Raw genomic sequence first — 62,752 nt, forward strand, 5'->3', positions numbered from 1 at the left:
TTTCCGCATCCCCGCCGAGAATTGCATCCCCAACATTTCGGGGCTGTTTTAAATCAGGGAGGTCACGTCTACCAGACAATTATATCACTTTTAAACAGTTACATTTCTGTATAAATCATTGCAATATGCTCCCGTCAGGTGGGGATGCTTTTTTTTAATGCTGGGCGGGGGTTGCAAAACTCGGCATAACACCTGGACAGCGGACTGCAATCTTCCCTGCTTTAAGGCACGCGCAAACAGGTGCGCAAGCGCTGATACGGGATAGCGCCTGTACGAAGATAGGGCCCAGCGTCCTAATAAGCATGCACCTGCATTTCTTCATCTGTCTGTATTGTAGTGTTAGAAGAACATTGTCATTGATGTCCTTCAGCAGTAGTAGGATAACAGCTCCTCTCTTTTGACTGTATTTAAGCCCTGGCCCCTGTCTTGGGCAGTGAATGAAACAGTTTATCAGCCTTAAGCTATACTCTCTATTCCTCCACTTCCAAGCTACCGGTATAATATATTCATCTGAGACCAACCTCTCTGACTCCACAATCTTGATTCAAGTATTTTACATCAGACCAAGTAAAGGATTTTACGAAATGTCTATGGAAAAAAGAATAGCAGATTAAATCCCTTGGTTTGTATGCATAAACTGGAAGAGGGCGTGACATTGGCTCTCTAATCTGAAAAGTTGCATAAAAAAAACAAAGAAAAAAAACACACCTTCTTCATTAAACATCTTTAGTCACATGCTGCAAATGAAGAACATTTTGCAAACCCATAGGTTCATTATGTAAGCCGTAAGGGATAATGGCTGCACAGTAATATGAATGGATGACGATGCATGGACAAGAACCACCAAACTGGAATCCATTCAAATTATTACATGTTGTGAATAATTTTTTGGCTACTAATTCTGGACACTGATAACAAAGTTGGCACTCATGCACAGTAGTGCCAAATGGGTCACCAACATCAAAAGCAAAATGTTTTTTCCGACATGCATAAAAATATGCAAACACCATTAGCACAGGGGGTTGTTACAGGTGAATGAGCACATTCAAACTAGATTTTCCCTTAGAATTTAACAAGGTCAATTTAAATGAGAGGATCTGTAAATATAACCAAGTAATGAAAATGAAAGTGAAATTTGCAACAGACAATGGATGTATGGATGGTTTAGGTGAAGTTTGCATGTTCTCCCCGTGTTTGTGTGGGTTTACACCATGTGCTCCGGTTTCCTCCCACCATCAAGGACATGTACATTAGGGTTAACCAAGGCACTGGGAACTGGAGTTGGTCCCCGGGCGGTGTCTATTCTTCTTCGCTGCTGGCCAGTGAGTTCATCCTGACCTGCTTGAAATGCAGAGGCCCTCTGCAAACCTCAGCTGTTGGACTAGCTTGGACTAGAGGTGTTCGGGTATGAACCCTCAAATCCCTGAGGGTCCAACCCGATACCATTTTCCGTGTGTCTAGATCTCTGGCATTGAAATTACGGGTCCCGAAATTTGGAAATTAGGACCCAAGTGGACCCAACTCATCAGAAAAATAATACATCAGCGCAATAAGAACGTCCTAAAATGATAGAAACCATCTTTGGACCAGTGCCCCAGGTCTTGCTCCACTTGAGGTGTCACTACCTTCTAAAGCAGGTCTTTGGTGAACCCAAAGGGGTTTGCGATGAAGCTAGCCTGCTACCCCACCTCAGGTACTGTAGCCGATCTTAGCCACCCTACAGTTCACATAGGAGAATTTGGTCACTTGTGTCATCGTCCCTTCTATACTGAACAAAAAATGCAACACTTTTGTTTTTGCTCTAATTTTTCATTAGTTGAAATAAAAGATCTAAGACTATTTCTATGCACACAAAAGGCTTATTTCTCTCAAATTTAGTTCACACATTTATTTGTTAAAATCTGTGTTAGTGAGCACTTTTCCTTTGCCAAGATAATCCATCCACCTGACAGGTGTGGCATATCAAGATGCTGATTAAACTGAATGAGCATGGTGGCGCAGCGGTAAGCGCTCTCGCTCCAGCAAGAAGGTCCTCGGTTCGATTCCTGCCTGGGTTGATGTTGGCACTAGGTATGGTATGGTATGTCTCCCCATGTCTTCGGTGCCTAGCCCCCAAGTGGGCTATCTCATAAAAAGGGCCTTTCTGTGTGGAGTTTGCATGTGCTCACCTGGGGTTTTGTACATATAACATTGATAACATCGATATGAAGCCCCACTAAAAACATGCAAGAAGATCATCACCGGACTTGCGATGCGTGTGAAGAAGTCAGTCCCCCGGCACTGTACGCTGTAGGATGGGGAAATGCGGAGATTGAATTTCAAGGCGCCATTCTAGCATGCGTGTGTGCACTGAACATGTGAGTGCATGCATTGTGGTTGCTTGTGACGATTAAAGCCAGATTTGTGCATCCATTTTCATTCATTGCACAGTTCATTCATTGCACTGACTCTAGGGTGCAGTTTTATCACCAGATACTGACTGGTCTTCAGAAACTGCAGTTATGTGAGATCCATAGTTCAGGCACATTTTAGACTGGCCTTTTATTATTGTGACCACCCCAAGGCACCCGTGCAATAATCATGCCGTTTAATCAGCATGGCACACCTGTCAGGTTGATGGATTATCTTGGCAAAGGAGAAGTGCTCAATAATATATATACCCACTCAGTGGCAGTTTACAGCCATGGCTTTGGCATTCAAATAAGTGCATTTTAAATCATTCTGTGCCTCAAGATAACATGCAAAACTTGGATGGATGGAGGCTTTTTTGGTCAACTCTAAGTAAGTACCAATTGGTTATAATGGTATAGAAGGGCACTCGGAGAGCGCAGACCTCCACCAGGGTCAATAGTCCAGTCTGCTGTGATATGCAAATGTTGTGAGTCGGATCGGATCCGCACCAGAATTGAATGAGTTCTTCCTTGGACCATGCTACACCCTTCCACCAAGTTTCATGAAAATCAGCCCAGTAGTTTTCCCGTAATCCTGCTAACAAACAGGCAGACAAATAGATCAACGGCACCGAAGACATAACCTCCTTGGCAGAGGTAATAATAGTATGCAAACCGGATATATTACGGCACTTTAAATTGACAAGCCAAGTATTGAAAAGATAGAAACAAGAAGGAGAGCGATATGGACCGTTATCGTTTCCCTATCATGTTCCTAATGAAATGTTTAAGAGTGCCAGTGAATGGGAGAGGAGGAGCTCAAGTGCGAGAAATCCGCCCTATCACCCCCATCTGACTCTTTCCCACTTCTCCATCCTCGACATTTCCCAAACCACGCCCAGTGGGTCACCTGCGGCTGTCGGTTTCTCTGTCCCTCTTTGTGCGTGGCTCTCTTTCAACAGGTTGGCTAAGAGTATGTGTGCATTTACACAACAAGACATGGGAGGCATAAAGCAGCCTCCGCAGAGAGCCTCTGGCCACTGCTTAATGGGAGCTGGGGGCCTGGCCTCAGTGCTGCAGCCTTTCACACGTCTTGCTCCCGCCTCTCCAGTTACGTCCACTGTCCCTCAGCAACAAAGAGCCAACTGACTGCCTTCTCCTTCCCAGACCCTATCGGTGCGGATCCACCTGAGATTTACCCTCCGCTATCCCCTCAATCTATGGAAATGAAGTGCCTTCTGTATCCTTGTAAATGAGGCTGTCCCTAATTAAAAAAAAAGAGGCCGCTCAGTGTATCCAAAGTGACTCATGTTAATTCTGTAACTCTACCTACCTCAGAGCTTGAAAAGCAGGGTTTTTAGACTGTGTGTGTGTCCACAAATGCACCCAGAGTGAGACACTGGTACTTTGGTTCGAGTGCCCAGTGGACCCCGGCAAAGTCCGCATGGCCATCGAGGCCTAATTCAATGGCCAGTGTCCGCAATCAACTCTGTTTTTCACCTGCCGTGGCCCTGGCAGACAAAAGAATAGACTCATCGAGAATATATACATTTTACTAGCCAAGATGATTCATGTGCACAGAAATATGTCACCCTAGCCCTTTTTCAATTCTATTTCATGTAGAGAATCAATTATTGTGTAAAATATTCAATAATGAGACGGGCAGATTTAGAGTTTCGGGACCCTTATCCTGAAAAAACACTTGGCAGGTGTTAGTTTCAGACCCTGTCCATTAAGCTGACATTTACATCTGAAACACGAACATTTTCCTTCCCATGCTTGAAAGAATGCAAATACTAGAAAGAATGTATGTTCTTTGCTTTACGACATCCCTCCATCCTGTCCAGGATCTCCGACTTCCCCTTTTCTCCTTCCTACATATACTCATTTCCCCTCCCTCTCCTCCTCCGATTCGTATACTGTCCCTCCCCTCAACTCCCCTCTCCACCTCCACCTACCCCCTTCCCCAACTACACTGATCTCAGATTAAGTTGAACACTATCCCAGGTCCGGTTTGCACCTGCTTCTTTCATAGGCAAGTTCCTTCCGGAACTTCAGTAGCCGGGAGCTTTTTTCCACCCTCTTCACTTTTCCTCATCTGAAGCGTCCCTAGTCCCATAATTTTTGTTTTGTTTTGTTTTTACAACAGCCAACGCAGAGCCGACGCAAAGGATTTTGGACGTTTTCTGGACTGCAATTTTACCACTACTGGTGATCCCGTGGAGCTGGATTTGGGACGAGAGGTGCTCCCCTGTCTCACGCGCGCTCTCTTCTCCTCCCATCACTTCGGCGACTGCCACCCCCCTCTGCCTCTTTCGACCCCCCCCCCACTCCCCTTCCCCCCTCCCACCTCCTCTGTGGATGGTCCCCTGCTGGATGGGATACTGCTCTGTGGAGGCTGCCTGGTTAGACTGGTGAGGTGCTAGATGTCCGTCTTCTGAAGGCAGGTGAGTGCATCTCCATGAGCTGTTTGTTACTAGCTCTCTTTATTTATTACCCGGTTATGTGGTGATAAAAGGACATTGAATTGGCACTTTCTTTACCAGGCGCATCACTTTTGGATGCAGGGAAGACGGACCTTTGCGTAGTTGTAACACATTTAGTCCCGTTTATTATTGGTTTGGAGAAGGTGAATGGTATTGGTTAATGTGGTATGTTATCAGCAGATTCCCAGGGGTTGCCTCACTGTACTATGCCTATTGTGGCCAGCAGATACATTTTTAATCACGTCAGCCTATCAGGATAGAGTGATTGATTCAGTGCAGCGATTCTCAACCTTTTTCATACCAAGGACCCCTGATGTAGTCCACATTAGGGCCACGGACCCCCACCTGATGAGATTTTGTCTCTTGGACCCAAGTCTGACAATATTGTTATTGATTGATATGATTTTGTCCAGAATTTAATGCATTTCTGTATTGTAGGCAGAGAGATAAGAGAAACTACGATCAAAACATTCTTCTACATTCTATAATTGTTCTTTGTAAATGAAATAATTAAGTTTAACGATTCATCAATTTGCTGGGGGACCCCCTGGGATGCCCTCAAGGACCCCTGGTGGTCCCCAAACCACTGTGATATAAAATCCAGTTTAGGTCACTGCTTTGCTGCCAACTGTGTCATGGTCATTTACTAAGATTTGGAATTTAAGCTTGATTGAATATTGTTTATTCTGAGATGACCTCTTCTTCAAGTTTCACCTGCAAAAATCTACTGTAATTACAATACATTATTTGGTATTGTAGTAATTTCAGTATGTTGCAGTGACAGAATGGATGATGCCTACTTGATACAGTAAGAGCTTTTGACCCCAGAGCGAAAAGTGTTGAGGTGTCTTGTTCTTCTTTTAAGTCCCAGGGACTTTATCTTAATTGCTCTGCTAAAAGGCACATGTAGGCTAAATGCCTGTCAGATAAGATGCTGAACTGTAGGAGTCAAAATAACAATTGGGTTAATCTTTCTGTTGACAATGTGTGATTATGGCGGGGTGATGACAGTACAACGCTCCTCTTTCACCAGGGCCCACTAACCTTGGCACACCTGAGCACAATTTATCATCATGCTGAATAATACTACTGTACTACTACTGTAGTATTCACACATTACAGAGATGACATGGGGAGTATCCAGTTCACTTTGCATACTTTCCTTATGTACAGGGGCATAGTTTGAACTGAGGCTGAGTTAGTGAGTTTACTCATCTATTTTCTGTACTGTATCAATCAATGTCGGCAAACAAGGTACCACTTTGGATAGTTTACCCACCTATGTATTTATGTACCACTACACCCCTGCTCATGTATCAGCAGCACTATAGGCTAATATTACAACTGCACTATCTTGTCCTCAGCACTAAAAAAACAGTTGGGTTTCATTCCAAAATGTCCATATACATTATGAAAAAAACATAGTTTGAATTTCGTGAGTCACTATTTCAGAAACACAGATGATCGCAATCGTTTTGTTTGTTTGTTTGTTTGTTTTTACACCATTTTCAACACAATGGTCTTTGGTTAGGTACTGTAATAAGGTAGGCCAGATTTTACATTTACGCAGACAATCATGTTTAATAGTAGCATATATTTTTTACCTTATTTTATAGTGAAACATTTTAAACCATTAATATAACTTAGTCACTACTAGTTTACTGTAGTCATCACAGTACATCAGTGTCTTATGCCAGTGGTTCTCAACCTTTATATCAAGGACCCCTAATATAGTCCACGTTAGAGCCACGGACCCCCATTCAATGTCATTTTGTCTCCCGGACCGAAATCTATATTGTTATATGATTTTATCCAGATAATATATATATAGTTTTTTTTTTATTAATATTTTTTCTACATTCTCGAACTTCTTGTAGACTAAATCAAGTTTCATTTATTAAAATTTGACTAGGCAGGGTACAAAACAGTGACCCTGAAATGCATCAATCAATGCATCAGTTCATGTATTTTGGTTCTGCTTGTGGGCACAACATATTCTCTACGCCGACGGTGAGAGTAAGTGGAAGTTGAGGCTGGATGGAGGAAACCATGCAGGGGGGAGGAGCTATCCTTGAGTATGTTGGATGAGGTAACGTTGAAGTTGAACAATTAATTAATTTACTGGGGACCCCCTGGAAGCCCCTCAAGGACCCCCGGTGGTCCCCAGACCCCATGTTGACAACCACTATCTCGGCGATCGCTTTCAACTCTGGGTCAAATTGACAGTGATGAGCGAGAAGACAATTTAAATTCCATCAATGTGCAACTGTATCTGTACCATTGAAGTTTCATTCTTCCTGATTAAACAGTAACGTTTTGAATTTGCTATATGGTGACTGCTACATGTGCCAACTTGGCCGTACACTTCAGTTTGGCAATGGGACGCTTGCCAAGCCAGGCACTGAACAGCCCCTAAGGGCCACTGCAAAGACCTTGGCAATTCAAACCTACTCACTTAAAGCCATTAGTGCCCCAGTGTTTACGCTCCTCTCCCTTTAGCCAACAAGGCATGGATGGCTCCCAAACAGAAGTGGTAATGAGGTCCTAAGCAGCTCCCGGCATCAGACACAGAGACGCTGGAGCAGAGTGGGCCAGTTGGGTCGACTGCAGGGAACCAAGACACAGAGAGGCCCCTAGTCCACTGTTGTCCACTCACATGGGACTGTAAGGCGAATGTGATCCTGACACATTGTTCTGGCATGCATAATAGGCTCTTTTCAGGGGTTCTCAGGGGAGACCTGGGAGCCTGATCTTAAAGAAGTTACATGACGTTGGTTTGATGACTCTCCCTCCTCTCTACTTTTGTCCAACACTCTTGTTTATGAGAAGTTGTCCTATGACTCATTTCGGCTGCCAGCTTCAAGCAAGATGAATGAGGTAAAGACAGCTGCTGGGAGATTAGTCCCTCTGATTGGTCCCAATAGTGCTACTCAGTAGGGGACGTGAGATCACAAGGAGCCAAATGGTTCCCTCCCTCCCTGTTAATCACGATGTCAATAGGGCTCCTCATCTCATTCAACTCCTCTCTTTCTCCTTCTTACATTTAGGATGGTCAGGCCAGGCAATCCAGTCATTCTGCTCCACGTCCTCAGTGTCTTTGCACAGACAGTGGGTAGGAGATACTTCTCTTTATAGCAACATGTTACAAATAATGCTGTATATGCCAACAAAACGCTGAATATACATTGGAAATGGTCTATATCTCTCGCGAATCCAGAGTTACAATATTAATTCAACAAGTATGCTAGAAAAAAGTATTAAGCTTGGATATTTCCAGACATGGCACAAGAACACATGTATGTCAAAAATAAGCAATGGCGTGTGAAGCTCATCATCCACGGCCAATTCCTTCATCCTTTTGTGTTGAGTAAAGTCCATCTCATGACCTCTCTCACGCCTCATTCCCCTTTAGCTAGTACTCAGGATATCCTGTATCCCTTCGGACCTGGCTATAGGGATCTAGAGACCCCCAAGATGGATGATGGGAGTTCTCCAGAAATTAATCTACTCATGCCATTCATTTTCTTCAATGTCCCCTACCGCACCATCTATGTAAGCCTTCATCAAAGCTGTCATGTCACCTTAACTGCATTATCATGAAATGAAAAGAAACCCATATATATGTTATGTTATGTTATGTTATGTTATGTTATGTTGTGTTGTGTTGTGTTGTGTTGTGTTGTGTTATGTTGTGTTGTGTTGTGTTGTGTTGTGTTGTGTTGTGTTGTGTTGTGTTGTGTTGTGTTGCGTTGCGTTGCGTTGTGTTATGTTATGTTGTGTTGTGTTATGTTGTGTTGTGTTGTGTTGTGTTGTGTTGTGTTATGTTATGTTGTGTTGTGTTGTGTTGTGTTGTGTTGTGTTATGTTGCGTTGTGTTGTGTTGTGTTGTGTTATGTTATGTTATGTTGTGTTGTGTTGTGTTATGTTATGTTATGTTATGTTATGTTATGTTAAAAAAGAAACCCATATACCATCTATTTAGCAGTATTCTTTTCACCTGAGGCATATTCATTATACAGTGGCTCTCAACATTTGGACCCCAAATTTAGTCCACATTAGAGCCATGGACCTCCATTTGATGAGATTTTGTCCCAAATCTGAGTATATTCTGACTAAATGAGGGGCTTTTATATGAAAAGGGTTGAGAACCACTGCTCTAAACCACTGATTCACTGAATCACTGCTCTAAACCACTGATTCACTAAACCACTGATTCACTGAATCACTGCTCAAAACCACTGATTCACTGAATCACTGCTCTAAACCACTGATTCACTAAATCACTGATTCACTAAATCACTGATTCACTGAATCACTGCTCTAAACCACTGCTTCACTGAGACACTGCTCTAAACCACTGATTCACTGAATAACTGCTCTAAACCACTGATACACTGAATGCTCTCCACCACTGATTCACTGAATCACTGCTCTAAACCACTGATTCTCAACCTTTTTCATATCAAGGACCCTCATTTAGTTCCATTTCCATTTAGCATTTAGTCAGCGGGACCTCTATTTGATTACATTTTGTCTCCCTGACCCAAATCTGGTCTTCTGTTAACTTCTTGTAAATGAAATAATGGCGAAGTATTTGCTGGGGACCCCTGGGACCCTCTCAAGGACCCCTGGTGGTCCCCAGACCACACATTGAGAACCACCGATATAAAATATACACGATTCCTTTCTGTTCACAGGTCAACAACAATGGCGTGATCTCCTTCCATGTGCAAGTGAGCCAGTTCACACCAGAGGCCTTTCCCCTGAGTGACAGCAGATCATTCATTGCCCCACTTTGGGCAGATGTGCACAACGGCATCCGGGGAGACGTGTACTACCGGGAGTCCACCGAACCAGCAATACTGGAGCGGGCAACACAAGATATCCGGAAGTACTTCAAAAACATGCCCACCTTCACAGCCACCTGGGTTTTCATTGCAACATGGCACCAGGTCACCTTCTACGGAGGCAGCCAGACAACCCCGGTACAGTACAAAACCCTACTTTCACACAGTGAGGTGGTGAGAAACTGGTACCTGATCCCTTCCATTGTTAAAGGGATACACCACTTTTTTGGAAGTTTAGCTCATTTGTCACATCCACACACATAACCAAGATACACCATGCCTTACTGGCACTGTCCGCTCAGTTTACAGTGAGCTACAGTCGTGAAGTTAGTAATTATCGCCATAGAATGGAGGCTAATGGTACAGCTGTTAAAAATCTGCCAAAACACAGATCTCACTGCGCCAAAATACATGTTGTGCTTCGGGTACTCACCACATGATGAAATATTAATCCAAAATGCACATAATTGGTCTTTTTGGAAGGAAAAGAGGTAGCCGGCACTACTTTCCAAACATGGCCGCCGACCTCCAACGTTATGAACAAATGCTTAGATGACCATAGCCTCAGCAACAACTAACTGCAGTCATGTATGAATGTTAGCTGTCCAGCAAACACTAATATCTATAGGAATCATGCTTGGAAGTAGCCTACTTTTCCCTCCGCTGCATCGTGACATTGAATGAAACTATGTTTAGGCTCGTTTGAGATACCTCTAGCTCGCCTGGAAAGAAGGTGGGAGCAGCCGAGTACAGTCAGCCAATCAGAGGCAGAGAGGGGCGGGTTATGCCTTTGTCTAGCCTTCGCCATCATGGGAAAGAAAATATTTCTTCCCTTACAGCAAAAGGTAAACAAACCAGAGAGAATGCCCCTTGGAGCTGAAACTCGAGAGTGGGTTGAGCCCATTCCAATAACCAAAACATGTGATTGGCTCACAACGCCATGCTCATTTTAATATTTGGTTTCCTCAAAACTACTGGAAAACAAATATTCTAAGCTTGAGTATTCAGTCAAACCAAGCTGCTGAAGGGGGAGGATGTGCCAGGAAGCCAGCACGTCCGTCCCCCCCCCCCTCTCTGCACCCTCTGCTAGCACCTAGCCCTGACTAGGCCCTGGAGGAACTGAGCCCAACAGCCAGCATCAGAGGCAAAGATAGACTATAGTGAAAAGGCCCTGAGTCTAGCAGCTTCTGACTGAAAAGTTAACTCAGTCCTCCCTGCCTGGCTACCTGCAACCTGCAGCCTGCCTGCCTGCTTTCTGCGCAACTAGGATACTGGCCTGCTGTTCAGTGGCCTGCAAAAAAAAAAAAAAAAAATCCAGGCAAGACCTGGCCAGGCCACCGACGTGCCCAATTATGCAGTCCACGCCTGCTTATAGGGCTCGCATTTACGCTTCAAAACTCATGAAAGTGGTCATGTGTGAAGATTATCCGGCTGAACACTGGTTCGCGTTTGATTAAGCTTGCGTTGCCCAGAGACCTTATTTGAAGCATCGCACCAAAAACCCATTCAAAAATCCCATAGGCAGAAACAGTGAAGAACCATGAAGAACCGACTACAAAAATACGTCATCCCTGCGGCTCTCTATAACGTTAAATCTATGATCTAAATAGGCCTACAGATTTTGGAAATTTAGACTGAGTTTACACTTCTACTCGCAAAAAACACATGTGGTTTTATTGAGTAGCCTACAGTATATTAATCTGCTGTATGCAGAAACCAAACGGCAGCAGAGATCAAATAACTGGTGTGAATAAAGTAACTTTAGACAGTCTCATATCCAATGCTATGACTTTGATTCTGACATGCAGTAAAGCTCCGTTAATTAATAGCCTACACTTTGATCTGGCTTTCAATGAATGAGGAAATAGGCGTGTCTGACGCTGTAAAATCTGCAGCTGTCCATATTGCATTGTGATTGGCTAGTTGTTACAGACCACGCCTCTTTCGTGTGCATGAGCTCCTGTTCACGAGCATTTTCAGTTGCACGAGCTCAGAGCTGATAAGGAAATCCTGATTTAACAGACCTAGCTGATAACCGGCATCGTGGTACAGAATAGCTCGATCGCTTTGATCTGGTTCAGCCACATCAAAAGACAGATCCTGGATGCGTTTATCCTCCATTCGTGGTATGGGCCTAAGGTCTGTGGATTATCTTGAGTAACTGGGTCATGATTTCTGGAAAGAGACATTGCTGTTGGGTTTTTCAGATGTATATATTTTTTTATTATGATTAATTATTTAATGTATTTTTTGGCGCTTTGAGCCAAGTTTTTATTTTTGCTTTGACACGACATGATTTCAGACGGACAAGCCCGTCTTTATTATCGTCAACACATGCATGCGGCCACAACACACACTCATGCTGACGGTGGCTGGTGAAATATGTCCTCTGCATTTGACCCATCCAGGCTTGTCCTTTCCTCCAGGGGGCAGGCCAGGAGCAGTGGTCGCTTTTTCTTTCCAGCGCCCGGGGATCAACTTCAGATGTTGTCGTCACTGGTCGGATGATGATCTTCTGCATGTTTTTAGTGGGGGGTTATGTACGGAGGAACCCCCTGGGGGGCACGGGGAGAACATGCAAACTCCACACAGAGATAGCCCACCTGGGCAGTAGGCACTGAAGATATGGGGGGGTCACAACTCCAGCGCCCACAGCGTCCCAGGCGAGAATCGAACTCAGGACCTTCTAGCTGTGAGGCGACAGCGCAGTTGATGGGGTGCATTTACTATCTCTTGCTTTGGTAATTTTTTTCTTATTCTCTTATTTCATTAAAAGGTGAACACATTCCAGAGTGTACTAATCTCAGATGGTGCGAAATACTTCTCTATGTTCAACTATGGAGAAATTGCGTGGAGCACAGGGACAGCCAGTGGTGGAGATCCTTTGACAGGATTGGGTGGGACCACAGCTCAGGTATTCTATGACTTAGCATCATTCACTCATCACTGAGATTAAATGAATGCTAAACATTTTCACCTCACATCCCTCACACCTTTCCCCTTTTCAGTCAGGTTTCAATGGTGGAGACCTTGGCCACTTCTTCAACCTGCCAGGGTCACGTTCAAATGATGTATTAAACATGGAACACACAACCAATGTCAATTTTCCAGGGCGATGGCTTTTCCGCATAGACACTGAACTGATAGATCCTGCCAATGGGTGCAGCTACAATGGTAAGTTCGAATTTTATATTTATTGTATTCAAAAAACGCTAATATGAAATTGCAATTTAACACAGTTTTCATTATTCACTAGTTTAATCATTCTATATGACTTTATGATGACCTGATGACCTGCATTTATATAGCGCGTTTATCCAAAGTGCTTTACAATCAGTAGGTACATTCACCCATTCATAGTTAGTTAGTTAGTTTATTGACAACCATAGAAATATTCACAATATATACAACTATTAAAATAATCATATAAGATACGAAAAATAAAAACAATGGGTCCAATCACATAACAGATACATAAAACTAAGATGTTTGTTCACGTTCCAAGATAGCTAAGCATTTACTCAACATAGATAGCATTTTCTTGTCCATATTTTGAAATAATACCCGTAGGTCAGTAGACTGACAATCATAACTGTCCCGGATATCCTGGGTCTGGGGGCACAAGAGAAGGTGTTGTTCGTCCTGGATTCCAGTGCCACACCAGCACACACGCTGTTCTCGAGGTGTGCGGCTCCACCTTCCCAGTTCAACGCGCAACCGGTGGGATGACAGGCGGAATCTTGAGAAAGTTTGTCTCAAACTATCCTCGATGGTGTGTTGGCTGTTCATATAGAGTGGGTGGACAGATAACTCAGGGTTAAGTTTACAGTAAGTCCTGAACTTGGATCCTTCATTTGACCGCACTCTTTCCATCTGCTCCTCTCTATCAGTTCTGATGTGGTCTAGTACATTCATGACCTGCTCCAGGTGTGAGTTCATGACACGGTTCTCCTGTTTGGTTAATTCCAGTGCAAATCCTAGGGGGTCACCGGCCACTCCCTGCCGTGTACTCATCTTATGCAAGAATTTGGCCTGTTTGTCTCTTATCAGGGCTTGCACTGACGGAAGCCCTGCTTCTAGAAGGCAGGTCAGGTTTGGTGTGGTAGTCCTTACTCCGAGCATGATTTTGACTCCTGTCATGTAAAGGGTCTCTACAGTCTTTAGGGGGACTTTCAGCCAAGTCTCACACCCATACAAGATGGCGGACGAGAAGGCAGCTTCGAATACTTTCTTTTTCACACTGAAGGGGGCATCATAGTTAGCAGTCAGAAAGATTATTAATCTGTTCAGTTGTTTCATTTTGTCATTCACATGCATTTTCAGTGAGGATAGGGCACTCCCATCCGCTGTGAAGATGGCACCAAGGTATGTGTAGCTATCACAATGGTGGACTGTAAAGGACTGTAAAGGACACCGATGGCAGCAGGCTACCACGCAGGGTGCTGGCACACCATCGGGAGCAATTTAGGGTTCAGTATCTTGCTCAAGGACACTTCGACATGCAGACTGGAGGAGGCGGGAATCGAACCACCAACCTCTTTTATCCAAAGCGATTAGTGGACCACCCACTCTACTTCCTGATCTACAGCCGCCCCACTTTATATGGCTGAAATATTGGTTCCAGTCTGTAAAAGTGTTTACAAAGTGTTGTTGTTGTTGTTGTTGTTGTTGTTGTTGTTGTTTGTTTTTGTTAAGTTTGTTTTTCAGACTAAGGTCTGAAATCATACTGTATCTGTTCTTCAAAAAGTAGTGTTTTAGGGTGCTTTCTCACTGGGAACGAATGCTTCCGTTCCATTCTGTTCTGCATGATTGCCCCCCTCCCCTCTCCCCCGCTGGTCAGCTTTCACATTACAAAATTTCTTTCTTTCCGTTCGGGAACGGAATGGAACATTGCAGAGTGCACATGCGTCATCAACTACGCCTGGATGTACCCACGCCAGTGTGTTGTCTATGTGGTTCGGAACGGTTGGCGTTCACATTCACAAGTGTTCCGTTCCCGGGCACGCCAAAGCGTTCCCCAGACGACCTTTTCAAGTGGACCCTGTCACAGTTACCCATTCCATGCCCGGTCACGGAACAGAACGCAACGTTCACACCCGTTAAACCTTCCCGGAACTGGGGTCAATTTGGGGACAAGTGTGAAAGCACCCTTAATTGTCTGCTCATCAGTATTATAGAGGCAGGGAATGCAATGAATTGCTTCAATTGCTTGTATAACTGTACTTGTAATTGTTAATGTCTATTACAGTACAGTATGTGTGTCCCTCTTTCTCATATCCTCTCCAGGGCGTTATTACAAACGAGGGGAAATCTTTTGGCTGTCGGACCAGTGTTCACAGCGATGCCGGTGTCTAGATATGGACAACGAGGTGTTTTGCCAAGAGGCTCCGTGTGGGCAGCACGAGACCTGTGAGCAGCAGGAGGGGGCCTTCTACTGCCAGCCGACCCGCACTAGCACTTGCGTGGTGTTTGGTGACCCTCATTACCACACCTTTGATGGCTTCCTCTACCACTTCCAGGGAACCTGCTCTTACCTGCTGGCGCGGCCCTGTTGGGAGGTGGCAGGGCTGCCTTTCTTCAGTGTGGAGGCCAAAAATGAGAACCGTGGGGTTGCTACCGTTTCCTGGCTCAGGGATGTCACAGTGGATGTGTACGGTCACCGAGTTACACTGCCCAAGGGCAGTTTAGGAACGGTTCAGGTAAGAGTCTACGGCCTCTTTCACATCTGGCATTAACATGCATCTCAAATATGTATGTGTCTAGATTAGGGATGGGAATCGAGAACCGGTTCTTGTTGAGAACCGGGTCCCAGTGGATCAATTCCTTGGAATCGTTAGCCAAAATCCTTAACAATTCCACTATCGATTCCATGCGCGATGACGTCACACGCTGCGACACGCACGCAACGCAGCCTTGTTTTGTTTAGACCGCAGCCACCATGGCGTCTAGGCAGAAGCAAAACGATGACCACAGTGCCACTTGCAATGCTTGCAAAACCTCTATTTCATCAAAGGGGGGAAATACTAGCAATATGCAGAAACATTTGTCCACACAGCATGCAATAATTTTGGAGGAATGTTACGTTTTTGATGTGCTACGGAGTGACGATAACGTGGCTACAGCAGCGCGGCTAACGTTAGCGCGTCATCTGTTAATATGGAGAGTAAACTCCTCCAGACCCTGTCTATTGTGTGTTTAGTGTTTGTGCGATTTGTTTCATTGTGTAAACCAGATTTCACCAATACTCCATTTCCATCCATTTAATTTAGATGATGACGACGTTCAGATTCAGACTGGTTCAGAGGCTGGTAGTCGCTCTGGGTTAGAGGCTGCAGCGAGTAGGCCTACTTCTTGTGCACCTCTCTAGCCCCTCCATTCACCCAGGCAGGGAAGAGTAAAATGACCGAGGCTAGGGTAAACAAATGTCACCGAGCAGTGACTAAGCTTGTCTGACATGCCAGCTAAAGTAAAATGTCAAAGTTGCATGTTGTCATTCTAACCACTAGTTCTGTTTCATTCATTCCCACTATATATTTTCTATAGGGAGATGACAAAGATGCTCAACCCAAAATACAAACCCCCAAACAGAGCCAGTTTAACAGACACACTGATCCATGCTTGGTATGGGATTGAAAAGAGCAATCTGATCTCAGAGCTGAATAATAATACATAATTATAATAATAATAATAATATAAAAGAAAATTCATGTTAATAAACCTGTTTGTACTCTTTTTCCACCTTGCCCAATGAGAATCGATAAGAGAATCGATAAGGAATCGGATCGATAAGCAGAATCGAAAATGGAATCGGAATCGCTAAAACCTTATCAATTCCCATCCCTAGTCTAGATATGATTAAACTGGATTATATTTAGACCTGGTATTAAAATAGGTCTCCGGTATACCAGATTGTCACTTCCTCCAGTGATATTTACGCCCTTTAAAAATAATGTCCCACAACTGTAGTGTACATTGTTGCTTCGACCATATATCACAACAAAAACCATAGGACTTGGCATTAACATGTTTTCTGGGTGTCAGACTGCAGAAAATCCAACTGTAAATGTACCCAAGATTAACTGAATAACTGATCAGCCAGACCCCCTACACCTGAATTTTATGCATTTTATGCAGTCTGACACCCAGGAAACATGTTAACGCCAAGCCCAAGTGCTATGTTTTTTGTTGTGATAATGGTGGAAATAGTCTTCATTGTCATTGACAAAACCTAACATTTGTGTACATTCATCCATTGTCCACGTTCTGAATTTCCCACTGCTACTCTAGGTTGACGGACTGACGAAGACCTTGCCAGTCCAACTCCAGCTTGGTGCTGTCAGGGTGTATCAGTCTGGGGTTGCTATTGCCTTAGAAACAGACTTTGGCCTCTTGGTAACCTATGACGGCCTACACTATGCATCTATCTCCATACCCAGTACCTACTTCAACAACACGTGTGGTCTTTGTGGTAACAATAACGATGACCCTGCTGATGACACTGTCCTGCCTGATGGCTCGCTGGCAGAGAGTGTGGTGGAGTTAGGCGGTAGCTGGCGAGCAGAAGACCCAGATTGGAGGTGTGACGATGGCTGCGCCCACAACTGTAGCGTATGTGACCCAGCTACTGAAGCCTTTTACTTTCGCCCTGACTACTGTGGCCTCATCAATAAAACGGATGGACCTTTTAGGGACTGTAGAGCTGTAGTGGACCCTACAGCGTTTGTCTATAGCTGTGTGTATGACATGTGCAGCTTCAGGGATAACATCACCACACTCTGCCAGGCCATCCAGGCCTATGCCCTGGCCTGCCAGGCCCTGGGTGTCCCTATACGACCCTGGAGAACTCGCAACTTTTGTGGTGAGTTCTATGAGAATATGCTTGATTAACGGGACTCACTAAAAACATGTCATCTCACCGCAGAGGTGGTGGTTGGGTTTAGGCTTGGGGTCACTGAGGTTAGGGGTAGGGTTAGCTTACGTTCAAGGCTGTCGTAAAGTAATGAAAAACTGACGAGACGACCGAATGCGTGCCGGCGGGAATGTGCATCAGGCACACAACACAGGACATAAGGCATGAAATGGCATGTCTTTAGGGAGTCCCCTTGATTAATGGTGATTAATGTGTAGCATTTTAACCCTACAGTACTAATGTCTTAAAATGTATGTGCTAATGATTTATTTGATGTTAAAATGATACACATAGCAACTTTTCCAGTTCCAGTGGGTCTAAACAGATTGTTCACCTTACACAGTAATTTACCTGGCAATGTTTTAGGATTTGACACCATTTCTTCTCTCTTGCTCTTAGCCTTGACATGTCCAGAGTTTAGTCGCTACCAAGTGTGCACGAGCTCCTGCCCCGCCTCCTGCTCCGACCTCACCTCTGCCCTGCATTGTGCCCACCCTTGCATTGAGGGCTGCCAGTGTGAGCCGGCCTACGTCCTCAGTGGCAGCCGATGCGTACTACGTGAAGAGTGCGGCTGTGAGCATAACGGCCTCTACTACCCCCTTAATGAAACTTTCTGGGCACCTGAAGGAGGTGAGTGTACCCTCCGCTGTGTCTGCGGACCTGACGGGGAAGTCTCCTGCTTCAATGACTCCTGTAAGGAAGGTGAGGTGTGTTTGGCAGAGGTGGGCTTGCTGGGTTGCTACCCTCGGAAGCAGGGAGTGTGTTCAGTCACCCAGAACACGGTGACATCCTCCTTTGATGGTGCCGTCATGCCCTTCCCAGACGACAGCTCCTTCTTTCTGCTGAAGTTGTGTGCTCAAGTGCCAGTTAATGGGACAAACGTGGAGGTGAAGATAGGCAGGCGGCTGGCGAACAAAGGCCCGACTTGGAAGAGACCTGTGATAGTTAGGGTGGCTAACATGGAGGCTCAGATGGGCGGGGCGGATTTTGATGTGGTGAAGGTTAGTACTTTCTCTATAGAGAAAAAGCCTTTTGTTATTGGCCTTAAAGTGACAGTTCACCCCCAAATCAAAAATATTCCTTTTGCCCTCTTACCTATAGTGCTATTTATCCATCTATATCGTTTAGTGTGAGTTACGTGAGTTAGAGCACAACATCCGCTAGCTGCTCACTGCCCGCTAGTTCAGTTGAAGTTCGGTCAAAAGAAAATAGTTCCTAGATGAAACTAGACCGAACACACCCGCTAGCTAGCAGCAGCTAGGTGTAGTTTGATCTAAAGAAAATAGTTCTTGCATGAAACTGCTCACAACAAGGTCTGTGGATTATCTTGAGTAACTGGGTCATGACTTCTGAAAAGAGACATTGCTGTTGAGTTTTTCAAATGTTTTTTTTTTTTTTTTTTTTTGCCAATGTATTCGAGAAAAGGCAGACATCTCTACTGCCGATATCTCCAAAACTCCGCAACTCGCATCAAAATGATCTAGATGGATAAATAGCACTACAAGTAAGAGGGAAAATATGTAGTTTGGATTTTGGGGTGAACTGTCCCTTTAACCCACCTGCTGATTGTCTTTTGTTACGGACACCTTTTTGCCTTCCAGCTGAACGGTGAACCAGTGGTGCTCCCATATGTCCACCCCCTGGAGACAATGATGATCTACAAAGCACCAGGCAACGCCACAGTGGTGGAGGCCAATGGAGGTCTGCTCCGTGTCCACTATACACGTCAGGGATTCCTCAACATCTCCCTCTCTATCCTCTTCTACAATGTCACTTGCGGTCTGTGCGGCGTCTTCAACAACAATGCCACCGACGACCTCCGCCTCCCGAACGGACGTCCGGCCGAGTCCGCCGAACAGTTCACAGAGGGTTGGCGGGCCATTGCAGACGACCTCACCTGTAACGGTGACTGCGATGACCTTTATCGAATGTGCACAAACCTGCGTGTCTACCAGAGTCCCTGGATGTGTGGTAACATCAATGAACCAACCAACAGTTCCTTCCTGGCATGTCATGATGCAGTCAACCCCTCGCCATTCTTCAGGAACTGCCTGTATAACATGTGCGTAAAGGAGGGGAACCGCTCAGCTCTATGTTCTTCACTGGAGGCTTATGCCCTCGCCTGTCTGGATGCCCAAGTCCCCGTGGCTTACTGGAGGACTGCCACCAACTGCCGTGAGTAGATCTACTTCTATTGTAAAATGCTCACTGATGCCTCTGACATCAATGTGATCTTTGGCATTCATTCTCTCCTTTTTCGGTTACATATTAAAGGAACACTCCGCCGATTTTCAACCAGCTTTGTATCATTACAACATAATTAGAAAACTGTAAACAGTTTTGGAGACATTCATTTAGTTTGACAGTTATCGAGAGCTGATTTGAGTGAAGTTGTGGAGCAGTGATGTCATTTGTGCATGAATGACATCACTGGTCCCCTCTGAACTCAAATCAACTCCTGTTTAACTGTTAAACTAAATGAATGCCTCGAAAACTGTTTACAGCTTTCTGCTATACTAGTGATGTTGTAATGATACAAAGCTGGTTGAAAATCGGCGGAGTGTTCCTTTAACTAGTTGCTTATTAGCATAGTAGCATATTGGCTGTTTATTAGTCATGAATAACTTATTAATGCTGTATTCTGCATGATCATATTCTACAACTACTAGGCCATTAACTAAGAGTTTTAATCACCTTCTCATTACTGCTTTTTGATAGTAAGTAAGGAAGTTGTACATGAATAACAATATTTCCCCACCCCCCCCCCCCCCCCAATATTTTATTTTACATTTTTCTAAACAGTACACAAACAAAACACACGAACAGGCTCAGACAGAGAAAGAAAGAAACAAAACAAAAACATTATCAACATTCAATATTACAACGTGGTGCTACAAGCCACTTAAGGTGCTTATAAGAGATATTGTCCAAAGGATCCCACGCAACGAGCAACCAGCCGGGCGAGTCACCTCTCACTCCTAACCTCATCAAGGTAGGCCAGGAACGGGTCCCAGATGACAGAGAATTTTTTGAGAGATGAATAACAATCTTATGCTTTGCTCAGTATGGGCCTCATAAGATGGTAATACCACTAAAGCATATTGAGATCTTTGCTCAGTATGGGCCTTATAAGGTGATAATACCACTAAAGCAAATTAAGATCATAATTCATGTATAACAACTTAACTTACTATCAATAAGCAATAATTAGGAGGTTATTGATGGAAAACTCTTAGTTAATAGCCTATAATTGTAGAATATGGTCATGCAGAATAAGGCATTAATAAGTGCTTTATAATGACTAATAAACAGCCAATGTGCTACTAACATCCATGCTAATAAGCATCTAGTTAATGGTGAATATGCGTACCTTCATATATGAATAATGCATACATTAATATAAAGAGTTACTCCTTTTCCTTATCTCTTTTTTCTGCCTCTCTCGCAGCCCTGCCCTGTCCACCAAACAGTCATTTTGACGAATGCACCACCGCCTGCCCTCTGACCTGTGGCAACCTGGATGAACCGCCTGTGGAGCCGTGTCCTCTGCCGTGCCAGGAGGGGTGCACGTGCGAGGAAGGCTTTGCACTGCGGGACGGCCTGTGTGTGGCTCGCAGAGACTGTGGCTGCAAGAGTCACGGGCGCCAGCTGGACACCAGTCAGACTTTCTGGACCGATTGGGAGTGCCAGGAGCGCTGCTACTGCAATGGCACCGACAACAGTGTGTACTGTATGCTTGCACCCTGCGGACCTGAGGAGTACTGCCAGGAGAGCAGAAATGGCCTCTACGTCTGCCAGCCACGAACTGAGGCCCTATGTGTGGCAGCTGGATATGGACACTTTCTGCCCTTTGGTGGTGTGCCATTTGAGCTGCAGAGCTCTTGTACTCTGAGGATGGCCACCACTACCTGTGAGGTTGGGGACGAGGATGATGACAACCGCGCGACAATCACTGGAGGTTTTGGTGACTTTCCTCGATTCAAATTGGCAGCTCGTAATGAGGAAAGGGACACGGGCCAGGCAATCTGGGTGAGGGGCTTTGTCCTGGAGGTCTACGGGTATGAGATTGAAGTGTCACGAAGCTACAAAAACACTGTAACGGTAAGTGCATGAGTCAAGTCAGGTCATTTTTTATTTATTTAGCACCGAATCATAACAAAGTCATCTCGTGACACTTTTCATATAGAGCAGGTCAAGACCAGGCTCAGTAGTTAGCACTGTTGCCTCACAGCAAGAAGGTTCTGGGTTTGAACCCCGCTCCGTCCTGTGTGGAGTTTGCATATTCTACCTGTGTTTGTGTGGGTTTCCTCTGGGTGCTCCGGTTTCCTCTCACTGCCCACTGCTCCTAGTTCTAGGAAGGTTCCTAGAGAGAATGGCTCAAATGCAGACGATGAGTTTCCCCACGGGACAATGAAGGATAACTTAACTTAACTTAACCTTAACTTAACTTAACTTTATTTTAGATCCAACAATTGAAACAATTCCCACACATAAGTAAGCACTTTGGAACAACAGTAAACGAAAGCAGTCATAATTTAATGTTTTCACCCCAGAGAATACCTGGAATAAGGAATGTGCCAGGCAATCATAAGCTGTGTCAGAAGTCTACAGTAATTTATTATGAGATTTGATACACATTTCATGTTAATACTCATTTCTTGCATGACCCATGAAGGTCGTAGTTGTTGTATAGGCGAGGGCAAGTTATTTCTAATCAAGCCGATAGAATAACCAGGTAGAGGGTGAATTCCTCTTTGATTGGCTTAAGGTGGATCTGATTTCAATGGGCATCTTTTAACAGGCTGGATTTGGCTCAGACAAAACCCTGACCCTGAGCGACATTTGGAATGGGTTCACAAACTGACTCAAAGATCTGAGGAGTACCAGAAATCACACACACACACACACACACACACACACACACACACACACACACACACACACACACACACACACACACACACACACACACACACACACACACACACACACACACACACACACACACACACGTACACAATCCAACAATCACATCCCCAGACAGCCACACTTTTCCCTTTCTCATTTAGTTTAATTCAATTCATTGGTCTCTATTGGCATGAAAGACGCACGCACAAGCGCGCACACACACACACACACACACACACACACACACACACACACACACACACACACACACACACACACACACACACACACACACACACACACACACACACACACACACACACACACACACACACTCACACACACAAATAGTATACACACAGACACATCCTACTACATATATATACACACACGCACAGGTAATTACATAATAACATTACTCAGGTATACAACTGAAGTTTACATCTACTCATTTGCACACCTACTGTAGATAGTTAGACAGACAGACAGACAGACAGACAGACAGACAGACAGACAGACAGACACTTCCTATACACTTAATATTGATAAATTCTACATTCAAAGGAACATATTATACAGTACATTATGATATAACAATATACCAACAATATATGTATAAAGTAAAACAATTAACTTATTATTTAAAAAAAAGTATGATTGATTTATATTATTTATGTATTTAGATTGTTGTTGTTCACAGCGAGAAGGATGTGGCTTTCATTCACAGTTCTTTCTGTGTGGAATTTGCATGTTATCCTCTGTTCTCCCAGGTTTCCTCACACAGTCCAAAGACATGCAAGTCAGGTGGACCCTAAATTAATATGAAATGTGTGATTGTGAGGGTGGAGCCAGGGCAGACTAGTGGTCAGTGACAATAACATTACCTGGATTGGTTGGAGATTGCTAGTTAAATATTTTGCCACAGGGTGTTCCAAATGAGTTGACATTGTTAAATTTACCAGGCTTTCTTTCTGCGGACTGATGTGATTGGACATGGCCAATCAATGTTCTGATACACCTAGCAGCAGTCTGTTATACAGAAATAACAGACTGCTGAATGCCGTGACTGACCAGTCAGAATTGAGTATTCAACAAGGCCATGTAATAAAGAATAAGAACCAGTACAGGGATGCACGATATTGCTTTTTTTTGCAGATATCCGATATGCCGATATTTTCCAACACTTTTGGCCGATTGCCGATACGACATATGCACACATTTCCCCCCCCACCTAATTTCAGAAAACATCAACTCTCTGCTCTAGTGGAATTAACACATTATTATGCCTACTCTTATCGTGATGGCCCACTGGCAGTTGCAGACATAAATACAATGCTTTTCAAAATGTACACATTCACTGGGGAGTATGAGAAAACTGCTTGAACTTTTAGGTTATGTAAAACATGCCATCTTTTTTTATTTACCGGTATGTAACATTTTATTCTTCTTCTTCAAAAAAAAGTAAGATTCATCTTTAAAGTGTCATTTTATTGGCCTGTCATATCGACAGAAATGTTTGTTTCGGGCCGATACCGATGATGGTGTGCCGATATCATTATGCATGCCCGAACCAGTATTATTTCATGTGTGTCTGCCCAGGTGAACAAGGAGCGTCTGTACCTTCCTCTGAAGCTGGGCTCAGGCAAGGTGAACATCTTCACCTTTGGCATGCAGCTCATTCTGGAGACAGACTTTGGCCTGAAGGTGGCCTTCGACTGGAACACTCTCCTCCTGCTGACTTTACCCCAAAACCTCTACAACACCTCCTGCGGCATGTGCCAGGGCATGCCCTTACACCCGCCCACCCTCACCACCGCTGAGTGGGGCATGGCCTGGGCAGAGAGGGACACCTTCTGCCAGGTGGGCTGCGGCGACGCGTGCCCACGCTGCGGATTGGGAATGGGAGAGAAAATCCTAACAAACGACGTCCCTCTGTTGGTGGAAGAGGCCAACGTGAACATCGGCGCCGAGGACGGTGTCAACGAGGGCAACACGGGCATACGCTTCCACATCGGGGATGGGTTGTACGTGTTTGTGGAGCCGGAGGCGGTGAGGCTGTGTGGGCTGATAGTGGATCGAGGGGGTGTCTTTGCACGATGCCACAGCAAGGTGGGGCCGGCGTTCTTCTATCAGAGCTGCCTGCAGGACACCTGTCTGGACCAGGGCGCCCAGGACACCATCTGTAACTGGCTTCAGATCTATGCCAGCACCTGTCAGACCCAAGGAGTGTCCGTCAGTGGCTGGAGGAGTGACACACCCTGTGGTGAGTGCATGTCTTTGATTATGTGTGTAAGTGTGAGGGTCTTGCACTTCCGGACTTCTACTGTGAAATTGCCTATGCTATATTCACCTCTTCAATGTGCCTGTGTGAATCCAATATTAAGGCAAATACAATAGGATCATTTGAGTTAATGCAATTCTCCACAGTCCCTGTGTCAGCTCACAAATGAATGAATGAATGAATGAATGAATGAATGAATGAATTAATTAATTAAATGTCCACAGTCTATAATCAGGAAGAGCTGTTTCTGCTAACACTGCAAATCCTTTTCACCCATCGGAGTGAATTTAACACTCCATCTTAGCTGGATTAGTGGACAAACAGCTCTCCAGTCAACACTTTGCAATTTCGCATAATTGTCGCTGAAACATTAACACTTATTAACACTGGAAAAGTTGCTGTGTAGTACAATGTAGACAGTACGATCATCAGCTAATGTATTTGCCAACCTGCCTGCTTTCAGTCCAGAGCTGTCCACCTAACAGCCATTACTCGAGTTGCATGTCGGTGTGCCCGCCACAGTGCGCCCCTGCCCGCGGCCAGAGGGACTGCAACCAGGACTGTGTAGAGGGGTGCGTGTGTGACCAGGGCTATGTCCTCAACGGCAAGAGCTGCATCCTGCCTCAAAACTGTGGCTGCTACACTGATGGCAAGTACTACGAGGTCAGTCTCACGTCTGAAATTCAGACTGAATGGGGAAAATGGGACAATTGTCTTTGAATTTTGATTATACAGCTCATAGATGTTAAGCTGTCATTCTAGGGTTATACAGATGTATTGTAATATTTTTGTTGACCTTGTAAATGTAATTTACCTCTGATATCATGGCCGTTCCTCCATTTTCAAAATGGGGTCATCCCTACTCTGTCTCTGATTGGGTTAGGTTTAGGCATGGAGAGTGATGATTGATTGGGTTTAGGCAGGGGCGGACTGGGATCATAATTCAGGCCGGGCATTAGATACCAAGCAGGCCAGGCCGATACGGGCCGACGCGCGTGAAAAAATTGGGCCGTTTGAAGCCCAATTCGGGCCGTTTGAAGCCCGATTTGGGTTGTTTGAAGCCAGATTTGGGCCGTTTGAAGCCCAATTTGGGCGGTTTGAAGCCCGATTTGGGCCGTTTGAAGCCCAATTTGGGCCGAGTCCAATTTTACAATGAGATGCACCCACTTTAACCCTGAAGTGTAATTATTACTTCAGACTAACTAATAAAGTAATAAAACAACTAGTAAACCAGTAGGCGGCGCCTGGCCTGCTGTTCAATGAGTGGCCTGACTGCGGGCACCACATTTTCTTCTTCTTTTTTTTTTGCAGGCCAGGCCACCGGCCATTTGCCCGACGTGCCCGATTATGCAGTCCACGCCTGGGTTTAGGCATATGGAGGAGTGATGATTAGCGGTTAGCGGGGTAAACTGTAGACATGCTCCCTTTAAAACACTAAAGCAGCTTCAGGAGTCACCTGGCCTTGAGGAACTACTAACGCAGCTCAAATGTTTTCATTAGCTTTAGTGTTGCTGCTTGCTCTTTCAAAGCTTTTTCTACACAAAAGGGATATAATTCTGGGGACACTGAATCCTTGAAAATATTTAGCATGAAAATGGTCAAATTTAAAGTTACTGGGCCCTTCCGACAGGCGCTATCCACTATTAGCGCTTGCGCACCTGTTTGCGCGTGCCTTAAGGCAGGGAAGATAGCAGTCCGCCTTGTGCCAGTGTCCAGGTGTTATGGTGAGTTTTGCACCCCAGTGCCGGCAGCATCCCCACCTCACGGGAGCATATTGTAATGATTTTTTATTTTTTTTATTTAACCTTTATTTACCCAGGCAAGCAAGTAAGAACAAATTCTTATATACAAAAGCAGCCTGGCATTTATACAGAAATGTAACTGTTTAAAAGTGATATAATTGTCTGGTAGACGTGACCTCCCTGATTTCTAAGTTAAAACACCCCCAACATATGTTGGGGGTGCAATTCTCGGCGGGCATGCAGAAACGTTCACGGCACGTGTCGCAATCGCAAATTAGAGCCGTGCCAAAATCAACTGCGCCCCCAAATGCCTGCGCAAACGGGATTTGGGCGGTCTTAACTACCAGAATTATTCACGGGTGTGGCCAGGCAATCCTGGGCATTACGTCAATCAAAACCAATCAGATTCCCGTCTCGCAATGTCTGTTTGCACGAGGCGTGCAATATGCTGTAATTCTCTCCATGCGTATATTAGTGTACTCACTCGTGCGAGGACAGAGAGAGCTTATTGACAGATCATCTGTGGTGCCAACAACCCTCCTGGTTATGAAGGTGAATAGCCTATGTCCATTGTCCAACAAGTTTTCTCAATTAATTTCCCTCTTTGCGATTTGATAAAAGTTTCTCAGTGAGTTATAGTTGATTGCCTCACTGAATTATCTGCTAATACCCAATTTTAGCAGCATAATTTGATGTATTGGTGTGGCAAGGCTGTGCGTAATGACATATCCAAAAGGAATTATTTTTTGCACCGCTGCACGGAGATTACGGTGCGCTCCCAGCGCAGCGAGGTATGTGTGCGTAAAAGGTCCTTTTCAAAGCTCTTAGCGCAAAGTAATCGCGTGCTGCTGACGATAGGATAAGCCAGCCATCCCCACATTTTAGCGCTGAAACGCCTGCTTTGGCTTGTGGCAGCCTATGCCCAGTACAATTATCACAGGCATGCGCTTGTGTCCGCCCCCAATTTGCATTGCGCACAATGTTAAACGAGCGCAAACACTAAATTAACGCTTTTGGAAAGATAGGGCCCACTGAATAAATATCGGCACAAAATATCAGGTTCAATCAGGAGAGACTAGAGACCATTGAATGAATCAAATAATATTTATTATAATAGCAAATGAATGATGCATTACAGAAAATATGATGAGAATGAGGTATTGTTCATAGTATTTGGCGCTTAGACACCACAGGGAGGTATTGAGATAGAGCTGCATCAGCCATGAGCAGCAGCCAGATACAGTATATCCCCCCTGTAGAGTCTAGATACTGGTGGTGGTGATGCCTCTCCTTCTGAGACTGATATTAGACTCTTCAGACTGAAGATGACATCAGATGACTCTGATGGATCTGTGAAGACGGTGGAGAGGAGGAGGGGGAGGGTGCGAGACTGACAGCGCAGGAGTTGAGCAGGCTGAATGGGGTAAAAATAAGCATATTTAAGAAGACAGCAGCCATGTGATTGGCTTACAATGGGGTGATTAGCAATGTGATAGACTTACAATGGAGGTGTGTGCGGTGAGAGGTGATATGAGAGGTGATGTGACGCTATGCTATTGGTTAGATGAGACCAGGAGGCAAACACCTGATTATTCAATTGAAGCCCGGAAGTTGACAGGCTATTTTGAGCGTGTGAGCAGATTTGAAGGGGTGGAGAAATAAGATGTGAACTGAGGAAGTGTAAAGTGCAGATTATAGTCTTTCTGACTGAACCTCCGTTAGAACTTCATTATCGGCAGGTTCAATCCAAAAATATACATCGATAGCCTTCAAAAACGAATATGGGTCAAACCCTACATCATTCATTATAGATGAATGATGAAACATCATTCATTCACAAAACACTTTCACAACAGGCTCAGGCAAGTTTACCTTTTGTAAAACGTTTACAATGTTTAGTATGATAGTACAAACATGTACCAGCGTTCCCACAGCGTCGTCTCCCCCCCCCCCCCCCCCCCCACACACACACACACACACACACCTCACTCTCTTTATCTCAGCCGAAGCAGTTGTTCTGGAACAGCGCCTGACCAAGCGCTGCCAGTGCATCAGACGAAATGCCTAAACAGGCACAATTTAGACCACAGGCCCCCATTTGAAAGGATTTTCTCCCAGGGTCCCCGATCTGATAATATTTTCTACTTCTAGATGTTTTATTACAAAAAAATTATAAAAAACATGAGCAAAATAATCATACAATTGTGTTACTTATGGATGGAATTATAGTGAAAATATTTGATTCCCCTTTTTCCCTGGGTACCCGCTGGAACCCCTCTCAAGTGATAAAGGGGGCTATACTGTGATAGTACATACTCAACGTTAACCCCCTCCCCCTACTCTCTTTACCTCAGCCCAAGCAGTTGTTCTGGAACAGCGACTGCAGCAAGCGCTGCCAGTGCATCGGACGCAACCTGATCCAGTGTGACCCGCGGCGCTGCAAGGGTGACGAGGACTGCGCCCTGCGGCACGGCGTGCGGGGCTGCTTCGCCCGGCGCTCCCAGCACTGTGTGGCATCCGGGGGCGGGGTCTTCAGGACGTTTGACGGGGCGTCGCTGCGCCTCCCCGCCTCCTGCTCCTTCGTTCTGTCCACAAACTGCCACAAGCTGCCCGACCTCTCCTTCCAGCTCATCGCCAACTTCGACAAGTGGAGCACGCCCAACCTCACCACCATCTCCCACATCTACCTGTACATCAACGAGGAGAATATACTCATCTCTGGCAGCACTGTCAAGGTGAGGGAAGGGTTAGACAAATATATATGTCCCTAAACCTAACCTAACCCTAACCCTTATCAGGCCAATAGTGCCCTTTTATTACAAATTGGATATCATCCACCCAGTGTCGTCCACCTCTGACATGATGGATATATTAGTTTGATTGCATATATTATAGAATTGATTGGTACTACACTGTTTGTCTATGTGTCTACGGGAAACGTTGAACCTCTTACCTGCAGTGCTATCCAACAACAAAATAGATCATTGTGGTGTGAGCTGTCAAGTTCTTGAGATATTGGCCGTAGTCATGTCTGCCTCCTCTCAAATACAATGATACACACACACACATATATATATATATATATATATATATATATATATATATATATATATATATATATATATATATTTATTTTGGGGGGGGGATCTATAGACTTTGGGGGGGATTTTTTCAGCGATGCAATAACCAACAAATATCTGCTTCTCCTGTTCGATAATAATTTCACATTTTTGTATTTAAAAAGAAAGTTCACCTGTAATTTATGCACACCTGAGTCTAAATTAATATGGCTTTTGTCATTGTGTTTTATCTGCAGACTAAGCAGTCATAGGCTTTCGGTTCTATCAAAGCCTTTATTTTTTGTATTGAGTGATACACTACTAAAACACTCATATCATAATATATCAGAAGTGTTCGTTTTGTGTTCACAATAGTGATGTCATTTAGATTTGGTTACATCTGCCTTTCCTACTGTCATGTTACTGCCAAAGCTGGTCGAATTTTGCATTGGGGAGAGTTCTATTGAAGTGAATGGGCAGGCATGGGAAGTCTGTCCCACTATAAACCATTCTGTGTCGTTCCACTTTATTAAAAATGTTCCCACCTGATTAAAGAAAAGACATTATGTGATGTTGACTGATGTTTTTATGTATTGCATCAAATATTACATGTTTTCTTTAATCAGATGGAAGGATTTTTCAATCAAAAGTGAAAGGACACAGGGTTCATAGAGGGACTGACTTACCCTGCAATTTAACGTTAGCTCCCATTAGCCACCGTAACGTTAGCCGGCTGTTTATGGAGCCACTGACCGACACAAAACCTGAACGTTTCATTTTGGGTAAAACCTGAGGGTTTTTTATATGCATTATGCCAGCTCTGGGAGTATGAAGTTCTTTGAATGCGGGGATATTTGGTCACAAGAAGCGATTTGCTGCTTGCCGAGTGGGGAGGCTACGCCTGAAGCAACGTTCAGCAAAAAACTCCGTCGTCAAATGTGTCCGACCAACGTTGATTCCGCATCATTGGCTTAACATAATAGATATCGGCGCACAAACAATTGCGCGACTTCTCCCGCATTATAAATTACAAATCTGCGGGAATTGACAAAAATATGCGTGATTCTCGCAATCCCGCACCGAATTTTAGGCCCTGATATTAGTAGTAAAGACGATGGGATTTCAAGCAAGACGGCATAACTTCAACTCACTTCCTGTCATTTTGTCACGTGGGTTTTTCCCATGGTTTTCCACGGACACGGACACTTAGGAGACTCTCGGCAGGTCTGAGTCTATTGGAGTCACGTGACAATTTAGGAGACTTGCTGCTAACATTTGCTAGAATTGGCGGAGCCTGCGGTGACCCATCTATATTAATATAATATCTATGGTAGTAGTAGTAGTAGTTGTTGTAGTAGTTTTCAATCGGGGGCACTGTAGGTAAAGACAGAGATTTGAGAGGATGTGAGGGGATAACGTCACTGGAATGCATTTCAAACAAAAAGACACGTTGCTTTGTTTCATACCACTAATATGTGAATCTCTATATCTTTTCTCTGTCTTCACAGGTCAACAGCACAGCAGTATCCGTACCCTATGTAACAGGGCTAATGACACGTCTGTCTACCTCTGAAGGTTTCCTGGTCATCGACACGCCACAGGATATCCAGATCCGATACAACCGCTTCAACACCCTCAGCATCACGATGGGCCAGCGGCTTCAGAACAAGGTGTGTGGCCTGTGTGGGAATTTCAACGGAGACCCCAGCGACGACTACCTCACCTCCAGGGGCAAGCCGGCCGTCAGCGCCCTGGAGCTGGCCCAGAGCTGGAAAACCAATGGGATGCAGAACCGGTGAGGCTTGGCAGAAGCATGGCAGATTGGATAGTATGCTGATGATGATCATAGTATTGTTCTGGAGCAGCTTGGACGTCATTCACAAAATAGATGTAAAGGGGTATTAAAGGATAAGTTCACCCCAAAATGAAAATTAATTCATTATCCACTCACCCTCATGCTGAAGGTCGGATGAGGTTTTTTATTAAAAAAAAACAACTTTGTGGGGTTTTCCAGGGAAACAGTTACAGCAACAATTGAAGTGAATGGTGACCAACTTTCAAACGTAAAAATAAATAAATAAAATGGCTCCATACTGCTCCTCAGGCGTTATCAAAGTCTTCAAAAGCCCTGACATGCCAAGTTGAGTTGAAAAGACGTTCTTTACCACAACTTTTTAGCCGAAATCCTCACTGTATCCAGGTAGCTCCCAGCCACATTCACGTCCACATGCAGCCCATCTGAAGTGGGTGCACGAGCTCAAATGCTTATATATGCATCGCATGTGCTCTACGTTTGCATCTCAACTGCGCTGTTGAATCTTTGTGCAGTCAAGATTCAAGATTCAAGATTTTTATTGTCACTCCGTGGTACAAGTATCACGTGTGAAATTCTTGTGCTGTGGACTCCGTTTACAACATAGTACAAATATAACAGGGCATATGAGTGCAAAAACAACAAGAGACACAACAAGCAATAAGGCAGTAGAGTGATAAGACAAGTCAGAGACAGTGGCATATTCACTGCACATAGGTGCACATGTCATGTGCATACTTTAGACGTGCTTAAACATTTTAAATTCGACGTATTTGACATACAGGTGCAAATAGCATATACCTTATTAAACATACAATTAAACATTAGACATACATAATGGTAGCAGCTACAGTACGGTACAGTACGGCTACTACACTATTTGTGTATGTTAAGGAGTCTCGTGGCCTGCGGGAAGAAACTGTCCCTCAAGCGCGTCTCACTCTCCGTAGCGCCCTGCGGTCCATGGTGGTACAGTTCCCGTACCAGGTGGTGAAGAAGCCAGTCAGCAGGCTTTCAATGGTGCCTCTGTAGAGGTTCCTAAGGATTTCTGGCCTTAGCCCAAATTTCTTCAGGCGCCCGAGTCCGTGTAGTCGCTGTTGGGCCTTTTTGACAACAGTGGCGGTGTGACCGGCCCAAGTCAGGTCCTGGTGGATGTTGACTCCCAGGTACTTGAAGCTGTCCACCCTTTCCACCACTGTGCCGTTGATGGTGATTGGGGGGTGTGCGCCCCCCCCCTCCTGTAGTCTACAATGATCTCTTTGGTCTTGGAGACGTTCAGAGAGAGGTGGTTGTCCTGGCACCATTGTTCCAGGGCCCCCACCTCCTCTCTGTAGGCCGTCTCGTCGCCCCCCGAGATCAGCCCCACGACTGCTGTGTCGTCTGCAAACTTCACGATGGTGTTCGAAGTTTGAGTCGCCACGCAGTCGTGGGTGTAGAGGTCGTACCAGAAGGGGCTGGAGACGCACCCCTGGGGCGCTCTTATGCTGATGGTCAGTGGGGAGGAGGTGAGGTTGCCCACCCTCACCACCTGGCGGCGATCTGTCAGGAAATCCAGGATCCAGTCCAGGGCCCCTATCTTCCCACTGGCCTTAGGCGCTAAAACTGGCGTTAAACGCAAAAAAACGCGCCTTGCGCCTGCCTCGGGAAAATAGCATCATGGTTTTAGGCCCCGAAATGCGCTTTACGCCGAAGAGGCGGGGCGCAGTGCCAGAATAGGCCAGAATGGGTTCATGACCTCTCGGCCTTCATCAGGGCAAGTGATGTCATCAGTGAAATCATTATTGACCAAAATCATCTTATGTCATCACTGATGATGTCATGGGCATGACATACATACAGACACTCCTGGAATGTGGCACAATCAGGGAGTTCCCCAAGCCCCGGTAGCTGGTGATTTCTCCGCCTACTGGCCTCTGGCCTCTGGCCTACCGGTTACTTTATAGATGAAAAAAAAAAGAAAAATTACAGTGCACCTGAACGCAACATACAAGATACCCGCAGAATAAGTGTACACATTTTCATGTCATTCTGGCCAATACTCCACTTCTGTTATAACATTTCAGTCTGGAATATGGAATATCTTTCAATAATATTTATGACTAAAAGGCTAAAAGTAATCTCATGTGTAAGAAATGATTGTTCTACATTGAAGTAGAAATTTAAATAATTAACTTGTTGGTTTTGGATTTATTTAGCTTCAAGAGTGCATTTTTGTTTGTGTGACCCTCAACACAGGCTTTGAGAATCCCGGGCCACTTCTGATACTTATGCTTAAATTAACCCACTCATATTCTGGTTTATTTCAAGAAAAACATTTTGGCTAGTGGAAATTCTAATTGGCTGGTAACTTCTAGCAGCTATATTGGCAGGTGGTCAAAAAAGTTAATTTCAAGCCCTGCAGGGAGAGCAAGTGGTGACATAGGAGTGAGTGAGAAAAGGATCAAATTGGTGTTTAAGACAGACTGAATAATGACATCACAACTATTAATTTAAAATGAGTTATTCCTCTAAAGCTGACTTCAAATGCCCCAAACTTTTTTCACACCGGCACAGTTCGGCCCCCAACCCTCAAGCTGTGTTCACACCGAGATATTTATTTTTCTCTCTGTCGCTCGATTCAACCCTTTGGAATCGCTGTTTAAATCGCTCATCAACAGGCACAAGAATTGATGGACATCTGGGGGCTATAACGTTACGCAATGTCATGATATTTGTCCACTACGAGCCACCGTAGTTGTTTACAAGCTAAGCCTATCAGCGTGCTCCTAACGCGAGCTCTATACCAGTAGTACAGACTTCATGTCAGCTGTCAGCCTGTCAATCAGCTGTCAGTGCAGTTTGTTGCCACACAATAAACCAGCGGTTTGTTCCAAGCCAGTGTGATCCTTGACTCACTCTCACACGGCAGCCAATCAGCGTTGAACAGCGAGCGACTGATGCCAGCGAAATTTCGCTCGAGTTGGGATATGTCATCTCGGGTGACGAGCGAATTTTCGCCCTATCGCTCTGTCTCTGTCGCTCGGACGCCCAGCGATTTTTCTCCCGGGCGAATATACGCTCAATCGCTCGTTTGCATTGACTTTGTATGTAAACTCGATGTCAGCGAAAAACTTTAATAGGTCGGTGTGAACGCACCTTCAGCAAAATCTGGCCCTCTGGTAGAGAGGACATTTTTTGTGGTCCTCTCTATCATCAAAGTTCCTGGGTTAGGGCATGACAATATTTGTTCGCCCCCCGGCAACAATCTGGGTTTCTCATGTGGCCCCCCATGAAAAATAATTGCCCACCCCTGATCTAGCCTCTTAAATTGGTTCTCAAAGTGAACCAGATTCATGCATTTTAGTTTAAAATTTAAAAAAAAATCTTACAGGGTTCATGGCCCCCCAAACCCCCCAAGACAGTCCAAGCAAGGTCCACCCACCACAATCTCTCCAAATCCTGTGGGAAACATAGCTATTTTCTTTGTTCTTAAAAATATACATTGCCTGTTTGTGTTTTGCAATATAGATATTGTTTTATTTATAATTAAAATGAGCATTGGGCCTTTATAAGAATGTTTATTTGTATTATTTCAATTGTCACACTCATGGATACATATTTGAGGTTTGTTTATTAATTGGGAAAAGGACCACTGGAACAAACGCCGCGAACATGATCCGGCTACTTTTTCAATCTGACTGGCTACTCAAAAGTTTGGGGAACTCTCTGCACAATATGACACACAGACACTTGCAAGACATACGGACATACTGACAAACAGACACACACACACACACAGACAGTGCTGGAATTATAGTATAGATAGATAGATACTAGGCATCACTGATGACATCATCACTTCTGATATAACTGATGATGTCATCAGTGGTTTATGACATCACTGATGGTGTCACAGTGGGATTTATGACATCACTGATGATGTCATCAGTGGGACAGACAGAGAAACAGACAGAGCCCAGACAGACAGAGCCCTAGCTCCCATAGCCTTAATAGCCTTGTGTGTGAGTGAATTTATGACATCACTGTATTAGCCATCTTTGTAACAATTGTTACAATTGTCATGTACTTTATACTGAGGAGAGCAGAGAGGAGAGAGAGGGGGAGGTATGATTAGATTGTGTGGCATGTGTTTCTGTGTGTGTGGCAGCAAGGTCAGCCACGTGTGATGTTGGTGTGGGGCAGAGGGTGAAATCTGCTTTTACCTATGTACGCATTGGTCTGCCCAATGCCACGACAGATGAACTGTCTGTATTATGGTGTCTACCTATTGCGTCTGTCCATATGGGCATTTATCCAATAACTCATAGCAATAATTATGTGTATGTAATTATAGCTTTATTGAATATGTAATTACTTAAATTCTATAACAGAAGATAGATAGATAGATAGATAGATAGATAGATAGATAGATAGATAGATAGATAGATAGATAGACAGACAGACAGACAGACAGACAGACAGACAGACATGTGTGTGTGTGTGCGTGTGTTTTGGGGGAGAGGGGGGGGGGTTGGAACTAGGGGCCAGAAAGTGATGTTTGAAAGCTAAAAAATCTCAAATGTAATTGTTGAATTGTATTTTGCTATTATTTGTTGTGCTATGGGACAGTAAAAAGAAAGACTTTCACGATGCCCCACCTACTATCTCTTTATTCTGTAAGTTTCCCTATGATTCCAGACTTTTCTCTTCTAGTTGTGATGAGACCCAGTATGTGGCATTGGCCCAGTCCTGTGAAAACATAGCAGTGCTGGGGCTGCAAGATGGCTGCCAGAAGCTGACCGAGATGAAGGGCTTCTTCCAGCCATGCCATGGCCTGCTGGACCCCCGGCCCTTCTACCAGTCTTGCTACCTGGACGGCTGCTACAATCACCGCAAGGCTCAGGTCTGTGGCTCCCTGGCAGCCTATGCCGAGGCTTGCCGCTCCCTGGGCTCCCTCACCACCAAGTGGATCACCCAAGAGAACTGCTGTAAGGGCACCACCAGGCGCCAGCCTTCCTGACAGACACATGACACCACACAAACATGCTCACCATACAGTAAATCAGCATTCTCCATCAAGTAAAGCAGAATGATAGAGCTACAAATATGCAACTTTTTGCTTTGAGGCAGTGAAGTGTATTGCTAGTCCCGCCTATTCCCCCTCCCAACTTCACGTCCCAACACTGTAAACTCATCTTCTTCCTTTTTGCAATATTTTATTTTACATTTTTCTAAACAGTACACAAACAAAACACACGAATAAGCTCGGACAGAGAAAGAAACAAAACAAAAACATGATCAACATTCAATATTACAACGTGGTGCTACAAGCCACTTAAGGTGCTTATGTACTTATAAGAGATATTGTCCAAAGGATCCCACGCAAGGGGTCCACGAGCAAACCAGCCGGGCGAGTCATCTGTCACACCTAACCTCATCAAGGTAGGCCAGGAACGGGTCCCAGATGGCCGAGAATATTTTGAGTGAGTAGATCACACATGGGCAAAATACGGCCCTGTGTGGCCCGCGATGGAATTGCAATTTTTTTTTTTTTTTTTTTTTTTTTTTACACACACAGTGCACCTGAACGCAACATGCAAGATACCCGCTGAATAAGTGTCCAAATGTTCATGTCATATTCTGGCCAATACACCACTTCAGCATTTCAGTCTGGAATATGGATCTTTCAATAATCTTTATGACTAAAAGGCTACATTGAAGTAGAAATTTAAATAACTCAAATAACTCATTGGTTTTGGATTTATTTAGCTTCAAGACTGCATTTTTGTTTGTGTGACCCTCAACACAGGCTTTGATCATCCCGGGACACTTACTGATACTTATGGTTAAATTAACCCACTCATATTCTGATTTATTTCAAGAAAAACATTTCAGCTAGTGGAAATTCTAATTGGCTGGTAACTTTAAAATCTAGCAGCCATATTGGCAGGTGGTCAAAAAAGTTAATTTCAAGCCCTGAGAGCAGGTGGTGACATAGGAGTGAGTGAGAAAAGGATCAAATATTGGTGGTTAAGACTGAATAATGACATCACAACTGTTAATTTAAAATGAGTTATTCCTCTAAACCTGGCTTCAAATGCACCAAATTTTTTCGCGCTGGCGCCGTTTGGCCCTCAGCAAAACCTGGTAGCGAGGACATTTTTTGTGGCCCTCTCTATGATCAAAGTTACCCATCCATGGGTTACGGCATGACAATATTTGTTCGGCCCCCGGCAACAATCTGGCTTTCTCATGTGGCCCCCCATGAAAAATAATTGCCCACCCCTGGAGTAGATCCTCAGGAACCTAAGGGCTCTATCGTCGCAAAGGTGGTAATTCTGCGTTAGCGCCCGAATAGCGCCGCGCAAAGCCTGAATTGTAGGCGTGTCGGCCCGCTGCACTTGGCGTCATCTCGGCGCAAACCTCCATATAGGCTTGTTTATGCCCAAAAGTATGTTTGCAGGTGTGATCATGATTATGTCCATCCCCCTTCAAAGCCACAGCGTCACGTGTGACAGCAGCTTCCTTCTCGCGCGCACAAGCAGCGGGACAGAGTGAGATAGAGAAAGAGGGCGAGAGAGAAAAGATAGCCTAGATGGGGAGAGCGAGAGAGAGAGAGAGAGAGAGAGAGAGAGATGTGAGGCTGTCATGCATAGAAATCAAATAAAACGTGCTCATGCCCACCTGTGAATCACCTGTGTATTATTGCCATTTCACACTCTGAAGAAGGGCTGCTGCCCAAAACGTCTGTGTGGCAATAAAAGTATTCGACTTGGAGTGCTGTCCTCCTTTCTTGATGGCTGTTATGTAGAGTTCTCAACGGTCCTAAAAAATCTAATCCGACCCAACCCAACCCGCTTGAGACACGGACCGAGCTCAACTCGCCCACCGTTGTCACATACAGTACACTCAGCCCGAGACCGACTCAGCCCGACCAAAACAAACAACAAACAGTTATTAGACCTAGGACATTATAAAAAGTCCAATATAGTCCAATTAATGCTGCCGCGGCTCAAATATGATGGGAACGATATGTATGTGTGTTACTGCCATAAATGTTTTTCAGCTCTCATGCTATGTTGTTATGGACATATGCTTATCCCTTTTCGGGCTCTCTCCTGGATCTCCGCTGCGGGGCTACTGCATGCGTAATTACGGTGCGTACTGAGAGCCGCGCTGAGTGATGCTGCTGTATTTTAAGTTGAATTTCCTTCCACCAGCACACATTTTCTTTATCAGGTATTTTTTATTCGTTTCTATTAATGTATATGTATGAATCCCACCAATTTAGTCCGTCATTTCCCCCTTGGCGCACATAAACACACATGCTTCCGTCACTGTCTGCTTGATGGCGAGAGGGCCTTCAGCTGTAGGCTACTCGTGACAAAACCGGATTTTCAACAGTTAACTTTTGCAGTAGCTAGGCCTAGGTCACTGGCTATTACTAGGAGATGAGGCAGTTAAGTTGAGCTAGGTAACGTTATAGGCCGAGAGTATGCCCCATATCTCTCTCTCTCTTTCTCTCTTTCTCTCCCCGACGAGGGAAGTGGAGAGGGCTTGCGGTGTTATTAAATGTAGCCTAATGGTTGGAAAAGATCAGCATTTGCTTTTTATTTTCTCCCACCTTTTCTCATACCTAAAGTAATCTACTGTTACACCACAGACCTGTATGGTTGGGAATTATGTAGCCTAATAAAACCAGACAAACAAATTAAAATTTTTAAATCAAGGTGTTTTTTCTGCAATGTAGGCTATAGTTGAAAATCAACGTGGCATTCTGAGGAGGGAAGAGTTTGTGCGCGCGCAAGGTGTTGGAGAGAGTGACATCCATGCCGTGCGTAATGTATCCAAGCGAGGATTTCCTCCACTGCGCGGAGAATACTGTGTGCGCCCCATAGCGCTTAGACGTAGTGTTTTTTTTTGCGCTAACCTGTGTTTACGCTCGGAACATGGCGATGGTATCTTCGCCAGAGCGCAAAATGACACTTGCGGGAGGCAGATGATAGGCTAAGAGGCGCACGGACACGCCTGGGCCACGCCTACACCTGTGTCTGTGCTCCAGCGCAAAGTGGGATGGTGGAGGCAGACGATAGCTTAAGACGCAGGGAAGATAGCATAAGAGGTGCGCAAACAGCTGCGCAAAAAATAGCGCCGTATGACGATAGGGCCCTTAAGTCTCTCCATCCGTATAACCGAGGTCATGTCCGTCAACCACATTTGAAAAGAAGGTGAAGAGGGGGATTTCCATTCCTTCAGGATGAGTTTCTTGGCAACAGTTGTCCCCTGCGTCAGAGACTGCTGCACAGCTGTAGGGAAATTCAGAGAGGACTCCGAAGATGGCAAGTTCTGCCTCTGGCTGAAGGGTTATTTTGTAGACCTTAGAGTACCTGTCAAATATTTTGGCCCAGAATCCTGTTAGTGAAGGGCAGAACCAAAAGGCATGAGATAATGTGCCCTCTGACACTTGACACCTGTCGCACAATGGTGAGACAGAGGGCAAGATCTTGTGTAATTTCTGCTTGGAATAGTGAAGACGGTGAGCGACTTTGAATTGGATCAGCTGGTGTCTGCTATTAACTAAGCAGAGTTGTACCACAGATAGACTCCTTTCCCATATGATGTCAGATCTTGATGAGCTGTTTGATATAATTTGGGGCCATTCGCTTGTGGTTCTTGTCTAAAATGGATACAGACACTGTCTGCTCTGATAGCCACAGCTAGCTCACTGCTGGCCATGGTTCCACACCCATACAACACACAATACTTTGATGTGAAAAAGTTGCATCTTGTTACAATGTTAGCCACACAAGTAGATACATGGCATGGCAGGGCCAGAGGAGTGAGAGGGAACACTTTATTTGAAATGCATTGTGATGCATTACAATTAAGACCATTATCATTTTCTTGTTACAAATCTTTCCATATAATTAATTAATTTGTTTATTTATTTATTTACTTATTTATTTATTTAGTAAGTTATTAATTAATTAATTAATTAATTAATTTATTTATTTATTTATTTATTTATTTATTTATTTATTTATTTATTTATGTACCGGTATTTATTTATTTATTTGATTAATTATTTAATAAATTATTTTTTGAGTCAGCCCAGTTGTACATTTAGAAAGGCATTGCATTACACTCACTTTATATCATGTCATTAACTACACAGTTGCAAGTTTATGAGTTGTATGCCTTGTGTGTGACAGCTAACATTGTGCGTGGACCTGTCTTTAGCAGAATGGATCTTCGACCCCTGTGCAGGAGAGATCTGCACAAACAAGACGTGTGAGCAGGAGAATGGAGGCGACCTGTGTGGCTGTCCGGAGCTACCCAGCAGCCCTGGCGGTGAGTGCTTCATATGCGATGGGGAGGTGTAAGGGAGAAAGGGAGTCATATTCATAAAACCAATTTTTATCTCATCTTTACCAAGTAATACACAATTCAAGCAAATGCTATTAAGTTGTAGGTTTCAACCAATATGACTTCAATCAGGAGAGGCCAGTTGGTAGGATTAGACAAACTTTATTTAGCAATCGGCGTGCATGGCAAATGCTTTGGCGCTTGACTCCATTGGCCAGTGGCGCTGCTCTTGAGGCAGAGGAGGGCGCCTGCATGGGCTAGGAGATCCCCCCCCCGTGGGGGATCGGGAGTCAAGACTCGTTGGTGGTGGACTGGGGAGGTGGGTGGGGCAAAACAACGCTTCGGAGGCCGGCTTCAAGGGAGATGGACTGCCGTGGGCTGCTGCTGCTATGATCGGCCAGAGAGAGAGAGGTGACGTAGAACCCTTGCTATATATATGAGGATTAACTGACGTCATGTTTGACGTCATAGCAGACGTCATACTAGGATTTTTTGACCACGTTGAGATCGGATTACGCGTGAGTGGCCTTCTGCTTGAACTATGGTCTGGAGACCTCACTTCAATCAGGAGAGGCCAGTTGGTAGGATTAGACAAACTTTATTTAGCAATCGGCGTGCATGGCAAATGCTTTGGCGCTTGACTCCATTGGCCAGTGGCGCTGCTCTTGAGGCAGAGGAGGGCGCCTGCATGGGCTAGGAGATCCCCCAAAAGGAAGATCTGATTACCGGAGGTTAATTGAGATCTGCAGGCGCCAGTAGTTGATTGCACTATTCCGGCCTTCGACCTTTTTAGCGACTTACAGCTATTTGCGGCTGGCGCTCCCAACTCGGTCGGGCACCTCGCGATAGCGCTTCCCAGCTTGGCCTACCTGGCCGCCTTGGCGCTTCGCGATCGTACTTTCCGGCCTTCGACCTTTTTAGCGACTTACAGCTATTTGCGGCTGGCGCTCCCAACTTGGTCGGGCCTTCGATCTTGCTTTTCCTGCCTTCGACCTTTTTAGCGACTTACAGCTATTTGCGGCTGGCGCTCCCAACTCGGTCGGGCACCTCGCGATAGCGCTTCCCAGCTTAGCCTACCTGGCCGCCTTGGCGCTTCACGATTGTACTTTTCCTGCCTTCGACCTTTTTAGCGACTTACAGCTATTTGCGGCTGGCGCTCCCAACTCGGTCGGGCACCTCGCGATAGCGCTTCCCGGCTTAGCCTACCTGGCCGCCTTGGCGCTTCACGATTGTACTTTTCCTGCCTTCGACCTTTTTAGCGACTTACAGCTATTTGCGGCTGGCGCTCCCAACTCGGTCGGGCACCTCGCGATAGCGCTTCCCAGCTTAGCCTACCTGGCCGCCTTGGCGCTTCGCGATTGTACTTTTCCGGCCTTCGACCTTTTTAGCGACTTACAGCTATTTGCGGCCGGCGCTCCCAACTCGGTCGGGCCTTCGATCTTGGTACATTAGAATTTAGCTTGGCGCTTCCCGGCTTGGCCTACTTGGCTGCCTTGGCGCGACTACCCTGACTTTCTGCTCTCTCTTTCTCTTTCCCCCCCCAAAAATGAGCCGGGGAGTTTACTGCGCCTTGCTGGCGCCGTGCTTTCGGGGAGCCACCACCAACGAGACATTTTCTTCATCGGCACGGAAGTCCGGGACATTGTTTGTTGCCATGCTCACCGATTTAAGGGAGGAGGGTTCTTTGGGCCGCCAGTATGGCCGCCTGCTCCGGGCGGATGTAGCTGGAGAATGCCGATGACGACCAGCGGCCCATTTGCTGGAGGGAGGCGGAGGACACTCCTTGCTCGGCGGCCGAGGTGGCCGCTCCGATCCTGAAGGAGTGGCTGGAGTAGTTCTTTGTCGGGAGGTTGCATTGCTGGAGCGTTTGCTTGAGGTGCAGGGTGAACCAGGATCTTGTCATGTGGTGACAAGGTGCGATGAGGAACAGGGGGGCCGAGGGGCCGGTCCGAGGCCTGAGCCTGACGTAGTGAGCCATGGACGAGAAGGGGCAGAAGGGGGAATTGTTCCGGGCGATGACGATGTGCCGATGAGGGCCAGCGGCCCGTTTGCTGGAGGGAGGCGGAGGGCACTCCTTGCTCGGCGGCCGAGGTGGTCGCTCCGATCCTGAAGGAGTGGCTGGAGTAGTCCTTCGTCGGGGGTTGCATTGCTGGAGCGTCTGCTTGAGGTGCAGGGTGAACCGGGATCTTGTCGTGTGGTGACAGGGTGCGATGAGGAGCAGGGGAGCCGAGGGGCCGGTCCGAGGCCTGAGCTTGACGTAGTGAGCCATGAACGAGAAAGGGCAGAAGGGGGCTAGTGCCTTCCTGTATGCTATTGTGTGCTGGGGCAGCGGGGCTCTCTGGCTGCGGTGTCAGAGAAGAGAACGTTGTCCAGGCTACGCTCCATCGTGAACGATGACTCGCGCCCACTCCACGGCGTGCTAGTCGAACGCAGGAGTACGTTCAGTGAGAGACTGATTCCACCTAGATGCAGTACGGAGAGGCACAGGAAATCATTCCTGCCTGTGGCCATTAGTCTATTTAATGCCTCTCTTACAGAGCACCTCGGAGACGCTCAGTCTCCCTGAGACTGAGCCAGCCGATAGGTTAACTGTGCCTGGCTGAGCCACGTGTGGCGTATAGGGCAAGCCGACTTAATATAGTCCAGGGTGCAATAATGATAATTGACACGGAATGTATACTTACCTGACGTGTTTTGTATTTTGCTACTTAGACATTCCACTTATTTTTGCTTCTAGCGCATTTACTAGTTATTCTATGCTATGTTGTGTTTTTTTTTTTTTTTTTTTTTTTTTCTGCTTATTGCTTAATATTGCATTTGCGTTGCATTTACTACTGTTTATTTTATTTTAAGCTATGTGTGTACTGTGAGCGAGCTACCGTAACCTGTCCCGATTTCCCCTCGGGGATCATTAAGTCATTCTGATTCTGCTTCTGAAGAAATGCCAGAGGCATTTTACTTTGAAATTCGTTAAGAACAGGAGGTGGTGTATTAAGACCGGGTAGCTTAACACGGAAAGACGTCAGCATTCCCTGGGCCGTCTGGCTTTGGTCCGAAGTTATGCAGTAACACTCATTCTAGCTGATGCTCAGACAAGCTCCGTGGGCCAGGGGTGTTAGAATGGCCCCTTGCGTGGTTATTATTATTATTGTTGTAATTATTATTATTATAATTATTATTATTATTGTGACTCCCGCTGGCCATTTGCTAGAAGCGATTTCCGCTTAGGCGTCGGAGATAGGCAGGCTGAGATGCCCGCTGGGTAGAATAGTCAGATCACAGGCCAAATAACTTGTCAGTCAGCTTCGCTTTATTTAGTCAAAGCCCGAGGGACACCTACGGTACATGTGGTGTTTTCAGAGCAATGTAAGACAGTATTTCTGTTTGGTGGGGCGGGCCGTTGCGGGCAGACGGAGTATTAAAGAGATGAGAATACGTCTGATTATAGGCATTATAGGCAAAACACAGAGATCCCTAGTACAGTTTAGTGCACGAGTGCTCAAGAAAGCGCACGAGGTAATCAATGACTCCGCGCGTGTCCTTCATGTCTGTTTTGACTTAATGCCATCAGGAAAGCGCTTTAGACAGCCTGCCTGTGAAACAAGCAGGAGGAAGTTTGGTTTGGTTCCAGAGGCCATTCGACTGGTGAACAGCCACAGTACGAGAAGTGGTCAGTTTATCTAGACTAGGTCTGTACCTTGACCTTTTGATTTGAACCCTTGAACAAGTCTAATATGTACTTGGATTGTATTGGCTGAAATTAATTTGTATTGATCTGACACCTATATTCCTTTGTGGTGTTGGATACACTGTAATCAGGGATCTTGCTTTATCAGTGTCATTTATTGTATTTATTGTTTTGTATTGTTTGTTTTTTTTGGATGTGTACAGAGTACAGCTTGTTTGCAGTGTTCGTGCCTTAAATTGCCCTTTGCGGGACTGGACTGGTAGATTGCCCGTTTAAATGCTGAAGTACTGATACTTTCCTCATGGGTCCTTTCGCGTCCACGGGTGACTGGTCCTCCGGGGTATGCTCGGTGTGCTGTGGTCGTCAACCCCGTCCTTGGTAGAGCAGGTAGCTCTTGAGAGAGGCGGGCAGGGGCAGTCCGTGGATTCCGCTCAAGCGGTCCCTTCCTAGAGCCGCTCGCACGGAGCGCCTGCACAGGTCCATCAGAGGGAGGGGATCCGGATCGAGTCCGTTTATGTACCGGATTCGTATTTCGCAGTGTCCCCACACGGCGCTCACTGCGGGGTACACCTTCCTGCCCTTAAGTCCTCCGAACGCCACCCCTAGGTCATGTCCGTCCACTATGAAACCTAACGTCCCCTCGTCCATGTCCAAGACGACTAACAGAGCGAGTCTGGTATTATGAAGGTGTCGTCGGGCTCCAGGAAGGGGGGTGATAGTGGAGTTGTTTTTTAAGATTGTTGTTCAAATAAACCCCCTCAGATCGGCTAAAGTTAAGAAATTATCATTGTCATCATCACAGAAGCTTCCTAATTTAATTTATCAGTCACCATCAGTCACATGGGGTCACTGGGGACCCAGAGGTAGAAAATAAACAAACTCAGCTGCGTGTAACAGCAAAGATAATTGAGAATGAGAAGGCAAGAGTATATAGTGCCTTTTTGAAAACAGCGCTGCTGCCATTTTGGCCTGAAATACGGCTCCTTGCTGGGGCAGAAGCTTAGTCTCCAAAATGGCGGATTGGCTGTGTGCTGTCGCATCTTTACGATAAAAGGTCTCTGGTTACCGTGAACCTCCGTTTCACAAACACCACGACAAGGAGAGAGACGGCTACTTTTCACACTCTGTTTTGGATTAAGAGGATGTCCTGAAGTGTGACGGTGGATTAAAGACTTGATGAAAAACGTCATGTGATCTGGTGGATTATAGTCTTCGTGACAGAAAGAACAGGACACCCGATGGGTTAACGTTACATGGATGCGAGTTTTACTGCCGAGTGCGACTTTCTGCTTGACTGCATGTAACGTTAAACTTTTATCGTCCATGAATTCCTGGGAGTGCTTATTCTTTTCGTGAATGGATTATTTTACGTCGCTGGATTTGGAAGGGAAAGCAAATTGCACTACATTTCAGCTGTTGCCGCCAGAATGAACCGTTCGCCCCATGGACCTTTCGGTCTGCCCAGAGTGCCCGAGATGCCACGGCGCTCCGGCTTCAGCGCTTCTCCAAGCCGGTTCCCGTCAATCACCGTGAATCTGCCCGGCGGCCTGGAGGTCAGTGCGACCAGGAAGTACGTGGCGTCTCGCGGCGGCCCCGCGGCCTGCATTTCCCCAGCGGCTCCCGGCTCTCGGGGCGGCTGCCTCTACTGGTCTTCGCCCGCGGCCTCTCGCACGTCCGCGCCGATCGGCCTCTCCCTCCGGCACGCTCGCACGCGTTCTTGGGCGTCCGCGGCGCGGCGCTTCGTCTTCTGCTCTCCTACCGGGGCCGTCGCAGTGGCGCGCGGGGGGCTATGCTGGCAGCCTGTGGTCCGGTCGCTTCGCCAACGTCTTCGTCAGACACCTCGGAAGGCAAGTACGCTCCGTGGCCGGTCCGGGACAGGGGACCGATGACTGAACTCGACATGCCAGGAATGGGAATATCCACGGGTAGAGAAGGCTTGTGGGTGCTGATTCGGTCTGCGGATCTGGTGCAAAACAACGCTTCGGAGGCCGGCTTCAAGGGAGATGGACTGCCGTGGGCTGCTGCTGCTATGATCGGCCAGAGAGAGAGAGGTGACGTAGAACCCTTGCTATATATATGAGGATTAACTGACGTCATGTTTGACGTCATAGCAGACGTCATACTAGGATTTTTTGACCACGTTGAGATCGGATTACGCGTGAGTGGCCTTCTGCTTGAACTATGGTCTGGAGACCTCACGTGTTTGAAAGCCAAAACTGATATTTTTTTATTTGAAGCTGACGATAGCCTTTGTGGTGATATTCATTAAATCAATATAGCAAAATTTTAAAATTTTCATGAAAAGGGAAAAAAATAATCCAAGTGGAATAGCCTGGTAAACCAGCCCATCATGTGAACTCACATTTCATTTGGTTCTGCGAGACGGTCTGGCCCCAAGGCCTGGGAGGGTGTTAAGCAGAAGCTGCAAAGCGGATGAGCCAATGCCCTGTGATTGACAGCGCAAGTTGGCCAATCAGGAACGCCACTAGCACTGCACTAACAAAACAATAATGGCCGCCTGCCTGCCTGTCCGCCTCGAGGAGTAATGTCAATCTTCGTCTAGTTTAAACAGCCATAAAGTGCAGTTATTGCAGAATTAGACTCTATAACAACAATTAAACAAGTACAGGAGTATCGCCACAGTTCCTCGGTGGAAAATATGCTTTTGCCATTCTCCCGAGTGGATTTGGGTTTGACTGGATCCGACGCTGATTGGCTGAAGGAGTTGTCTGTCAAGGCAAGTACACCCGCCCAACCTCCGCCCACTGCAATACATTGGGAGAAAGCTTGGGGCCAGACGGTCTCGCAGAACGAAATGAAATGTGAGTTCACGTGACCGGCTGGTTTACCAGGCTAACTCTACTATGTAGTCTGAATGATTTTGCTATGTGATGTAATATCCCGTCTGTCTGTGTCTGTCCCAGGTGAAGACGACCCCATCCAGGCAGAGGTGATCTGTAAACACGCCCAGATGGAGGTTTCCATCTCCAAGTGTAAGCTCTTCCAGCTGGGCTTCGAGAGAGAGGACGTGAGGATTAACGACCAGCACTGTGCAGGTATCGAGGGCGAGGACTTCATCTCCTTCCGCATCAACAACACCAAGGGACACTGCGGCTCCATTGTAGCGGTCAGACACCTTATATTGATTCATATACTGTAGGCTTTCTCAACCCAGTCGCCAGAATAAAACGTTGGTAATTTACGTGTCTGCAAACCAAGGATATGTACTGTACAATCTCAACGTAACAAAACGTCTGCACTTTACGCTTCTAAAATGTTGTCATTTTGTGTTTCTGCAAACCATGGATAGTACAATCTCAACTCAAATTTGAAACGAAATGGTGGTTAATTTGAAAACCTTGCCCCCTTTCCAACGTTAAAAGCAAATAAACAACTTCAACAACTTTGGTAATATTTAGGCAAGTAAAATAACATTGGTTATGTTTAGGCAACTAAAAACAACTTGGGTAAGGTGAGGATTATGGTTTGCGTTAGCCTTAAATACCAAAAACGTTAAATGTGACTTACAGATGAAACAGACTTTGAACACACTGGGACGCGGAACACGGTTCCCTGGTCTGAAAGGCAAGTGTTTTATGCCCTCCATCCACCCCAACCACAACATACTATTTCAATAGCAGACTCTATAATATTGATATCCACCTTATTTCTAGCTGCCATGATGCCTTACGTGAAATATGGGTGCTTCTTCCGGTGTAATCCTCCCAACCCCCACCCCCCGTTACGTTGCTGACACAGACACAACATACTGTAGCCCGTAGCATGTCCAGCTTGGCAAAAATCTCATCTATAAATATCCCGAGTTGTTCATAGAGCAACAGAAATAGCGGATGTGATAGATACAATTATTACATTCCCTCAAATAAGTCGTCAAACGAGTGTTATTTATTGTGACAAGCAACTGTTTTTTTTTCCAGGAAATTTGCCAGCTGCAACAATCAGTCACGTTCTAGACAGAAATTATCTTACAGCGGGGCATTCAAAAATAAGGTGGATACACCTATCTAGAAATGTTAATATGTGACATATTTTTTGTTAAAAACATTGATATTCTACGTATCTGTGGATTGCAAAAATGTACAATGCCAACATTTTATTCTGGTGACCACGCTGGCTTTCTAGCTCAGTTAAGCCAATACATTTTATGTTGCATGTCCTTTTTCAAAGTTTCTTCTTCTTCTTTGTTTTCTGAATTTTCCATATGTCCGCTCACCACTCCGACAGTCAAACGGCACACACATCATGTACAAAAACACTGTGTGGATAGAGAGTGTGAACAACACCGGGAACGTCATCACCAGAGACAAGACCATCAACGTCGAGTTTTCCTGTGCCTATGAACTGGACCTGAAGATCTCGCTGGAGACTGTCCTCAAACCCATGCTCAGGTCAGATGGAGCATAGTTTCATTGCTGCATTCACATCCCATGGGAAAGATGGTAGATACCAGTCTCCTACTTGGAAACACCACCCAGCTTGTATGTGCTACTTACTTTACTTTACTTTACTTTACTTTATTGATATTTAGCAGACGCCTTTATCCAAAGCGACATACAACAGGATTACAACACAGTACAGCAAAAATGTAAAAACAGCAATTTAAATTAAAATATATTTACAAACAAAAGAGCATAGGACAATAGAGGGTGGAGCTAGAGAGGGTTTACAGGGGGGCAACATGAAGACTGAAAAGATGTGTTTTTAACTGTTTTTTGAAAATGAGTAGTGATTTGGCCGTTCTTATTGCGGAGGGGAGCTCGTTCCACCATTTTGGTGCAAGATGGGGAAAAAGTCGTGATCGGGAGCTGTTAAAACCACGTGGGGGGGGAGGGGCAAGGCGTGCTGAGCTGGTGGAGGGTCGGAGTGTGCGATGAGGGCTCTGGAACTTGACCATAGGTTGTAGGTATGGTGGAGCTGTGAGGTGAACTGATGAGTAGGCCAGAACAAGTGTTTTGAATTTGATCCGTGCAGTGATGGGAAGCCAGTGAAGTTCATGGAAAAGCGGGGTGATGTGGGAGAATTTTGGTAGGTTGAAGACTAGACGGGCTGCAGCATTTTGTATAAGTTGGAGTGGTTGAGTGGCAGAAATAGGGAGACCGGCCAGTAAAACGTTGCAGTAGTCCAGACGTGACAGAATGAGTGACTGAATGAGGAGTTGAGCTGCTTGTCTGGAGAGGAACGGGCGAATTTTACGAATGTTATAAAGTGCGAATCTGCAGGACCGGGCTATTGCTGCGATGTGGGAAGTGAAGGACAGTTGGTTATCAAGAGTGACTCCGAGGTTTCTAGCTGTTTGTGAGGGGAAGACAGTAGTGTTGTTGAAGGAGATGGAGAGGTCAGTTACAGGACAGTCTTTGGCAGGGAAAAGGAGAAGCTCGGTTTTTGCAATGTTGAGTTTGAGGTGGTGGTTGGACATCCAAGTGCTAATGTCTGTGAGGCAAGCCGAGATCCGTGATTGAATTTGAGTGTCAGAGGGGGGGAAGGAAAGGAACAGTTGGGTGTCGTCGGCATATGAGTGATATGAAAAACCATGGGATGTGATTACGTGGCGGAGTGAAGTCATGTAAAGAAGGAAGAGAAAAGGACCAAGGACAGAACCCTGAGGGACACCCGTGGAAAGAGTGCAGGGGGTCGAAAGGGATCCTCTCCAGGAGACCTGATAGGAGCGGTGGGAGAGATAGGAAGAGAACCAAGAGAGTGCAGAGCCAGTGATACCCAGGTCGGAGAGAGTAGTGAGGAGAATTTGGTGGTTGACGGTGTCGAATGCAGCAGATAGGTCGAGAAGAATGAGAACTGAGGAGAGGGAGGCAGCTTTGGCGGAAAGAAGAGACTGAGTGACGGAGAGGAGTGCAGTTTCGGTGGAGTGGGCGGGTTTGAAACCAGATTGGAGAGGATCGGATAGGTTGTTATGAAAGAGATGAGTGGAAAGTTGATTTGATACTGCACGTTCGAGTGTTTTGGAAATGAATGACAGGAGAGAGACGGGACGGTAGTTCTGAATGACAGTGGGGTCGAGGGATGGTTTTTTCAGTAGGGGTTTCACCCGTGCAGTCTTAAGTGCAGTCGGAAAGACACCAGAGGATAGAGAGGAATTAATGAGGGAAGTGAGAAAGGGGGAGATGTCAGGGGAGATGGATTGAAGCAGGGAGGAAGGGATGGGGTCAAGAGGGCAGGAGGTGGCACGGTTTGATGAGATGAGTTTCAGAACTTCTTCTCAGTTCCATTGTCAGACTTAGGAGTCTGACAATGGATACCGATTACTAAGTATATTAATCTTTCTTTCAAGTAAAACAAACACAATGAATGATCATACCTCACATGTAATTTTGTGATCACAACACAAAAATAACGTGGCAACCAAAATCAACTGAAAACTTCATACATGGCATCTTGGGGACTTCAAACTATTCTGAATGTGTGGAACACTTTTAACCGCCTTGCTTTTTACTGGATATTCCCATAGGACATGAATGCAACATCATGCTCTATGCAACTTTAAGCAACTTCCAGAAATCTGGAATTACATTTAGGGGAGACCGGAGGCAATTGTAAAAAAAAAAAAGAAAAAAAAAGAAAAAATGTTTTGAAAATGTCATTGCTCAAAAACCTCTTTAACTATTTGGATAAAATGTTTATGTAGGTAACTTGTATTTGTCTTCTACTTGTTAACAGTCATCAAATGTTTTTACAAGCAATGTTAGTCACAATATTGATTGAAACAATAGAAGTCAAATGTTACATCTCTCCCCACATGCAGGGGTGATAATACCTTCATATAAATACAAAGGACCACAATATACTCCCAAGAATATAGATATAGTTAAAACAATTTAATATCAATTCGACAATTAATTCAGTTTAATTAAAACAGTATAATTCATTTTAATTAATTATTCTTAATTATACAAATATAAAAACATGATTATTATTATTATTATTATTATTATTATTATTATTATTATTATTATTATTATTATTATTATTATTATTATTCATAGAGCATAAAGAGTTCCATGGTTCTGTCTTGTTTGTGATTGGTGCAATTTTAAATGTTACGATTGTCCCTGGTCTCCCCTAGTTTTTCTATTTTTACAGACCACAGTCACACAAGCGTCTTAAAATGTGTAGATTTCTGCTTTTATCATAACTGCCCTCTCCTCTCTCTCACCGTACTCCAGTGTGATCAACCTCACTTTACCAACTCAGGAAGGGAACTTCATCACCAAGATGGCGCTGTATAAGAACTCCTCGTACCGCCAGCCGTACAGGGAGGGCGAGGTGGTCCTGAGCACGCGGGACATCCTCTTCGTGGGCGTCTTTGTGGAGGGGGCCGACGAAAACCAGCTCATCCTCATAGTGAACATGTGCTGGGCCACGCCATCCCGCTACAGCAGCGACCGTCTGCGCTATATCATCATAGAGAGAGGGTAGGCTAAGTCAGTGCTTCTCAAACGCCAAAATACACACGCATTAGGGCACATTAGGGCTCCACATGATAAGAGTTTGTCCCTGCGACCCATAGGGAAGGATTTCTCTTGCTGCTGATTTAATATTGATTTGTGGAACCACGTACTCCACTGGTACCCAAACTGGGGTTGGAACCCCCACTCGGGGGCGCCAAAGCTTTACGGGGGGTATATGTACTATATGTGTAACACCGGGATGAATGTTATTAGTAATTTATTGTGTATTATTATTATACTTATTATTTTTGATATTGTCTTTTATGTTAATGTTCGAAATAAACCATTCATTCATTCATTAGCCTGTCACTTAACAGGTAGGCTGAACAACAATCATCTCAACAATCAATCAACTTTGTGTATTTCTTTAATATTTGCCCCTCTCTTTAGGTGTCCAAACATCAAGGACAGCACTATTGGCATGGCAGAGAACGGTGTGTCTCTCACCTGCCGCTTCCACGTTACGGTGTTCAAGTTCATCGGGGATTATGAAGAGGTCCACCTCCACTGTGACGTTTCCCTGTGTGATTCAGAAACAAATGCTTGCAAAGTGGTGAGGATCACTGATGTCTACAAAAGTCTGCATTTAATAGAAAAGTGTTCATATAAATATGCCCACTGTGTATTAATCTATGCACATCGTACATACAGAACTGTCCGCACAACAGAAGAATGTACTCAGAGGACAGTGACCACAAAGAGCACATATTATCTGTGGGACCCATCAGAAGGAGAGGTAAGGATGCTCACTTTAAAATTAAATAAAAATTAAATTATATATTTTTAATTAAAGCAGAGCTAATGGTTAATGACTGTTTCATACACAACAAAAACATGACAACGAAGGCTGGTATTGTAGTTTAAATTGATCTGATAATCTCTTTAACAGACAAGTAAACTCTCCCTTAACAATTCGAAATTTTGAAAATTTCTAGATTCCATTTCCTTAAGCAGTAATATCTACATTGTAAGAATATATGCCTCCGCCAACAAGTGAGCAGTGCTCAGACTGAGCAGTCAGTGAGCAGTCGACATTCATGTCTGTCCAGACTCGGACGTTTGAGGAAAATGTGAAGAAATTCCGTCAAGGCGTAAATAATAATAATAATAATAAATATAGCCGCAAGCGGCGATGCGGGGTCCAAGCTTCCGGTGACTTGGGGGGTATATGTCAGATAGTGCACATTGATTCAGACTTGGTATATGCACAAGTAAACAAAGTTTGGTTGAGATCCGGTGACCTGACGGTTTCCAAGCAGTACTAGTAGTAGTAGTAGTAGCAGTAGTAGTAATAGTGTTGGTAGTAGTGGGAGTGGTAGCAGTAGTAGCAGCAGAAGTACTAAGAATAGTAAATGGTAAATGGTAAATGGACTGCATTTATATAGCGCTTTTATCCAAAGCGCTTTACAATGTGCCTACATTCACCCATTCACACACCGAAGGCGGCCAGCTGCCACAGCCATCGGGAGCAATTTGGGATTCAGTGTCTTGCCCAAGGACACTTCGACGTGCGGACTGGAGGAGCCGGGGAACGAACCACCAACCTTCTAATTAGTGGACAACCCACTCTACCTCCTGAGCCACAGCCGCCACTAGTAGCCAATAGTAGTAGTAGTAGTAGCAGCAGCAGCAGTAGTAGTGGTGGTTGGCTGTTATAGCGCCACCATCTGGTAGATTGGTGTAATTTTTTCCTCTGAGTAGTGGGTGATGTCTTGAAACTTGAAGTAGTACTTGGATAGAAAGCAGTTTTTGTGTACAATATCCCTTTAAGTATCTGGACAGAAAGTGGTATTTGGGTAGAACATACTGTCAATACGACAAGTACTTCTCTGGCTCTGCAGATACATATAATATGGTCTACAAAGTTAAATACAACAGTCTGGATAGCTCACTTGGTAAAGCACATGACTTATGCTAACTAAAGACCATTGCCGCTCAAAGTTCAAACCCCATGTGGGATGAAAAACTTTCAACTTCAGACAGCTAAGTCAGTAACAGTAATTAAAACCCCACATGCTGCCTCCTTATTTTGCGGTGTTTCATGAACTTTTTCAATATCTTGGAAATGTTAGCTGGAGATTGCGTGGCTGTGTTCAAGAACGTGTTTTGCAACAGGAGAGGTTAGTTCTTGTCTCATGATGGAGCTTTTGTGTTCTGAAATCAGAATTTTCAGTTGTCATTGTGTCTTTCCCACACACACATCAAACCATAGGGCGTAGTGGCGTCCACTACAGGAGGTTGATGGGGTTTATCCCTGAAATTGCTTTTGGTGACTATAGCCAGCACCCTGCATGGCAGCTTGTCATGCAGTCCATTTACCATTAAGGACATTTTTGTATTACACACATAATGCACCACTTTACATTAAAAGTATGCCCTGAATGGAGGTGTTTGAACTAATTGGTGTGGGTTGTGCTGTTACAATGAGCACATGAGTGACAAGGATAATTCAGATTGAATTCTCTTTTTGGACCTTTCACATGTGAAGACACAATAATGTATTGGAATGTTTTTCCTCTCTCATCTGAAAGAAGGCTCCCAGCAAACACAATTACATCATGATGATGTTCTGATATCATCTTTCAGTGACGTCCAGGACTAGGCCAAATCACAGCCGATTTGAGGATCATTTAGACATCTACACAGGAATGTCAAGATGACGTCGAAATATGACATTACCATGAATAGGCATATTCAGTTATTCTGCTATGTACACAGTGTGTATTCAGCAGCGTTATACATAATTATATCCAGATTAACGTTTATTCTACATTTTCAAAAAATAAAACAGTTACCTGGCCGTGGTTTGAACCCAAGACCTCCAGCTTTGGGGTCTGCTACTTTACCCCTACACCATCCTTCCACAGCAATGACGAGGCACGGATGTAACCTTATTATGGCATAAACTTGTTTTTATTCAAACGTGGGTGTCAAGTCTTTGTGGATCGGGCATTACTGTGTGACATCTAAACCAACTGTGTATTATGTTACAGCAGATGCAGAACCCCAAAACACATTAACCCCACTCAAAATGCTACATTCCAACTTCCAGTAGTAGTAGTAGTAGTAGTAGTAGTAGTAATAGTAGCAGAAGTAGTAATAGTAGTAGTAGTAGTGTTGGTAGTAGTGGGAGTGGTAGCAGTAGTAGCAGCAGTAGTTGTAATTGACCGGTTAATGAGTTGTGGGCAATTTAGTGTTGGCGTGTGTTTCATTAAAAGTTTCGAGATTTATCATTTCAAAACAGTTTCACGTATCCAAAACCCTTTAATAACCTTAGGTCGGGGTAGTCCATAGATGACCCAGAAAAAAGTTTTGTGTGATTTGGCCAAACGGTCTAGGAGGAGCTCGCAAAAGTAGGTTTTTGATAAAATTCAAAATGGCGGAAAATCTACCACACAGAAATGGGCGTGGCCTAGTGGGTTAGATACATGATGCTCCAGGGAAACCAGTAGATGTGGAATTTTGATTCTACAGCTCGCAGTTCAGAAGTTATGGACCGACAAACGTGAAATTGGCTGTTATAGCGCCACCGTCTGGTGGATTGGTGTAATTTTTTTACTCTGAGTAGTGGGTGATGTCGTGAACCTGTGTGGAAAGTTTGGGTGATGGGGGGTGTATGGTTTCTGAGATCCACACACTTTTAGGGTAGGAAAAGAACAAAAGCAAATACACAAAAGTTTAGACATTTATCATTTCAAAACGGTTTCACGTATCCAAAATCCTTTAATAACTTTAGGTCGGGGTAGTCCATAGATGTCCCAGAAAAATTCCCGTGTGATTTGGCCAAACGGTCTAGGAGGAGTTCGCAAAAGTAGGTTTTTGATAAAATTCAAAATGGCGGAAAATCTAGGCACACGCAAATGGGCGGGGCCTATATGGATAGATGCGTATTGATCCAAGGAATCCCTGAGAAGTGAAATTTTGAGTATAGGACACACGGTTCAGAAGATATGGACCATAACGCGAAATGGTCTGTTATAGCGCCACCATCTGGCCGATATGGGTCATTTTTTGTTTCTGAGTAGTGAGGCACATTTACAATCTATGTGCCCAGTCTGGCTATGCTGAGCCTTACAGTTTCTGCTGTACATACAGTTTTACCGGAGAAGAAGAAAAAAATAAATAATAATAATCGGAACAGATACAATAGGGATCCACGCACTTCGTGCTTGGACCCCTAATAATAATAATAATAAATATGTTTTATATAGCGCTTTTCTGGGGAACTCAAAGACGCTTTACAATACATAGAAAAGTAATACAGTAAACAAACTAAATAACAAGAACAAATACAGATACAAAACAAATACAAATCAATAGATTGCAGAGATGGAATGGTGGTTAGAGGTAAAAGTCAGATATTGTAGGCTGTTTTGAAGAGGTGGGATTTGAGTTGGTTTTTGAAGGAGGTGAGTGAGTCTGAGTTTCTGATGTTGAGGGGCAGAGAGTTCCAGAGGGTTGGGGCAGCGATGGCAAAGGCTCTGTCCCCCGTGGTGCGGTGCTTGGTTTTGGTGATGGGGGTGAGGAGGTTGGCATCAGCAGAGCGGAGACGGCGGGTGGGGAAGTGGCGCTGGAGGAGATCTGTTAGGTAAGAGGGGGCCAGATTATTGAGGGCTTTGTACTGTAGGTGATGAGGAGGATTTTGAAGTGGATGCGGTACTGACTGGGGAGCCAGTGGAGATGTTGGAGGATGGGTGTGATGTGTTCTCTGGAGCGGGAGTGGGTGAGTAATCGGGCAGCTGAGTTTTGGACATATTGCAGTTTACGGAGAACAGTGGAAGGGAGGCCATAGAGAATGTTGTTGCAGTAATCTAGTCTGGAGGTGATGAAGGCATGGATGACTATTTCAGCGGCTGAGGGGGAGAGAGTGCGTTACTGAGATAATGCGTTAACAGGCTAGAAAATGGCCGGACGGGACGGACGGACAACCCGAAACCATAATGCTTCCGGCCTGGCTATCGCCGGCGGAGGCATAAAAAAACACTCATGCAAATCAGTGGCTCTCAGAGTTGTATCCAGATGGTCACAACACAAGAAAAAGAGATAGATATATAGATTTATGGGGAATAAATAAATACATACATGCATACATGCATGCATACATGCATACATACATACATACATACATACATACATACATACATACATACATACATACATACATACATACATACATAACATTTCCTAGAAAAAAACTAAGCGAGAATTTTGCTAATTTCTGAGGAAACATTTTCTTTCTCAGAAGCGGACTGGTGTGAAGCCAACAATGGAGGGTGTGAGCAGATGTGCACCAGTAAAGGTACTGGGCCTGTCTGCAGCTGTGTGACTGGAATGCTGCAACGAGATGGCAAAAGCTGTCGGGGTAATTGTGCGCACGCACACACGCACGCACACACACACAGCCAACAAGTCACGTGCCACATCAAGTCACAATCAAAGCATTCACAATTCACCTGGTAAAGATCAGGGTGATACATTCCCGAGGCCACTGTCTCTCCACCGTCCAGCGGTGATGTGCAATTTGAGAGTATCTTGTTCCTTCTGAACTAATCTTCTGAGCCAATTGGGACTAATGATTCACCCCAGTGACTCAGGAGCAAGGGATTGAAAGAGGTATTGGAATAGTTGTGAATGATTTAATGTCACTGCCAGAGACCAGTATACAGTCAGTCATTGTTTGAAATTATACATGTATATATCCATGAAAGCTTTGCACAGGAAAAAACATGCTACATCACCAAAATGGCCAACTCCGAATGACTATTCATTCAAAAATGATATGTAAATCTCACCATTTTGCCTGCCGAACACCAACACTTTGCAACACCAACTTCTACAAATTATTATAGCACTGTATAAGATCCTTTCTAGTAGATTGCAATTTGTGTGATTATTACAAGAACCTCAGTCACATGTCCCACTTAGGAAATTTTCCTAGTAGTAAACAGTGGCTATGTAACTGTTCTTGCACATTTGCTGGCACTGCAAAATTTACTCAAAATGTATTAATTTGGGATCTTTGTACTAAAATCTCTCTTTCTCTCTTTTATATCAAAGTGTATTGGAATTTAAAGGAGAATTCCATTTTTGTACACCCCGGACCTTATTTCCAGCTTAAAATATGATGTTTTGCTCACCCAGAGAACTTTGGTTTCATTCTGATCGCCATAGAAGATATTCTAGGTCAGAGTAGAGTCCGACCTGGCCAGAACGGACGAAAGCGGGGCATACGTAGTACACACTGTAAATAACGTATTTTCTGCAACGTAGCGGTTCATATCCTCATAATATATCATCCATAAATGAACGTGAATCCATCTAGTCTCCTCCTCCCAGCTTCAGGAAGCCTTGGTTTCCTCATCCGGGGTCTGTGAATCAGCATTCCTCCTCTGTTCTCGGCCATGCAGCGCTTGTTCGTCCCTAGCCTGTTGTTGCTCTCTCTCTCCTCGTCCGCTCTTCAATTTCGAGTAGCTCCTCATCCGTTGTTGTAAACAAGTCGATAGTCACGGGAAAATGGCCCCGGTGCGCGGTGATTCCTGGTAGACAATAGCCAGGTAGACAAAGGAGTCGGCAAGAAACTCACTAGACTTCAGCGGGACTTGAGGCAAGAGTTGGATTCACAGACCCCGGATGAGGAAATCCTAAATGAATGTACTTTTTTTTTGCGCAAGAAAATGTGCAAAAAGGGAGCTGAATACTTGGTTATAACTCCTGACATTTGTTACTTGTTCGTTTCTTTTGACAGCTGTGAGCTCGAGTTGTAACCTTACACCTCTGGTTGTCCTCCTGACCATCAGTGCTGTGATCTCCATGCTCCTGGCTCATACTCTTCTTCTTTCCTAACCTCCTGTGAGGAAAAGAAGAAGGAACATGGGAGAGAGCAGAAACAGAAAAAGACTTGAAGAAGCCCAAAATGTCAGCATTAACTAACCAGGAGACCAGCTGCCTGCCAGTCAGACAAGCAAGAGAATTTACATTCACAAATCTTTGAGTCCAGATATTATTTGTACGACAGAATGTACACAAAAGTAACAAAGTAAGTAAATAAACGTAATTGAATTACAGCTGTCTAGAATCACAAAGTGCTTCATATTTTCAAACATGAAACAGATGAAGACAAGACCCAAAATTCATCCTTTACATAAGGCCAGTTGTGTAATGTAACAAAGTAATAATGCTTTGTTACAGTACTTAAGTATTTTTGGGAGTATCTGTACTTTACTTGAGTATTTATATGTTTGTCAACTTTCACTTTTACTCCACTATATTTCCTAAATAAAATGTATATTTTTACTCCATTATCTTTCCCCAAAGCATCTTCATTACTTGTTACTACAAAATAAAACATGAAGAAATTTGGTAGCCTGCAAGCAGGCAGGTTGGCGAATCATTCCTCCTAGCTTTTAAGTTATGTTGATCATGATCCACACTCCATTCCATTTGGTGGTGGTAATGCACCATAACGTTGTTTGCCAACCACTATAAAACTCAAAAAGAAGATTTCTACTCAAGTCCAGGCATGTCAGATGGACATGAACATTGATGACGATGACGACTGCTTGCTTTTTATTAACAGCATTTACTTGTACATTTAATTTCAAATGTATTTTGATACTTATGTACAGTAAATATCAGATGCTTTAAGACTCAAGTTAGTAATATCAAGTAATATTCTAATAGGTGACTTTAACTTGTACCAAAGTCATTTTCTGGTAACATATCTGTACGTTTACTCAAGTGTGGCTTTCAGGTACTTCATCCACCACTGCATAAGGCACAGCACAACACATCACATACTGTAGAGATTGTCTGACAGAAAATGTGGCTGTAATGTGTATAATATAATATGTTAAAACCAGAGACTGAGATGACCAGTCACAGTTAAAGGAGTATGTTCCAGAGTGAAGGCACCATCACCTTTTGTTTTCAAATTGGGCTTTGGAACAGCTTAATATGCCCTGTTCAGAGGACCTGACAAAGGACAAAAGAACTCAGTAATATAAGTTAGAGGCTCACCATGCAAAGCCTTGTAGGTGATCAAGATTTTTTTTTAAACGGATCTATATTTGAGTGGTAGCCAAAGAAGGTAGATTCTGAAAATCATGAAACATCAAAACTGGATTTTTTTTATGCGATGTTTCTTAATTGGAAGAAGCAAGGCTCACTTCATAATACTGGATGTTAATGTATTAATTAATACACAGGACAAGATGTTACTATCCCTTGTGCCAAAATCCGAGGAAAAACACATTTAGAAGCCCAATCCAGAATAAAACAAGCTAACAGGCTAACAAACTAATAAACAAGACACAAATCACCAGTTACCTACCCTAGCCAACAGCAGTATGAAGCATGTCATTGGGGTTTTCAAGTGGGCACCTTCCTTCACCGACGTTTCGTTAAGTTAGGCCCACGACACCTCAAGAAGGCTTAACGGTGTAATCCAGCGTCCTGGAAACACCCCCCTCCATGCTACCACCGCACAACTGCATATTACCTCACTATCTAAGCCTAGCTATCCAGGTCGGTTCGGTATGACATTCCTGACTACACCACCACTGTCAATGATTCAGCCCTGTTGATGCGGACCGTTAATCATGACCAACAACAAACAATCCCTAACTACACCACCACTGTCAATGATTCATTGGACCAATACTCTGCCAAATATTGCTTGTTGCTGTGGTCCAATGACAATAATTTATTAAATTGGTCAAACTTTTGTTGGTCAAACGTTTGTGCCATGCCATATCTTTAATAATAGCTTTAATCTTGCAAAATAGTTAATCTGTTAAGATTATTACGTTTTAATGATAGATAAACCTGTGTATCGTCTGCATAACTAACAGTGATAAAAAATGCAATTAAAATGACAAATCATATGCCTCTAGGGAAGCAGACAATACAATGAAAATAGAATAGGACCAAGAATATATCCCTGGGGGACTCTGCACATCAGTGGAGCGGATGATACAGAAAATGTTGTACTTAATAGATATGATGCAACCCAATCAATGGCAGATCCAAGAACACCCAACCACCTCCTAAGCATTTCAAGGAGGAAACCATGTTCAGTCGTATCAATGGTCATGTGGGAGCAAAATCGAGCTCTCTCCAGAAGCAGCATGCATTATTGATTAGCTATTAGAGACCCTGAGAAGAGCTGATTCAGCATTGTGTGTAGCGTACGAAAACAGGAATAAAAGTTATTTAGAATGTTATTGTTTTCCACCACATCCAAGAATGATTTGAAAGCACTTTCTAAAGGACTTTAGTTAAGGGATCTTGGTGATTAGCCTGTAATTTTGTGGGAGCGTTGGACCCAGACTGGGTTTTTTTTTAAGGAGAGGCTGACTAATACAATTGTTTTCTTGAAGAAAAAAAGCATCAGGGACGCATCAGGGACATAATCTATTTTTTATCTTATTTTACTGCTTAAGTTGCAATGTATTCCTTCATTTGTCGTAACAATGTCATTGCAAAGGTTTCCACACATAGCTAGGCCCCACTTGTCAGGATTAAGGTCTACTTCTGATAATATCTGGAATTAAATGTGTGTGAATGTAAATTCTCTGTCTCCGCTTGACTAGTGGACAGTAGGTCAACCGGTTAGCTTTAACCAGAGGAGAGCTGATCTATTTACTCCCTGATTGTTCTGCCTTGATCAGAGCAACTAATTACAGTTTATTATCAGCCTGTTCTCTTCAGTCTGCGTACAAACAACACGACTTTCCACTTTCAAATTGCGTGCAGTGGATACACCAATTAGGCTTTGGCCACGACCGCCAGAGATCGCCCGAGTCTTATATTGAAATAGTCCATTGACAAGTAAGGGAGACAGGGTGGGTTGATTGGAGCTGCGGCAGCGTCCTTGTCGCAGAACTTCCTTGTCGCGAGAGAGTCAGTTCGAGTCCTGACGTATCCCGTTGGGAGTCCAGATATGTCCTGTTTTTAACCGTTTTTAATCCCAAACATAACCCTAACCTTAACCAAGTTGTTTTAGTTGCCTAAACTCAACCAAGTTGTTTTAGTTGCCTAAACATAACCAAGAAACACAGTGCTGTTTTCAACCAGGAAACGGCCTCACGCCACTGAGCGGCGGCTCGCAGTGGCTTGACCAGTCTCTAGTCTCGGCGCGTATCAACTGCACACAAATTGACTTTAGCGTACACATTGCACGCATTTTGAAAGTGGAAACCTGTGTTATTTGTACGCCATGGTGTGAGACCCAGTTCTTATTATTCAAAATCTACACCAGCATGTGGCAATGGATCAGAAAACTATAAAGTCCCTCCATTACTCTCTATGACATATGTTTTGCTGACAGGATGGTATATTTCATAATGCAAACCATGTAGAATGATGATTGTAGTGGGAGAATACATTGTGAATCCATTTATCTTTGATGTCAAAGTGGATTTTGTGAATGAAATGACTATTTATGTGTGAGGACAGAATATTGTGAATTGATCTCCTATATCTTAAAACTCAAATTTTGGTGTTATAGATTAGCGCCCAAGATGTGTTGTGACTGTAAGATATGCAATCAACTTGTATGAAATACATCAGTTGTGCCATGCTGTACCATTAAAATACTTAACATTACAATTATTTCTATTTTGATCAGTTGTGCTACTTAGTAGCCTATTCTCATGTTGTTGCATATATTTTCTATCAATCTTGCCAAAAACACTGACCATTGGCTATGGCTGATTGATTATGATCATTTGGGCTAAGATGGCCATGTGGAGATAACATGAGATACTATCAATAGATTAAGTGTTGGGTTCTCCATAGTACC

General features: G+C 44.6%; 1 protein-coding gene across 1 annotated transcript; it reads left to right on the forward strand.

Moving 5' to 3' along the window:
* Nucleotides 1-7,924: 7,924 nt before the first annotated feature.
* On the forward strand, nt 7,925-58,794 carry tecta (tectorin alpha; the record flags this gene model as incomplete). Its single annotated transcript, XM_083642389.1, has 23 exons — nt 7,925-7,988; nt 8,289-8,428; nt 9,573-9,860; nt 12,499-12,636; nt 12,731-12,896; nt 15,009-15,421; nt 17,010-17,580; nt 18,031-18,632; nt 19,233-19,806; nt 21,080-21,732; nt 24,139-24,802; nt 25,284-25,483; nt 28,917-29,297; nt 31,130-31,416; nt 36,127-36,401; nt 40,654-40,764; nt 47,392-47,594; nt 48,713-48,876; nt 51,667-51,915; nt 52,342-52,504; nt 52,603-52,687; nt 57,194-57,313; nt 58,697-58,794. 23 exons carry the CDS (start codon nt 7,925-7,927, stop codon nt 58,792-58,794), a joined length of 6,609 nt encoding a protein of 2,202 aa, XP_083498515.1.
* Nucleotides 58,795-62,752: the final 3,958 nt, after the last annotated feature.

Source organism: Poromitra crassiceps (assembly GCF_964638095.1).
Source record: "Poromitra crassiceps genome assembly, chromosome: 1".
NCBI lineage: Eukaryota > Metazoa > Chordata > Actinopteri > Beryciformes > Melamphaidae > Poromitra > Poromitra crassiceps.